The sequence below is a fragment of the Oncorhynchus mykiss genome, chromosome 9 (genome assembly GCF_057628025.1).
Source record: "Oncorhynchus mykiss isolate SJ-2025 chromosome 9, ASM5762802v1, whole genome shotgun sequence".
Taxonomy (NCBI): Eukaryota; Metazoa; Chordata; class Actinopteri; order Salmoniformes; family Salmonidae; genus Oncorhynchus; species Oncorhynchus mykiss.
In genome coordinates, this window is record NC_143030.1 from 75,387,425 (window position 1) to 75,459,513 (window position 72,089).

Genomic DNA, 72,089 nt, shown 5'->3' on the forward strand with positions numbered 1-72,089 from the left:
TATCAGGTTAGACTGCTCGTGGAGCCACTGTGAATATCAGGTTAGACTGCTCGTGGAGCCACTGTGAATATCAGGTTAGACTGCTCGTGGAGCCACTGTGAATATCAGGTTAGACTGCTCGTGGAGCCACTGTGAATATCAGGTTAGACTGCTCGTGGAGCCACTGTGAATATCAGGTTAGACTGCTCGTGGAGCCACTGTGAATATCAGGTTAGACTGCTCATGGAGCCACTGTGAATATCAGGTTAGACTTCTCGTGGAGCCACTGTGAATATCAGGTTAGACTGCTCGTGGAGCCACTGTGAATATCATGTTAGACTGCTCGTGGAGCCACTGTGAATATCAGGTTAGACTGCTCATGGTGCCACTGTGAATATCAGGTTAGACTGCTCGTGGAGCCACTGTGAATATCAGGTTAGACTGCTCGTGGAGCCACTGTGAATATCAGGTTAGACTGCTCGTGGAGCCACTGTGAATATCAGGTTAGACTGCTCGTGGAGCCACTGTGAATATCAGGTTAGACTGCTCGTGGAGCCACTGTGAATATCAGGTTAGACTGCTCGTGGAGCCACTGTGAATATCATTCGTGGAGCCACTGTGAATATCAGGTTAGACTGCTCGTGGAGCCACTGTGAATATCAGGTTAGACTGCTCGTGGAGCCACTGGGAATATCAGGTTAGACTGCTCGTGGAGCCACTGTGAATATCAGGTTAGACTGCTCGTGGAGCCACTGTGAATATCATGTTAGACTGCTCGTGGAGCCACTGTGAATATCATGTTAGACTGCTCGTGGAGCCACTGTGAATATCAGGTTAGACTGCTCGTGGAGCCACTGTGAATATCAGGTTAGACTGCTCGTGGAGCCACTCAGCTCCTTTTGGAAAAGACCCCCTTCGAAAAGGAGCTTCTAAACTCAAATCATATGCCATGCCGCAAATCTAATTTAGTGTTGTGGCATAAGCTTTCAAGTCATTCATGACACATCATGTGATCTGGCCAAACAGTAGACCTACACATGGAAGCAAATTCAATTGAAGCTAACTGCTAAATACCTCACAGGTTATTTTGATACATATCTGGATGCTTGTCATTGAACAGATAGATAGATAGATAACATTAATAGACAGACAGACACAGTCAGACAGATTGAGAGAGAGAGGAAGAAAGAGTGCAACAGACTATGTCCTAACAGACTGCAAGGAATCAATCTCCATTTCCTCAAAAGTTCAGACGTAATGAAACCGAGGATAAAAAGAAGATTGAATTTCATCCTAGTAAAACAGGTTTAAAAAAAAAAAAACTTTTATCTTCAATAAAGCAGTCACTGTTTTGAGGGGGGGGGGGACGCCAATCTCTATCTCTAGTCTGAGAGGAGATCTGTGTTATCTTCAAGCGAGCTTGACAATAAAAGAGAGCCGCACACTCTAGGAGCTCAGATGCAATAATTGAATAACCAACGTTTCGACAGCCAAGCTGTCTTCATCAGGGTAAGCGAGCACCAGTTCGAGACACCTACACTATTAGAAAAACAGGTGTTCAGTAGAACCATAGAGGGTTCTTCGGTTTGTTCCCATAGGGGAAGCCTTTTTGGTGTAGGGTTCTTCAAAGAATCCCCTGTATAAGTTTCTCCCTAGAACCATCTACGAACGGTTCCACCAGCCCACTAACCCTAAAATTAAATGATTTATGACATTACATACGCTGAGTACCAAGCATTAGGAATACTTCATATTGAGTAACGCACCCTGTTTTATGCACTCATTGTAGATCATAAGGCCTTTCTTTGAGGATCTAGTTATATCCTGGTTTACAGGGCACATCAGGCCTGCAAGTCACATTATGCTGGCTTGCAAAGTGATGTGTAATTCCGATTGGAACCGAGACAGAATTAGGATATCCAACAAGTGGAATTGTTAATCACGTGTAACCTGCATTAAGAATGGCTGCCAGGGTAGGGAAGATTGAATACTGAGACTACCTCAATCATCTAAACTGGAACAACCATCTCAGTAACAGGTGCAATAAATCATATTACTAACAGATTGAATATGTTCAGAAAAATGTATGTTATTTATCTTTGTGTAGCATAAAAAATATTAAAAAATCAATCAACCAATCAATGTCTTTGATGACTGTTGCTGGGTGTTCTCGGCCACCATCAGCACCGGCCTGTACCCTACCTTCCCTAAGCTCTCTCCTGGCCCCTTACACCAAGTCTGAATTTGTCCTGCTAGGTGATGTAAACTGGGACATGCTTAAACAACCTGACCAAGTCCTAAAGCAATGGGACTCCCTAAATCCTTCTCTTATTATTACCAATCCCACAAGGTATGACTCCAAACACCCAGCTACTCTCCTTGATGTTATCCTCACAAATAATCAAGATCAGTCTGGTGTTTTCTGTAATGACCTTAGTGATCACTGTTTTACAGCTTGTGTTCGTAATGGCTGCTCAGTGAAAAGACCTGTCCTGATTTGTTACAGTCATCCCTCCCTCTCTAACCTGGTTTGGGTTTATGTTACAGCCATCCCTCTAACCTGGTTTAGGTTTCTGTTACAGCCATCCCTCTAACCTGGTTTGGGTTTCTGTTACAGCCATCCCTCTAACCTGGTTTGGGTTTCTGTTACAGCCATCTAGCTAACCTGGTTTAGGTTTCTGTTACAGCCATCCCTCTAACCTGGTTTAGGTTTCTGTTACAGCCATCCCTCTAACCTGGTTTGGGTTTCTGTTACAGCCATCCCTCTAACCTGGTTTGGGTTTCTGTTACAGCCATCCCTCTAACCTGGTTTAGGTTTCTGTTACAGCCATCCCTCTAACCTGGTTTAGGTTTCTGAAACAGCCATCTATCTAACCTGGTTTGGGTTTCAATGACATTTGAGTCTATATTATATCTAAATCTTAAAATCACCTGAGCTGATAAGAGCTGAAGTAACTTAAGGCACAAATACACAACAGCCCGTTCCAACAGCCCGTTCCAACAGCCTATCCCAACAGCCTGTCCCAACAGCCCGTACCAACAGCCCGTTCCAACAGCCCGTCCCAACAGCCCATTCCAACAGCCCATTCCAACAGCCTGTCCCAACAGCCTGTCCCAACAGCCCGTACCAACAGCCCATTCCAACAGCCCGTTCCAACAGCCCGTTCCAACAGCCTCTTCCAACAGCCCGTTCCAACAGCCTCTTCCAACAGCCCGTTCCAACAGCCTCTTCCAACAGCCCGTTCCAACAGCCTCTTCCAACAGCCCGTTCCAACAGCCCGTTCCAACAGCCCGTTCCAACAGCCCGTTCCAACAGCCCGTTCCTACAGCCCCTTCCAACAGCCCCTTCCAACAGCCCATTCCAACAGCCTGTCCCAACAGCCTGCCCCAACAGCCCGTACCAACAGCCCATTCCAACAGCCCGTTCCAACAGCCCATTCCAACAGCCCATTCCAACAGCCCGTTCCAACAGCCCCTTCCAACAGCCCCTTCCAACAGCCCATTCCAACAGCCTGTCCCAACAGCCTGCCCCAACAGCCCGTACCAACAGCCCATTCCAACAGCCCGTTCCAACAGCCCATTCCAACAGCCCGTTCCAACAGCCTCTTCCAACAGCCCGTTCCAACAGCCTCTTCCAACAGCCCGTTCCAACAGCCTCTTCCAACAGCCCGTTCCAACAGCCTCTTCCAACAGCCCGTTCCAACAGCCCGTTCCAACAGCCCGTTCCAACAGCCCGTTCCAACAGCCCGTTCCAACAGCCTCTTCCAACAGCCCGTTCCAACAGCCTCTTCCAACAGCCCGTTCCAACAGCCTCTTCCAACAGCCCGTTCCAACAGCCTCTTCCAACAGCCCGTTCCAACAGCCCGTTCCAACAGCCCGTTCCAACAGCCCGTTCCAACAGCCCGTTCCAACAGCCCCTTCCAACAGCCCCTTCCAACAGCCCATTCCAACAGCCTCTTCCAACAGCCTCTTCCAACAGCCTCTTCCAACAGCCCGTTCCAACAGCCGTTCCAACAGCCGTTCCAACAGCCCGTTCCAACAGCCCATACCAACAGCCCGTTCCAACAGCCTGTTCCAACAGCCCGTTCCAACAGCCCGTTCCAACAGCCTCTTCCAACAGCCTCTTCCAACAGCCTCTTCCAACAGCCTCTTCCAACAGCCTCTTCCAACAGCCTCTTCCAACAGTCTCTTCCAACAGTCTCTTCCAACAGTCTCTTCCATCAGCACGTTCAAACACAACACAACTTCTCGACTCTGCTAACTACCTTTGCCTTATACCTACCTTTTTAACGTTGCTAGCTTCCGCGCCACATTCCTCAAACTAATCCAACCATGGAGACCATGGGTTCGCTGGTTTACAGTGAATACTGTTACTCATCTACCAGAAAGTCCTTCCTTCAGCTGCTCAGTACTGCGCCGTGTCAGTCAAGACAGACCGTTGTAATACTACTGCTTCCAGGTGTAGTGAACAATGTGTAGTGATGGTGGGGGGTTAGACTCAGGGGTTGGCTGGCTGGTGAGCTGAGATGTGTTCAGGCCCGGGCACGTTTGCTTGCACTCACACACACTTGCATGAGCACCCCGCACACACACACACACACGCGCGCGCACAATATTACCTGAGTCCAGGTGTCTGTGGCACATATGTCTGTGTGTGTGTGTGTGTGGGGGGGGGGGGGGGGGGGATACATCTCACCCCACCCACGAATGGGCTCTGCCAGGAGCATGACAAAACCTTCTATGGGAGAGGTCTTTCTCTCTCTCAATACACACACATTCTCATACTCTCGCTGAGATTACCTTTCTGTGCAACAGCACATCTGGCAAAATAACTGTTTTTTGCAGACATTAACGTTCCATGTTTGTGGCCTCCATTAATTTAACTGAAATATGAGGATGTGGAGTAGGAGCTAGTATACAAAAGCCAAGATGGATGCTATGTAACCAATGTGAACTGGCAAGCTAGTTAGCGGGGTGCGCGCTAATAGCGTTTCAATCGGTGACGTCACTCGCTCTGAGACCTTGAAGTAGTTGTTCCCCTTGCTCTGCAAGGGCCGTGGCTTTTGTGGAGCGAAGGGAAACGATGCTTCGTGGGTGGCTGTTGTCTATGTGTGCAGAGGGTCCCTGGTTCGAGGCGAGGAGAGGGACGGAAGCTTTACTGTTACACTACATGACGCTACATTGGCTGTCTCCTTGGCTCTCTCTGGCACAATCTATGTTGCTTACAACTCATCTGATACACGACAACAGGATACTTCCTTTTGTGGTCTGTGTTGTGTCTTGTTGTGACTATGTGGTTCCATTGAGAGACAGAGGTAAACTTAGAGAAGAGGTCTTACAGGTAAAACCGTGTGTGTGTGTGTGTGTGTGTGTGTGTGTATTCTCCAGTGAACACTCCAGGCTGATAGTGAACACTACAGGCTGATAGTGAACACTACAGGCTGATAGTGAACACTACAGGCTGATAGTGAACACTACAGGCTCATACTGAACACTACAGGCTGATAGTGAACACTACAGGCTCATACTGAACACTACAGGCAGATAGTGAACACTACAGGCTGATAGTGAACACTACAGGCTGATAGTGAACACTACAGGCTCATACTGAACACTACAGGCAGATAGTGAACACTACAGGCTCATACTGAACACTACAGGCAGTATTCTCCAGTGAACACTCCAGGCAGATAGTGAACACTCCAGGCAGATAGTGAACACTCCAGGCATATAGTGAACACTACAGGCTGATGGTGAACACTACAGGCTGATAGTGAACACTCCAGGCAGATAGTGAACACTCCAGGCAGATAGTGAACACTCCAGGCAGATAGTGAACACTCCAGGCAGATAGTGAACACTCCAGGCAGATAGTGAACACTCCAGGCTGATAGTGAACACTCCAGGCAGATAGTGAACACTACAGGCTGATAGTGAACACTACAGGCTGATAGTGAACACTACAGGCTGATAGTGAACACTCCAGGCTGATAGTGAACACTCCAGGCTGATAGTGAACACTACAGGCTGATAGTGAACACTACAGGCTCATACTGAACACTACAGGCAGATAGTGAACACTACAGGCTCATACTGAACACTACAGGCAGATAGTGAACACTACAGGCTCATACTGAACACTACAGGCAGATAGTGAACACTACAGGCAGATAGTGAACACTACAGGCTGATACTGAACACTACAGGCTGATACTGAACACTACAGGCAGATAGTGAACACTACAGGCTCATACTGAACACTACAGGCTCATACTGAACACTACAGGCTCATACTGAACACTACAGGCTCATACTGAACACTATAGGCTCATACTGAACACTACAGGCTGATACTGAACACTACAGGCTCATACTGAACACTACAGGCTCATACTGAACACTACAGGCTGATACTGAACACTACAGGCTCATACTGAACACTACAGGCAGATAGTGAACACTACAGGCAGATAGTGAACACTAGAGGCTGATACTGAACACTATAGGCTCATACTGAACACTACAGGCTGATAGTGAACACTACAGGCTCATACTGAACACTACAGGCTCATACTGAACACTACAGGCTCATACTGAACACTATAGGCTCATACTGAACACTACAGGCTCATACTGAACACTACAGGCTGATACTGAACACTACAGGCTCATACTGAACACTACAGGCAGATAGTGAACACTACAGGCAGATAGTGAACACTACAGGCTGATACTGAACACTATAGGCTCATACTGAACACTACAGGCTGATAGTGAACACTACAGGCTCATACTGAACACTACAGGCTCATACTGAACACTACAGGCTCATACTGAACACTATAGGCTCATACTGAACACTACAGGCTGATACTGAACACTACAGGCTCATACTGAACACTACAGGCCGATAGTGAACACTACAGGCTCATACTGAACACTACAGGCTCATACTGAACACTATAGGCTCATACTGAACACTACAGGCTGATACTGAACACTACAGGCTCATACTGAACACTACAGGCAGATAGTGAACACTACAGGCTCATACTGAACACTACAGGCAGATAGTGAACACTACAGGCAGATAGTGAACACTACAGGCTGATACTGAACACTATAGGCTCATACTGAACACTACAGGCTCATACTGAACACTACAGGCTGATACTGAACACTACAGGCTCATACTGAACACTACAGGCAGATAGTGAACACTACAGGCAGATAGTGAACACTACAGGCTGATACTGAACACTATAGGCTCATACTGAACACTACAGGCTGATAGTGAACACTACAGGCTCATACTGAACACTACAGGCTCATACTGAACACTACAGGCTCATACTGAACACTATAGGCTCATACTGAACACTACAGGCTGATACTGAACACTACAGGCTCATACTGAACACTACAGGCAGATAGTGAACACTACAGGCTCATACTGAACACTACAGGCTCATACTGAACACTATAGGCTCATACTGAACACTACAGGCTGATACTGAACACTACAGGCTCATACTGAACACTACAGGCAGATAGTGAACACTACAGGCTCATACTGAACACTACAGGCAGATAGTGAACACTACAGGCAGATAGTGAACACTACAGGCTGATACTGAACACTACAGGCTGATACTGAACACTACAGGCTGATACTGAACACTACAGGCTCGTACTGAACACTACAGGCTGATACAGAACACTACAGGCTGATACAGAGAGAAAATCCACATTATGAGTTTCTTCAGAGTCCAAGTTAAGACTCAGGCTCACATGGCCTATGTAGACACGGCTTTAGGCTTCTGCGTCTCCAAATTGTGTACATGATGTTTCGTTATCTGATATTATTGCTCGATATTTTTACACGTTAGCATTATTATTCACATCACTAAATTCAGAATGAACAACCGAAAGTTACAGTAACACAGGCCGCTAGATGTTCCTCCAGAGACAAGGAGTTGTTAGGTTGGCGTTATACATTATACCCGTAAATCAATCCAACTTTTTTGAATTGTGTTGTGACCGTGCCAAAAGCTTTTCTTTAAAAATGTTCCTAATGCCGAATTAACAAAGTTAAATTAAATCCAGAATCCTTAGTTGCTAAATACATTTTGGGATTTATAAATTAACGATGTACTCGTACACACCCAATAATATAACTTGTAAATGACTCATGAGCTTCGTTCAACTGTCGTCCCCCATCAGAACCCAAAATAGAAGCTTGTTTTAAATGTAAACAAACACTGTGTTGCCTCAAAACATGGTTAAGATTATACATATATATGATGGATGGTCAGTTCTTGCATCCATAGCTCTGTCTATGAATTTCAGAGTGTTTACATTTCTCCAGCCCCAAATAGGGGCGGGGATGTCTCTTTGTTATTGTTCCAATTAAGGATTCTAGCTTTAACTGTGACCAAAGAGGCATCGGCTGCCGACCGGTTGGGTAACACCCATTAGTTGGGAATCACTGTCTTTAAACTGAAAGGAACAAATCCTAAATTCCACTCAAGTAAAATGTTCACTTAAAGTCTCCCACTTACATCAATGCATGACTAAGTGAAAATTTGACTTAAGTGGAAGGTAGGATTCGCACCTTAATTATGACCAATTGCACAGAACCCAGCGTCTTCTCATCAGCCTCACGGCGTACATAGTAGTGCGCTAGTAGTGCGCTAGTAGTACCGCTTCAGTACAATGTTTCCTGGCACACAGAACACCCACCTGTGGAGATGACAGCGATGGAACGGGTGTTTCCTCACTAAATACACAGGTTTACTCTGATCTCTTGGTTTTCTAGCACATCCCCTTGTAGCCTGCGGCGTCGCCAGGCTAACTCTGACTACCGCTGTACAGCACAGAAGAGCAACACACGGGACTCAGTGCTACAAGTTGACACTAGTTACTGTATAAACAACATCAACAAACGAGGGTCTGTTCACAGGAGAAACCAGACCCCTGAACATTGATTGGAGTATTCCTGTTCAGTTGTACCCCGCACCTCTCTGCCGAGGTTTAAATAGTTGTTTTTCCTTCTCATCTCCCAGGTGTTGAGTGTTGAATTTCAGCGCCAGCCAGAAAATCCCCTCTAAAAACCTCAAAAGGGGTGAAAACCTACACCGCATTGAACAAAGGCAGCAACAACAAAAAAAACTACACAAGGAATTTCTAACCTGCTCTTCCAATCAAATAGGGCTGTTGTTAAAGGCTGTTACGGTTATGATACTGTACAGTCCCAATAGTTGACTTGCACTGGGCTTGTTTGGATGGTGCCTGGCTTTACAAACCACTACAGAGAGTCTAAGCACACAACACACACCTGAATACATACAGATTATCTCACCAATAAGAAGACAATCCCTGCTGGAGAGTAAAAGGCCCAGTACAGTCAAAAACATGTTTTCCTGTGTTTTATATATATATATTTCCACAATATGAGGTTTGGAACAATTCTCTGAAATTGTGAAAATGATGATAATGACCGTTTTATGTAAGAGTTGTTTCAAGAGACCGCCTGAAATTTCAGCCTGTTTAGGTGGGATGGAGTTTTGGCCTGTCTGGCGACATCCCCAGGCGGTATGAGTTAATAGACCAATAACAAAGAGCGTTTCAAAGCTCTCTGCTAAAAACAGATCGTTTTCAGGTGACATATCCCTCCCATTAGCCTCATCCAATTAGGCCCACCACTCAGACCACTCCCAGACAGTTCTAGCTAAATTATTGCTTGAGAAATTGCTCTTTGCTAAGAAGTTACAGTATTTTTGTTTATTTTTTGCCATTTTAATTTAAAACAAATCACAGTAGGGTACTTAATTGTTACCCAGAAAGGATTTAATATTGATTTTTTTATATATTTTTTAAAGGTTGCATTGGACACCTTTGGGGCCGGCAACAACATGTATTTCCCTGGTGATACTACAATAGCACATTACCTTACTGAGAGGAAAACAGGTCTGGCCTCCGATGTTGGTGTGCTTTAGTGTGTGACGTTCGGTGAAGTACCCCAATTGGACAGCTTCAAAAAGTCTTATCCCCACACACACACCTCCGTAAAACAAATACCACACACACACACACACCTCCGTAAAACAAATACCACACACACACACCTCCGTAAAACAAATACCACACACACACACCTCCGTAAAACAACTACCACACACACACACACTTCTGTAAAACAACTACCACACACACACACCTCCGTGAAACAACTACCACACACACACACACACCTCCGTAAAACAACTACCACACACACACCTCCGTAAAACAACTACCACACACACACACACCTCCGTAAAACAACTACCACACACACACACACACCTCCGTAAAACAACTACCACACACACACACACTTCTGTAAAACAACTACCACACACACACACCTCCGTGAAACAAACTACCACACACACACACCTCCGTAAAACAACTACCACACACACACACACCTCCGTAAAACAACTACCACACACACACACACACCTCAGTAAAACAACTACCACACACACACACACAAACTGTTAACTGGTGTGTCTGAGAAGGAACTTTCCTGCGGCCATGTTTCCAAGTCAGATTTTGTTTTCCTCTACATTTGGAGCAACAGACATGCAACGACGACCCTACCGTGCAGGGCGCCGTAGCTGGAAAGGTCATGCAAACTCTAAAAAGAATAGTATAATATCGAAATATCATACATTGTTAGAGGGAAATATAGTAATTACAGGCTAGAAATATATTTCTTACATATGAAGGTATAGCATTTTTGTTTGTTTATTATTGCTTAATATTCCGTTGGCATCATCAAAGGGACACCAAATGTCTTTAACGCGTGTAAATGTTATATTAATGTAAATGTTATATTAATGTAAATGTTATATTAATGTAAATGTTATAGTAATGTAAATGTTATATTAATGTAAATGTTATATTAATGTAAATGTTATAGTAATGTAAATGTTATATTCATGTAAATGTTATATTAATGTAAATGTTATATTCATGTAAATGTTATATTAATGTAAATGTTATATTAATGTAAATGTTATAGTAATGTAAATGTTATAGTAATGTAAATGTTATATTAATGTAAATGTTATATTAATGTAAATGTTGTAGTAATGTAAATGTTATAGTAATGTAAATGTTATATTAATGTAAATGTTATATTAATGTAAATGTTATATTATGTTGTAGCTTTCTGTGATTTTCATTCTATATAGAAATATGTTTTACAATTATGCCATTCGAGAAACTACTACTTGTTTTTTTTGTTCCTGTAGTTCACAGTACTTCTACTGTAATTATGAATGTTCCTACAGCCTTTTCCTAGCCTTAACCATGCTAACACCACACACACACACAGATACACACAGAGACACACGCAATGACACACACACACACACACACAGACACGAGATACAGACACACACAATGACACACACACAGACACACACACACACACACACACACACAGATACACACAGAGACACACAGAGACACACGCAATGACACACACACACACAGACACGATACACACAGACACACACACAGACACACACACACACAGAGAGACATAGACACACACACTCTGTGATGTAAATTCATTAAGCCTTCCTAAGGGGGCCAAGTTCTGTTGGAACTGCCTGAGGAGAGACTGTCTGTCTGGGCATGGGCATGTCACCTTATGACACTTCGAGAGTTGCTCCTGTAAAAGACATCACAACCAGCCTGGCTGATTCGGAAAGCCGTGTGTCTGTTTAACACTTGAAACAGAAGTAGGTCAGTAATGCAAGTCTGCCACAGCCGCTGAGAGAAAAAGACTACTCAACACCTAATAGAAGTGTGCCAGACATGCCACCAGAGGTCTTTTCACAGTCCCCAACTCCAGAACAAACTCAAGAAAGCGTACATTATTATATAGTGCCATTATTGCATGGAACTCTGTTCCATCTCATATGGCTCAAATAAACAGCAAACCTGGTTTTAAAAACACAGATAAAGCAACATCTCTTGGCACAATGCCTCCCCCCTATTGGACCTCGATAGTGTGTGTGTATGTATTGATATGTAGGCTATTTGACCCAGATAGTTTGTGTGTATGTATTGATATATATGCTACGTGTGCCTTTAACAAAAAGTTGATGTAGTTCTGTCCTTGAGTTGTTCTTATCTATTAATGTTCTGTATTATGTTTCATGTGGATCCCAGGAAGAGTAGCTGCTGTTTTTTACAACAGCTAAATTGGGGATCCTAATAAAATACCAAGTGTCTGTTAAGCAATTCATGACTGTATGTATCCTAAGCAGATGTCACCTGAGGTCATTAAGGAAACTATTGTAACAAAAAGCTGTTCTCTCTCTCCGGCAGGTGCTGCAGGCTCCAGCGCTTCCTTCCTTATTGTGTTGTTTGGGGTCTCCTGAGGATCCTGTGCTTTTGCAAATAAAGATCAATGACTCACGCAGCAGTCAACAAGCGATCCTCCAAGGGATCACTACAACTCTACTCACTGATATTCTACTATTCTATGTATTTACAAAGAGCTTAAGTTGGATTCAAGCTGGAATTCTGTGTGGTTTTGATGGGATTGGAGCCATGGGCTAAGAGGCCACACTGAAGTGGGACAGGTTTTAGACTAGTCCGTTATTTGGTTGCGTGTGGTAATGTTAGTGTTTAGTAGCCACGTCAAACTTCCAATGAATTAAGTGCAGTGAATGCCGAGCTGATAAAACCAACAGAGGAATTCTGACATGACTTACCTTCTGTAGGCTACTCAGGCACCTGAGAATCCCCCGGTGGAACTTCAGTGGTTTAGTCCCATCCTGTGCTCTCAACAAGCAGTGTGCTCTCCCTGCACCATCTAGTCTCCATCTGTAAGAAGTCACAAGTATCTCACAACTTTACAGGGGGAGGGGAGAATGCCAGCAGCTCCTCCTTAACTGTGAACACACAGTCCACTTCCTTGTCTGCAGCTGCCTGTAAGTAAACTTTTTCCCCCTACTCATTACTGTCCAAGTGTTGGTCTAGCTCTCCTTATTGAGAGAGGCTATCTGCCCACTGCCCCGCAGGACAGAGAAGGTGTTCGGCACCTAGCAAAACGCCCTTCAGCTTGGTTCAGGTAACAGAATTTAAAAAGGGACAAAGAAACTGGTTCTGCAATTTACAAACAGGCAGGAAGAATAAGCACTATCAATCCAGTTAGGAAAAATGCCCCAGCTGTGGAAGCTTAGGGAGGGACATTTCTGTCAACAAACAAAAAAAGGACAACTAAAGGATGTGTACAAATCATGAATGAATTCAATGGGGGAAAAAAGTCTAACGACGGTGACATTTTCAGATAGCATTAAATTAGCTTGGGATTTAAGATAATCAAATTTTGCGGTTCATATGTTTTGATACAATATAATACAAAATATTCAACATGCAGAAATAAAACAGCTCTATGCATTGTATATTCCACACCACAGCCCTACAGGGAAGCGTGGTGGCAGCAAATCATCCTCAACCCAATGAAATAAAGCATTACATATATTACAGACAATTTGAGTTGCAGACCCATCAATATAAATTCTACTAGATTTAGTGACCACACACCATACCAATATTGTTCTAAAATATATGATTACATTTCACAAGTTCACCTGCAGTATGAAAGTCCAGAAAGACTGGTAACTGTTACACCAGTGCAGAAACGAACATATATTAATGGTTACAACAATGTTTTGTGCAGTGCGCAAGGCTACGCTGATGCCGCAAGGCTACGCTGATGCCGCACGGCTACGCTGATGCCGCACGGCTACGCTGATGCCGCAAGGCTACGCTGATGCCGCACGGCTACGCTGATGCCGCAAGGCTACGCTGATGCCGCAAGGCTACGCTGAAGCATTACACAGGAAAGTAGACGCGAGAACTCCTACCACCGCACGGCGCTGTGGCCCCAGAAGTGTATTCTGCTGTCATTGTTTCATTCAAGTCAACTGTTTCCGTGTACTTAGCTACTAGCAAACAGAGCTGTCAAGGCAGGCAATATGAACATTTAAATAACTATGCCAAACTGTGACAAGTTTGGAAAAGTGTCTTAGTCAGACAGTTTGTGTAGACATGGATTGACGAGTTATTTTTCAAGGACCTGTCGTGCCAACTTCCCGAGCCCTTGCTACGCTACTCGGCGTCCAGCCATGCCTCTCGTCGGTGCAAACCAACCACAGTTGATTCGTTCAAGTCAGAAGGACGAATATTATCAACAGTGTCTCAGGAACAACGCGAATGAAGCTTTCCAGACTCTTGCAGGCAAGTAGGCGGTGTACACAGCTATAGCCTACATGACCATTTAGAGCATAGCTATGAATGCATTACCACATTTAATTCAATGTTAACATTCCTATCGGCAAAAGGCGCTAAAGTAGTTATCTTCTTTACCGGGGACGTTTGTTAAAGAGCCCAGACGCTCGGTCTGGAAAGTGCGGAAGTTTGCTGTACTTTTTTAGAAACCATAAGGGACGTGTATTTTCATATCAACGAGAAGAAAACAAATTCTACACCTTTTATAGAGTTCGGGTTAGTGCAGCCACACACCTTCTACGGAACTTTTAAAATATGAGTATTTCTTGCAGACGTGAAAGATATGTTTCGAAAACAGTTTCACAAACGATGAATATTGACGTTTCTAAACATTAAAACACAGCGTCGGGATTTGTAGTTACCACGGAGCCAAACGTGGGCGAATGTAACTGCTTAAAACCCGACATGCAGAGAAGGGTTTTCAAGAGCCATGAATGCATAAGCTAATATCCTGCTTTATAATAGCTATTATAATAGTTATTATTCTTACAGTAGCTAGCTAGCTGCTTTGTTCTTTACTCCTACAGGGTCCAAGAGATGGCTGCATTGGAGAAAAGAGATCCAACTCCTGTCAGACCTGGCATACTATGGTTTAACCACATTCTCAGGTAGGTAAACAAACTGCTGGAGCTCCATACTGTGTTCAAAACTGACAGGCAGGCGTTTGTCATCAAAGACAGACCAGGGGCATCCATTGTTAATGCCACCTAACCACACACCCTTGCTGTCCCTCCCCGTGTCATCCAGGGTACCAGACGTTGGGCGAGGAGTATGTCAGTATCATCCAAGTGGACCCCACTCTGCGCAGGGTACCGTCGCGTGTCAGACGAGGAGCCCTGGTGCTCCTCCACAGCCTGTTTCCATACCTGCTGGACAAGCTGCTGGTGTGCTTGCAGAATGAGCTGGAGGCGGGGGAGGAGGAGAGCCAGGGAGGGGGAATCCAGAGAGCAACAGTGGCCAGTCCTTGGAGCCCCGGAGCCTGGATGAGAGGCTGGGTCCGGAGGGCGTTGGGGCTGCTGACGGAGCCCCAGAGGAGGGCGTGTGTGCCGGCCGTGTTGGCCCTCCAGCAGGGACTCTCCATTCTCCACCGGGTGCATGTGGCCTTGTTTTACATCAGCGGGGCCTTCTACCACCTGGGGAAGAGGACGGCCGGAGTGAGCTATGTGGGTATTTGTGTGAGAACCTATTCAGTAGTGTACCGTAACAAACCTTTTTGCAATGGGAAAAAAAAACACACAAAAAACGTGTTTTTGGACAGGTTCAAATTATCACTCCCTTTTTCAGTCCATTTTCTTACTAGCTGAACTTTGTTTACTGTTGCAAAATGTCTTGTTACGGTGGGCCCTAATGGGCCCATGTCTCAGTGTTTTACGAGTGTATGCTTCTCACCATTCTTTATTTCCCTGGGTGGTTAGCTACGGGTACGTGGTGTGACGGGGGACGACGGGGACATCCGGAGCAGCTACAGGCTCCTGGGCGTGATCTCCCTGATGCAGCTGGCCCTCACGCTGGCCCTGCAACTCAACAACCTCCGTCAGAGACAGAGAGCCCGGCAGGAGTGGAGACAACACAGGAACCTGCCCTCCAGGTACAATGCAGTAGGACACTGTTTTAATAATATAATTAACACTGACTGCCTTTGTCACACTGAGAATCTGCTACCATATCTATCCCATATACCTTTCTATCCCATACACCAAATCTATCCCATATACCATATCTATACTATATACCATAACTATCCCATATACCTTTCTATCCCATACACCATATCTATACTATATACCATATCTATCCTATATACCATATCTATACCATATCTATCCCATATCTATACTATATACCATATCTATCCCATATCTATACCATATCTATCCCATACACCATATCTAACCCATACACCATATCTAACCCATACACCATATCTAACCCATATACCATATCTAACCCATATACCATATCTAACCCATATACCATATCTAACCCATATACCATATACATCCCATACACCATATCTATACTATATACCATATCTATCCTATATAACATATCTATCCCATATCTATACCATATCTATACTATATACCATATCTATCCCATATACCATATATATCCCATATACCATATCTAACCCATATACCATATCTATCCCATATACCATATCTAACCCATATACCATATCTATCCCATATCTATACCATATCTATACTATATACCATATCTATCCCATATACCATATATATCCCATATACCATATCTAACCCATATACCATATCTATCCCATATACCTTTCTATCCCATACACCATATCTATACTATATACCATATCTATCCCATATACCATATCTATACCATATACATCCCATATACCATATCTATAAAATATCTATCCCATATACCATATCTATACCATATCTATACCATATCTATCCCATATACCATATCTATCCCATATACCATATCTATACCATATCTATACCATATCTATCCCATATACCATATCTATCCCATATACCATATCTATACCATATCTATCCCATATACCATATCTATACCATATCTATACTATATACCATATCTATACCATATCTATACCATATCTATCCCATATACCATATCTATCCCATATACCATATCTATCCCATATACCATATCTATCCCATATACCATATCTAACCCATATACCATATCTATCCCATATACCTTTCTATCCCATATACCATATCTATCCCATATACCATATCTATCCCATATACCATATCTATCCCATATACCATATCTATCCCATATACCATATCTATCCCATATACCATATCTAACCCATATACCATATCTATCCCATATACCTTTCTATCCCATACACCATATCTATCCCATATACCTTTCTATCCCATACACCATATCTATACCATATACATCCCATATACCATATCTATCCCATATACCATATCTATCCCATATACCTTTCTATCCCATACACCATATCTATCCCATATACCTTTCTATCCCATACACCTTTCTATACCATATACATCCCATATACCATATCTATACCATATCTATACCATATCTATCCCATATACCATATCTATCCCATATACCATATCTATCCCATATACCATATCTATCCCATATACCATATCTATCCCATATACCTTGCTTGGTCCTGGGGGTTCCATCAAGCTTCTCATTGGGGTTGGGTGTTGGTGGGTCCCCTGGGAAGCACTGCCTTTGAACAATAGAAAAATGTGCATGAACTTGAAAGTACTTGACCCTCTGACCCATCTAAATGTATGAAGTAATCTGAAATTGTAAATAAAATGTGTAATAACTTGAAATATAATAACTTGAAATAACTTGAAATAATAACTTGAAATATAAAAACCGTGGAAAAATCTGACTAAATATGTAAAAAAAAAATGAATAGTATAAATAGTAGAAACACTATCGTGACAGGAAGTGTTTGAGGACATTCAAATTACATCAGATGGATACAATCTGATTGCGAAGCTGCTGTTCAAAATCTTCACCTCAAGTTGGACATTTTCTTGAGACGCACACATGCCCCCATGCATTCTTCTCAATGTGAATATTGAGGTAAGCATATGAATTTCACATGTATGTATAGTTTTAAAATGTACCCGTGTGTGTGTGTGTCTAGGTCCCAATCTGTAGACGAGACTGACTCTCCCCGTGCCTCTCGCTGTATCCTGTGTCTAGAGGAGAGGAGACACTCGACCTCCACCCCGTGTGGTCATCTGTTCTGCTGGGAGTGCATCACAGAGTGGTGCAACACCAAGGTGAGAGGATGACTACTGTTCTATGTCCTATTTAATTATGTGAATGAAACGCTACACTCTTTAAGGGGTACTATAACAGTGGCACAGTCCAGAAACGACCTCTAACCTGTAGGTCTGACAGGACTGGAGAGGTATAATGTTCCACCTAGCTGGCCTATCGGAGGGTCAGTGTTCCGCCTATCGGAGGGCCAGTGTTCCGCCTATCGGAGGGCCAGTGTTCCGCCTATCTGAGGGCCAGTGTTCCGCCTATCGGAGGGCCAGTGTTCCGCCTATCGGAGGGCCAGTGTTCCGCCTATCGGAGGGCCAGTGTTCCGCCTATCGGAGGGCCAGTGTTCCGCCTATCGGAGGGCCAGTGTTCCGCCTATCGGAGGGCCAGTGTTCCGCCTATCGGAGGGCCAGTGTTCCGCCTATCGGAGGGCCAGTGTTCCGCCTATCGGAGGGCCAGTGTTCCGCTTAGCCAGCCTATCGGTGAAAAGAAGCTAGATGCAGTGCATGACTATTTGTTCCTTCCTGTCCACAGACGGAGTGTCCTTTGTGTCGTGAGAAGTTCCAGCCTCCTCGACTAGTCTACCTGAGGAACTACTAGCCGAAGAGCCAGAACTTCTGACGTGGCTGTTCTTATTATGTGGCTCACTATTATGTTGCTCACTGAGTCACTATGTGGCTCACTACATGACTGGATCGCCACATTGGACTGTTGAATCGTTAAACACAACTGTTTACTCTTTATCAGAGTTTAGCTATCCCTTGTTGAGGTCCCATCTGAATAGCATCTCACTTAGAGAATGGCTCGAGATCTTATTTTGGGGCGTTAATTCAGATATTGCCCGTGTCAAGATATGTCCAGTATGAAAGAAAATGTGTGCATGAAGCATTTAATTGTTTTTGTAGAAGAAAACACCTTTCAGTATACAGAATATTATTGTAAAGATCTGTACAACACTGTCCTCAGCCCTTTCATTCTGTGTCAGGGCTACACACTGGGATAATTTGTAGGTAATGGCTATATATATTTTTTTATTTATTTGATAATGTACTGTTTCTACATTTTATGAGAATACGTAACGCAGTGCACTATATTGAACAATCATACATGTTTCAATGGTTTGCATATGAATCGTGTTGGATTGCATCAGTCTGTAACTGATCTAAATGTGTACATTTAAAACGATGACTAATCAACTATGCTAACAGTGGAATTATTTACAAGGCGACTAGTATATTGTGTACATTATGGCTGTTGTCATGGATCAGTAATGTATTAGCTCTGGCCTACAGAGGGGTATGCTACAAAGCAGGATCAATGAGTTAGCCGACCAAATTTTGATAAACAAACAAAAATATAGATTTTTTTTCTGGTTCATTTGGGGCGGCAGGGTAGCCTAGTGGTTAGAGCGTTGTTCAAACCCCCGAGCTGAAGGGGTACAAATGTCGTTCTGCCCCTGAACAGGCAGTTAACCCACTGTTCCTAGGCCGTCATTGTAAATAATAATTTGTTCTTAACTGACTTGCCTAGTTAAATAAAGATACAATAAAAAATAAACTTACACTGTAAACCCCAATGTACTGTCATTAAATCAAATTGTATTTTTCACATGATTTGTAGACTAACAGGGAAATGCTTACTTGTGGGTTTAATTACACACAATAACCCATAATGACAAAGTGAAAACAGGTTTTTATACATTTTTGCAGTTGTATTAAACCTTATTTCAGACCCTTTGCTATGAGACTCGAAATTGCGCTTGGGTGCATCCTGTTTCCATTGATGGTAAATTCTGTTGATTGGACAAAGTCAAACACCTGTTTATATAACGTCCCACAGTTGACAGTGCATGTCAGAGCAAAAACCAAGCCACGAGGTCGAAGGAATTGTCTGTAGAGCTCAGAGACAGGATTGTGTTGAGGTTACAGATCTGCAGCATTGAAGGTTCCCAAGAACACAGTGGCCTCCATCATTCTTAAATGAAAGAAGTTTGGAACCACCAAGACTCTTGCTAGAGCTGGCAGCCTGGCCAAACTGAGCAATCAGGGGAGAAGGGTATTTGTCAGGGAGGTGACCAAGAACCTGATGGTCAGTCTGACAGAGCTACAGAGTTCCTCTGTGGAGATGGGAGAACCTTCCAGAAGGACAACCATCTCTGCTGCACTCAACCAATCAGGCCTTTATGGTAGTGGCCAGATGGAAGCCACTCCTCAGTAAAAGCCACGACAGCCCACTTGGAGTTATCCAAAAGGCACATAAAAGGACTCTAAGACCATGAGAAACAAGATTCTCTGGTCTGATGAAACCAAGATTGAACTCTTTGGCCTGAATGCCAAGCATCACATCTAGAGGAAACCTGGCACCATCCTTACAGTGAAGCGTGGCGGCAGCGTCAAGCTGTGGGGATGTTTTTCAGCGGTAGGGACTGGGAGACAAGTCAGGATCGAGAGAGAGATCCTTGATGAAAACCTGCTCCAGAGTGCTCAGTACCTCAGTCTGGGGTGAAGGTTCACCTTCCAACAGGACAAGGACCCTAAGCACACAACCAAGACAACGCAAGAGTGGCTTCGGGACAAGTCTCCGAATGTCCTTGAGTGGCCCGGCCAGAGTCCGGACTTGAACCCGATCAAACATCTCTGGAGACCTGAAAATAGCAGTGCAGCAACCCTCCCCATCGAACCTGACAGAGCTTGAGAGGATCTGCAGAGAATAATGGGAGAAACTCCCCAAATACAGGTGTGCCAAGCTTGTAGCGTCATACCCAAGAAGACTTGAGGCTGTAATCGCTGCCAAAAGTGCTTCAACAAAGTAGTGTTAAGGGTCTGAATACTTATGTAATATTTCAGTGTTTTCTTTTTTTTATAAATTAGCAAAAATGTCTAAACCTGTTTTTGCTTTGTCATTATGGTTTGTGTGTCGATTAATGGGGGGGGGGGGCGATTTAATCAATTTTAGAACAAGGCTGTAATGCAACAAAATGTGGAAGATGTCAAGGGGTCTGAATACTTTCCGAATGCACTGTATGTGATTAGGTGGGGAGATGGTATTGTGATTGTATTAGACGGGGAGATGTTATTGTGATTGTGTGTGTGTGTGCCTCTTAATTGCCCCTGAGTAGTTCTGATTCAGGACATGGGACCAGCAGTCGAGGTCACACACACAGGCCAGCGATAATTCATCTAGCCATGCTAGCTTCAGCGATTGGAAATTAACAGCTTCTGTTGCTTCATCGTCTTCAGTGGATCCGTACTGTTAGTGCCAGAACAGTTTCAAACCAAGAAACTCAGTCTTCCTTGTCGAGTCTCTGGGTTTCAAACCTCTCTGACACTAGCATGAACTGGCTTGCACAGAAGTGGCACGAGTTATGGTGTTTTAGAGTGGAAAACACAGTGGACTCAGTGGAGGACATCCCAGTCACTTAGCAGTGAGGGGGTTCGATTGATCTCGGCCGGTTACCTGTGTAGGCATGTTTTGCACCAGCTAAGAGCTGATTGCATTCGATTTGAAACCAGGCTGCCTCCTGGGCTTGAGCCAGATGCCCCGCTCTGGCCAACGTTGAAGTCGCTCAAAACAAAGTGACTTAAGCAGATGGAATAATGAGTAAGATTGTTTTTTTTTCCCACATGCAAAACTGATTGCTTTGGAGTGTGACTGTTTGAGGTTGTGGACAGGTGTCTTTTATACTGATAACAAGTTCAAACAGGTGCCATTAATACAGGTAACGAGTAGAGGACAGAGGAGCCTCTTAAAGAAGAAGTTACAGGTCTGTGAGAGCCAGAAATCTTGCTTGTTTGTAGGTGACTAAATACTTATTTTCCACCATAATTTGCAAATAAATTCATTAAAAATCCAACAATGTGATTTTCTGGATTTTTCTTTTCATTTTGTCTGTCATAGTTGAAGTGTACCTATGATGAAAATTACAGGTCTCTCATCTTTTTAAGTGGGAGAACTTGCACAATTGGTGGCTGACTAAATACTTTTTTGCCCCACTGTATATTTTATGGAAAAGAGATGTTCAGAAACTGTTGAGTTTGAGAAGGGTGCTCCTCCCTCACGTCACGAGCCATAGCGGGCGAACCGTGGCTCAGGTTAATAGATTACCCTGTGTTGGCACTGCTACATCCTACCTGACGAGGACATCATACCCTATTAAGAGCATTCTCCTATTTCCATGTTTTAGTGTGTGTGTGTGTGTGTCAGAGGTGAGGGATAAGTCAGTGTTTAAGAAGAGGCATCTGGTGTGTTAGGACGACATGCAGATGGACTCCAATTACCTGGACAGAAAGGTGACATTAAGTTTTTCCCAACCCCTCACCCCCTACTCTCACCCTGGCCTAGCGCCTTTACTCTCAAACAGCTAACCACTAAGTTTCCAACATAACCTGACGCGTGTATGTGTGTGTTACACATGTGGAGGAGTTAAAGGCGGAGCCTCGTAACCTATGGCAGCACCCGGATCTCTGAGCCAAGATGGCCGACTTTCTGCAGTTGCTGTTACTACAAAAAGCGAGCGACGCCATCATGTTCACCCCCGCAAGGACTTCTCTCCCTTCGCCTCCCGCCAACCCATGGGGGGGGGGGGGCACCTCTCACAGGCATTTTAGTGAGGACAATACTATTCTGGTTAGCAGTCGTCACTAATAGGTACAGTGGATGTTTTTTTTTTATGTTTGCATGAGCTGTATTGAAACAAATTCCACTAAACTCTCGCTATGGCAATCACAAGAGTTCCAGTTATGTCAGCTGGGGTGAAAGACAATGTATTAGTTCATATTTCCAATGCTTAATATCTGTTATTTACTTCATCCTTTAGCGAGAATTCCAGTAACTGCTCCTTTGCTTTGGCTCTGACGTGATCAACCCATACATTTGTAAGAATAAAGTTCTGAATGAAATGATGCTCGGCTGACTCAACAAGTAATGCTATTGTTTGGATAACTTCGCTGCCCAGATTTCCTAGGAATGTGACAGCTTTTGAATGACACAATTACGTGTATTGATACTCCAGACCATCTTGCAGGGCAGACTGAGACAGCATTGACTTTCCATACCAACCTGTCTCTACAAGGTAGAGGAAACAGCTCAAACCATTGAGTGCAAATGAAAAGCAACATTTCATCTGTGTACATGTATCTACTGATGCACTTAAAGAGGCCGGCTCAGCTCAGTCAGAGGGGCCGGGCCAGCTCAGTCAGAGGGGCCGGCTCAGCTCAGTCAGAGGGGCCGGGCCAACTCAGTCAGAGGGGCCGGCTCAGCTCAGTCAGAGGGGCCGGGCCAGCTCAGTCAGAGGGGCCGGCTCAGCTCAGTCAGAGAGGCCGGCTCAGCTCAGTCAGAGGGGCCGGGCCGGCTCAGTCAGAGGGGCCGGCTCGGCTCAGTCAGAGGGGCCGGGCCGGCTCAGTCAGAGGGGCCGGCTCAGCTCAGTCAGAGGGGCCGGGCCGGCTCAGTCAGAGAGGCCGGCTCGGCTCAGTCAGAGGGGCCGGCTCGGCTCAGTCAGAGGGGCCGGCTCAGCTCAGTCAGAGGGGCCGGGCCGGCTCAGTCAGAGGGGCCGGCTCAGCTCAGTCAGAGGGGCCGGCTCGGCTCAGTCAGAGGGGCCGGCTCAGCTCAGTCAGAGGGGCCGGGCCGGCTCTGTATCAAGAGGAGTACATTTCCCAGAGTGCACCTGATGTTACCCAAGCTATGTCTGCATCAAGTCCTGGTTGTTCTGCTAAATAAAAGTGTCCTATCAGCTGTGTAGTGCTAGGTCAAAAAACAAAACGTGCCTGGACAGAGTTGGGAAAAACCCTGTGCTAAATGATAAAAATGTATGTTAAAGCTGGGCTAAAACAAAACTGTGTAACCTCTGGTCGTCCCCCAGGAACGGGGTTGAGAAACACAGTGTGTTGTATCAGCTACAACAGCATTGGAGTCTACAAGGTGTCGAAAGCGTTCCACGGAGATGCTGGCCCATGTTGACTCCAATGCGTCCCACAGTAATGTCAAGTCAGCTGGATGTCTTTTGATTGGTGGACCATTCTTGATTCACACGGGAACCTAGCATGTGTGCTAACCCCTTTTCTGTGTGGTTTCTCCAAACGGAAGCGTAAGCTGCGACAGCTCCTGGATCAGCATTTGGAGAGTGAGAAGGGGCAGCAAAGACAAGGCCTCTAGGCACCTGGGTCCAGTCCTCTGAGAACATCAGGGAAGCACAAGACTTACACCAGTGGACTTTCATGAGCAGGTCAGTGACAATTGGGGACATGTTCTATCTGCAATGTAACTGTTGTAGAGGTCGACCGATTGTGATTTTTCAACATCGATACCGATTATTGGAGGACCAAAAAAAAGCGGAGCCCGATTAAATCGGCCGATTTTTTAAAAACACATATATATATGTAATAATGACAATTACAACAATACTGAATGAACACTTATTTTAACTTAATATAATACATCAATAAAATCTATTTAGTCTCAAATAAATAATGAAACATGTTCAATTTGGTTTAAATAATGCAAAAACAAAGTGTTGAGGAAGAAAGTAAAATTGCAATATGTTCCATGTAAAATAGCTAACGTTTAGGTTCCTTGCTCAGAACATATGAAAGCTGGTGGTTCCTTTTAACATGAGTCTTCAATATTCCCAGGTAAGAAGTTTTAGGTTGTAGTTATTATAGGACTATTTCTCTCTATACCATTTGTATTTCATATACCTTTGACTATTGGATGTTCTAATAGGTACTTTAGTATTGCCAGCCTAATCTCGGAAGTTGATAGGCTTGAAGTCATAAACAGCGCAATGCTTGAAGCACAGCGAAGAGCTGCTGGCAAATGCAGGAAAGTGCTGTTTGAATGAATGCTTACGAGCCTGCTGCTGTCTACCACCACCACTCAGTCAGACTGCTCTATCAAATCATAGACTTAATTATAATATAATAACACACAGAAATATGAGCCTTAGGTCACTAATATGGTCAAATCTGGAAACTATCCTTTCTAAAACAAAACGTTTATTTTTTCAGTGAAATACAGAACCGTTCCGTATTTTATCTAACGGGTGGCATCCATAAGTCTAAATATTGCTGTTACATTGTAACAACCTTCAATGTAATGTTATAATTATGTACAATTCTGGCAAATTAATTACGGTCTTTGTTAGGAAGAAATGGTCTTCACACAGTTCTCAACGAGCCAGGCGGCCCAAACTGCTGCATATACCCTGACTGCTTGCACAGAACGCAAGAGAAGTGACACAATTTCCCTAGTTAAAAGAAATTCATGTTAGCAGGCAATATTAACTAAATATGCAGGTTTAAAAATATCTACATGTGTATTGATTCTAAGAAAGGCATTGATGTTTATGGTTAGGTACACATTGGTGCAATGACAGTGCTTTTTCCACAAATGCGCTTGTTAAATCACCCGTTTGGCGAAGTAGGCTGTGATTCAAATGATACATTAACAGGCACCGCATCGATTATATGAAAAGCAGGACAAGCTAGATAAACTAGTAATATCATCAACCATGTGTAGTTAACTAGTGATTATGTTAAGATTGATTGTTTATTTATAAGATAAGTTTAATGCTAGCTAGCACCTAACCGTGGCTCCTTGCTGCACTCGCATAACAGGTAGTCAGCCTGCCACGCATTCTCCTCGTGGAGTGCAATGTAATCGGCCATGATCGCTGTCCAAAAATGCAGATTACCGGTTGTTATGAAAACTTGAAACCGGCCCTTCCCGATTAATCAGTCGACCTCTAGACTGTTGACCTCACCCCAGGGCCTATCTACTTTTAACGGTTTAAGGTTTATGAAAGTCTAGATTTGAAGTGGGTTGGAAAAATGTTAGAAAATGTAGCAGCAATACTATTCAAATTCAATAATAAAAGTAAAATAAACATGCTTTAAGCAAGGTGCTATTGGTCAATATACCACGGCTAAGGAGCGTTCTTATGCCCTACGCGGAGTGCCGGGATACAGCCGTTAGCCGTGGCATATCAGCCATATAACACAAACCCCAGAGGTGCCTTAGTGCTTTTATAAACTGGTTACCGACGTAATCAGAACAGTAAAAAGTCATTTTTGGTCATACCCGTGGTATACGGTCTGATATACCACGGCTTTCAGCCAGTCAATCAGCATTCAGGGCGCGAACCACCCGGTTTATAATGACGTTTATTACAATCTTGTCTGCAAATGATAGGAATTACAATCCAAGATAACCGCTTATCAACGACAAACTATAGGAGGCACTTTGTCGTTTTTCTTCTCAACTGATCATAATGTAGACAGCAACTCATCAAGTTCTCTAGAACACAAAATGTTGAACATAAGGAATCAGGCGGTGGACTTATCAACGCAACGGTGTCTGAAATCAACGCAATGTAGGCTGTTCAAAAGTAGTGCGCTGTATAGGGAATTAGGGTACAATTTGGGACCCGTCGACAGTTTCCTTGTTGACCCTGCTTTAGAGTAGAATCTTGAACCTTATGAACCTTATGAACCTTATGAACCTTATGAACCTTATGAACCTTATGAACCTTATGAACCTTATGAACCTTATGAACCTTATGAACCTTATGAACCTTATGAACCTTATGAACCTTATGAACCTTATGAACCTTATGAACATGTGTCGAATCATAACTATTTTTCTTCAACGTGTAAAAAAAATAATATAGAAAATATAGGGGAGAAAAAGACAAATCCTCAATAACTAACAGTTAATTTAGCATCGGGTCAAAAGCCTCATCTACAACTCTCTAAAAGTTCAGAAAGAGCAGTCTATTGGTGGCACTTGTTCATTCAGGTTTGATTCATCAAGCTGGTCGCAAGCAGTTCCCTCATGCATCTCTTCAATGGTTCTTGGTGTCCCCCTCTCCCCCTTCTTGTGGCCTTCCTTTTGGTACCCCTGTCCTCCTCCTCCCACTGTTCATTCATGTTGGATCCATCATGCTCTTTAGTCACAATTCCCGTATACATCTCTCTCGTGGTCCCTGGTCTCATTCTCGGCCTGCCTTTTGGTCTGCCTGTAGTCTTGGAGTTGGAGACAAGTGTAACAGATGTGACATCAGATTCTAGTAGGGTGAGGCCGGGTGCTGCAGACTGTTCTAGTACCAATTAGTTTATATATATATATATATATGTTGAAGAGAGTGGGGCTCAAGTGGCATCCCTGTCTCACCCCCAGCCCTGTGGAAAGAAATGAGTGTTTCTTGCCAATTTTAACCGCACACTTGTTTGTGTACATGTATTTTATGTCGTATGTTTTTCTCCCAACACCACTTTCCATCAATTTGTATAGCAAACCTTCATGCTAAATTGAGTCCAACGCTTTTTTGAAATCAACAAAGACTTTCCCTTTGTTCTGTTTGTTTGTCAATTAGGGTGTGCAGAGTGAATACAACTTTTTTTTGGTTTGTATTTTGTGCTGTAGTTCAATGTAATTGGAGAATCCAGTGTGTTCTGGTAGTCATTAATAGTTGATTCTAAGACTTGTATTTGTTAATGTAAAAGTTTTTGCTGTTTGTTATTTTGTTATAGAGCCAAAAAGATTGGAGAAGTGGTTTGTACATACATCTCCGTTTTGGACAGGTGTCCTCGTTGTTGTGTGTTCCAATTTTCCCAGAGGTGGTTAGCTTCTATGGATTCCACAATTACATTGAGCTGATTGCTGACATGCTGTTCCGTCTTTTTCTGTATTGTTTAAGTGAATCACCATAGTGAAGGCGTATGCTCAGGTATTCTGGGTATACTGTGACATTACTGCTAGTACAAACTCGGACCCGAGTGCAGCGAAACGCAGAGGTAAGGGTAAATCCAGAATATTTACTTAAGGGCCTCATCGCAAGGGCACACGAGAACACTGAACAAGACCTGAGCAACTGGCCCAGCCCACAGAGGCACCTATAAATAGTCGTCCAGCAGGTGATCCCAATAAGCCCAATCAGGGTCACCTGGATACTATAAATTACCCATCGGTGCTCTCCAGTGGCAACCTCAGGTAGTACACTCATGGGAGAAAACCCTGACCTGTGACAGTCTATGTTTTTTGGTTGGATATGTTTTTGCATTCTTCATCAAACCATTTGTCATTGATTTTCTTAGGTTGTCTGCTTGACATTTTTAGATTTGATAGGGAAGCTGAGATGTTAAATGTACTGTTTCAGTTTTCTGCTGCCAAGTGTACACCTTCCCTATTACAGTGAAATGTTTTGTCCAGGAAGTTGTCTAAAAGGGATTGAATTTGTTGTTGCCTAATTGTTTTTCGGTTTATTTCCACACTACATTCCTTCCATCTATAGCATTTCTTAATATTATGCAGTTTCTTAGGCTTTAATGCCTCATGATTTGAGTATTGCTCTTTACAAGTAGACTGTGATTTTGCTGTGATCTGGTAGGTGTGTCAGTGGACTGACTGTGAACGCTTGGAGAGACTCTGGGTTGAGGTCAATGACTAAGTAACCTACAGTACCACTGTCAAGGGATGTGCTGTACCTCCCCCTCGACGCCTACCGTTGACTATGTACTATTTTTGTTGGTTGTTTTGTCATAGTTGTGTCTTGGGGGGTGTATGGGGGAGCGAATGCTGTCACCTCCAGGTAGATTGAATATGTCCGTAAACACACCATAGAAGACCGCTCCGAGTACCTCTCCTTCACCAGCGTTGTTTTGGGTTGGACTCTTTAATCATTTGAATTGCCCTTGGTGGCGCGAACAAAGGATCATTCTTGGCCCTCACCATTTCTACCATTGGGCACTCCTGCTGGTCGGTCTGCACACGGCCACCACCATGGGGTCTTCTGTCCAATCTGAAGGTAGAACAGAGTATACCATCAATAGATCATACTGTAACATGTTTTGTGACTTTACATGCATTGCGATATGTCATTTACAGTAAATGTAATGGTAAAACATACCTTTTGGGGGGAGGGGTGTTCTCATGATTGAATTGACAGTTGATATGTTCAGACTGGGGTGAACTAATCTGGAAGGCTCTGTTTACCACATGGTCAACGTCGATGGCCCACAGTTCCCTGCCGTCTCTGTTGCTGTCTATCCTGCTCCATGTTGAAAGAAATTGCAAGTGTTCACACACATCCTTTTATATGGTGACCAATTGTGGTTACAACTGAAATCAATTAACAATAAGGAGCAGTTACTATGTAGGGTTATACTTTACAAACATATTTTCTTTCTGTAGTTCTCCAAATCCATATATAGTAGACAAACCAGTTTAAAATCTCTAGGTTAACCAAATGGCTAAGTGTTTAACCATTGAGCGCATTTGGATTAAATGGTGGTCAATTGTAATTTAAACAAATGAGAAGAGAGTCATATGAAACGTATTGTGAAAAGGCAATTACTTAATATGAAAGGTAGATGAAACACTGATTAGGTTTGGTGAAAAAGTTACTGTGTGGTTTTGTGTGTTGTACTTATTAGTAAATTAGAAAATCTGCTTCAAGTTTGGAAAAAACAGCCTTTTGATGACCTGCTTTGAGTTTTGTACTAAGAGTTGTGAAAGTTTACCACATACTTGTGAAGATAGTACCTAAGCGATTATATAAATCTTTGGTCACAGCGCATCAGTCCTCACTGACCAGTTTGGCTTTTCACAACCAGACTCGAGCGAGCTGGACTGGACCAGAAGAGCGAGCTGGACTGGGCTTGAAACAGACAGGAGGTCCTGGAGCAGAGATGTATTCTACCTACATGTACATATTACCTCAATTACCTCGACTAACCTGTGGCCCCGTAGATTGACTCTGTACCGGTACCCCCTGTATATAGCCTCGCTACTGTTGTTTTATTGTTGCTCTTTAATTATTTATCATTTTAACTTCAGTTTATTTTAGTAAATACTTTCTTAACTTATTTTTCTTAACTGCATTGTTGGTTAAGGGCTTGTAAGTAAGCATTTCACTGTAAGGTCTGCTACACCTGTTGTTTCGGAGCATGTGACAAATAAAATGTGAATAGATTTATTTATTTTTTATTTTTTGAGACTGAACCAGACACTTAAACTCACCGCTGTCACCATGTACCACTGGAGAACGGCCACTAGAGGGCGCATAGCGCTCAAACACCTCAACAGAGGGACAATAATGGCAGGTGCAGCATCCCTTCCCATTACACACAGTTCCCCCTAGCCTGGACACAATCCTAAAGTTTTATTTGACCCCTTTAGCCCAAATAGGTCGCAGAAAAAACACTGAATTAGATGATTAATATCATTCTATAATTTATTATCAATGATTGTCATTCTATTTCTATGAAGGAAAAAATATATACTTAGCCACACCAAGCCTCTCAGAGGTAAATTAGTTCCAGTACTACCATACTCATCCAAATCTTTCAGTTCTACACAACTGCACACTGGATAGGCACGGTTTAGGGGTTACGTCTGGACACATTTAGCAGAAACTGAAAGAACATCAACACAGTGACATCTTCCTGGGTCGAAAGGAAAATGACCTAATGGGCCTCATTCCTCTGTGTCATACTTTCCCAACAGTCAGTAGCCAGTGTGTGTTTGTTTCAGTGGAGGGAGAGGACACACATCCAGAGCAGTCACTATGCTGTGTGTACAGAGATAGAGAGGAGAGGGGCACGGGAAGTACTGCTAGCCTGGGGGCAGTGGACCAAAGATAGCAACATGATTGGTATCATTCTCTAACACAATGAACACAATGACTGTTTAACATGATAGGTAATGTGTCATTCTCTAACACAATGAACTGAGGGACTGTTTAACATGATTGATATCATTCTCTAACACAAACAGAGGGACTGTTTAACATGATAGGTAATGTATTATCTTCTAACACAAACAGAGGGCCTGTTTAACATGATAGGTCATGTATTATCCTCTAACACAATGAACAGAGGAACTGTTTTTAGGAAAAAATAGTATGGACTTCTCCATTGGGGTGTCTATGGAAATTGTCTTTCTGGGCTTGGCGTCAGTTAAACTGTAGTATCACCAACTAATTTTCAGGGGAAGTTGCTAGCGGCAGGTCAATTTGTTGCTGGAAGTTGCGTGATGAGGTCATTACGTAATAACGTAAAGCTGCGTCGTTACGTAGATTTTTTTTATTTTTTTACCTTTATTTAACCAGGCAAGTCAGCTAAGAACTGCCTGTTCAGGGACAGACGACCTTGTCATCTCAGGGGTTTGAACTTGCAACTTTCCGGTTACTAATCCAACGCTCTAACCACTAGGCCACCCCTGCTGAATACTCAATAACGTTACTCAAATTGACTGGCCATCTTGACGAAAAATATGATTTGACATTTGTTAGTTTAGATTTGTTTGTTTATTATCACATATTTTTATTTGTAAAAGTAATTTAAACCCAACACATTTTATATGATCCAATATTTTTAATTTTTAAACACAACACATTGAATTTTTGAACAGTTACACATTATTGAACAATTAAATGTTTTACATTTTCTTTTTAACTAGTAAACGTACACATTCTGAACAATTACAGTTTTAAGCAGTGTATTGGTAGTTAGTTAACATGCTACCTAACTGATCAACAATTATCGGTACAAGCTAATAACAAGGTACTGTATATGCTATCTTATTGAACAAGCAACTTAACTCAAATAATGATGTGTGCGCTAGACATCCAGTTCTCTCCAGGTTGTGGTGCTGCTTGGCTGGATAGCTGTTTACTGGTTTCCTCCAGATATTGCCACTGTTCTCGCTCACGCTGCAGTGCACACTGCCACCATCAGCAGTGTGTCTCCGCCAGTTCCAGAAAGCCCACTCCTTGCATACGTACTGTAAATATGATGAATCATAGATTGGCAAGGAAATCCTCTTCATCTTCACTGTCCAACTGCATTGTCACGCAGCTGGAACCAGCAGTAGAGGATGGAGTGGCCTTAAAGTTGTACGCTGCTGTGGTGCCAAACTGCTGCAGAACTTCACCTGGTAGTTTATGCTGGTAACAGGTATCACCAGCCAGCTTCAGTCCATACTGCACCAGGAGTATGGAGTTGAGAGTGTGCAGTGACATTCTATTTCTTAACTTTGACTTGACCACACTCATTTGACTGAACAGCCGTTCAACCTCCACATTTCAGTGTGGCAAGGAGAGGGCAGCGAGTGCCGCTTTGCACAGTTCTTCAAATGGATTTGACCCGGAAGATTCCGTGTAGTTACTGACTTCACTCCAAAACTCGACTGTATTTTCAGTTAAACACCTAAACAGATGGATGTTTCTTGATCATTTGTTTTGGGGCTGGTATCCCAGTAGCTCAGCAACTTGAATCATTTCAGTGGTGCCTTTATTGTGCTTTAGCGTTTCCTTAACACTGAACAAGGCCATGTTTCACAAAGCTTCTAGGTTGTCTGGGAGCCTTGCTTGCAGCTCCTTGCTTAAAGCAACAACGTAGTTGATGTACCGTCTCTGAATGACCTTTTTGTCCTCTGGCTCAAGACTGAGTTGGTACACCGTGCTCTCTAAAAGGTACTGAAGGTATGGTGATGGACTGAGATGTCCATCAATGGCATCCTTCAGGACATACATTTTTTTGCCATAGGGTTGACTACTCTGCTGCAAATTGATGTTAAGAGGTGTACCAGATTGTCCAGAAGCTTGACAGGATCTGTTTGCTCCTCCCTCAAATGACTTCACTGCAACTTGTACGTGGACAGGATTGATTTCCAGAACGTCAGGTAGACATAGTTGGTCTTGTCCGTGTACATGGCGTGGAGCACATCCGCCATGTAGCAACGCTCACTGTCCCTGGTCAACTCAAAGTGGAGCTTCAGGTCTTCCCACTGGCTCAATATATGAGTTACCGCAGGCTCAATTGATAGCCAACGTGTGGCACACACTGGTAGTCTGCAGGGGTTTCTGGCCACAATTATTGGTGGCATACACTGCTTTGTACGCCTCGCGCCGTTTTGGGGAAATCGAAAACCAGTTGTAGGTTTCCCTGATACACTCCTAGGGATGGGTTCCCTGATTAAATACTCAACACTCCTAGGGATGGTTTCCCTGATTAAGTAAACAGACCCTGATTAAGTACTCAACACTCCTAGGGATGGTTTCTTTGGATGCTGCACTGACAACCAATTGTAAAGCCTGGCACACACAGCGGATGAGTACCAAATTGGGCAATGCACATTCTTCCTTTCAAATCTTGTGCACCCTGTTGTGCACCCCAGTCATCATGGACACATTATCAGTTCCAATACCCTGAAGATTTTCTTTTTTAAAGCTCTCAAGAAACTCAACTACCGCCTTTGCTATTGATCTGGCATCGCCCCTCTCCAATTCAACCAGCCCGAGAAATGTGGACACAATGTTTCTTTTTTTAGCACTGAAATACTGAATCACCACACCCAGGTATGTTGAGACACTGACATCAGTGGACTCATCCAAAAGGAGACTGAACTTCTCATCTCCCCACATCTGATGATACCCCTTGGAGAAAATAAGGAGCCAGTACTCGCCTAATCATTTCTGTGCACTTGGAAGTTTGTTGCTGTCACAGAATCTGAAAAGGCAGCTTTGCAAGCCATACCTAAATGGTCACATGCTAGCAGCGAACAATGCTCCGCAATGGCCATTGCCATAGTAGCTTCTGCGCTCTTGCAGTTATCCACTTTCTTAACCAACTGTGGTAATGTAGACTGTGTTGTGGGGTTGTACGGTTTTGATTTATTTATATGCAATGTTTTTTGATGTCATACATTTTTGCAAGCATATCTGATTTGCAGTATGCACAGTAGGCCCGACAATCATCCCCAATTATTGACTTCAACCACCCTTTAAATTCAGGTAGACTCCCACTCTTCTGTACTTCTGGCTGTACAATTTTGATTGAGACATGTCGATTTTTGTTTTAAGTTCTGTTCAAGATCAAACATTTGTGACCAACTATTTTAATTGGGTTTGTCTCGTCGAACGCATACTACTGCTGCTGCAGTCGGCCAACAATGATTTGAAATTTGCCGAAATTGCAGCAGGCCTTCTGCTGCCTGTGCACGAGCTGAGCGCCTGCTGCCAAGGTCACTCACAATGCACTTTTGCAGCCAGGCACGTGTGTTGTGACTGAGTGTGTGACAGAGAAAAATCGGTTTTGTGTCATTTAGAGGGAAAATTCGTGCATTTTAAGCGTTTGAGTCACTTTTCAAAAGTTGCTAAAAGTTCAAAATATATTTTTTTAAAGTAGCTAAATTTGTTGTTAGGTGCTGTTTGAGAAAAAATAAGTTGCCAAATCTAACAAACATAATTGCTAAATTGGCATCACTGATTCGCCAGTATCCTCAGGATGACGACCGGGACGAACGGATTTTGGTTCCTTTCACGTCACGAATGACACGTGTATTCAAGATGGCGGCCGCGGCGATGGTAAGTGGGAAGCAATACAATTTTGTTCTTCAAACATCTGTCAGATTTCACTGTCTACCTTCAACTACAAACATATTGTTGTGTTATTCTTCATATCCGAGTTTACTTTATCAAGTGAAGTAAAAAGTTATGATTTAACGGTATTTAAATGTGGTGTCTTTCTACATTGTTGGTTTGTCAATGGTGCAGAAGTGCTAGTAGTAGGCTAGTGTTGACGACGCTAACCAGCTAACTTGTCAAATGTGTTTTCAAGCGTAAATCCACAATACAATAATGTTCCTTAATTCTTACTGTATGTTGATCAGAAAGGAAATGTATTTCGGTTACCGTTACGGTTGACAGTTAACAGTAATACTTGACTTCGTAGCCCTTGGCTTTTGCGTAGCTGGGCTGTTATCTGTCTAGCCAACAACCTCCTACAGAAATGTAAGGTTAGCTAACTTGGCTAGTGAATTAGTTTTAATCATAATCTAACATTAGCTACGCATACGCTTTCTAAACGTTTGTAGCAACTGGGAATACAAAGCAGGTCGTTTTCATGTGGTTGTTGGCTAGTACGAGCACCAGAGCCAGTTTAGTTAGCTGACGTTACGTGGCGAATGCTGACGTTACGTGGCGAATGCTGCCTAGCTAATTAATCATTTGAAACGAGATTAATGCGATAACTTTGGCTACATAGGGTTGTTTGGTTTGTAATTGTTTTTATCAACGTGTATCTTTTCAGTGTTTAAACGTTTCACTGCTAACACATAATGTTCATGCTTATCCCCCACCCATCCCCAGAACCAATGCAGAATATTTACTGTCTGATTAGAGTCATGGATACGGTAGTATTTCAGGCACTCCAGACAGGAAAGGAAAATCCAGTTTGACTGGTGTGACATTTAGTAGAAAGCCTATGTTTGCCTGCTAAATCTTGAGCTCTCTCAATCTGAGTTAAAGGGATTTATATAGCCTGCACTTTCATTGCAATTCCCATCTGTAAATGTTTTTGTTGTCCAGTACTAGGTTTAACCTGGATCTGGGAACCCTGGTTAAGGTGACCTCCCACCCCAGCTTTAAAATGATGTATTGTTCTAATATTTGTCATGCAGTGTTATTGTAACACCCTTAAGCATACACTAAATAATCCACAAGATCATGTTGAGATATTAAGGTGTTTCTATACCATCAGTGGGCTGTGTAGGCCTGCGGTCTAGCCACTGTAACTGGTTAGATGCGCCATACTGTAGGTCCATGCCAAGTACACTCTCAAAGTTTTGTGTAAGTGATTGAGACATCTTGGATTGTGCTTGATACTGTGCACCAATAAACCTACTACATTTGAATCTGATTACCATCATCTCAGGGTGAAAAATGTGTCTCACCTTACATGGCCCAACGGCGTCTCCACTCTCCATTGATTGCTCAATTTCCATTGTGGGTATGTGGCAACTAGTCCGTTTGTGTGTTGCAGGCGACGTGGTTGGCCCTTCTGCTGTTGTCCTTGTTGCCTGGAGGAGTCCAGGCCTTTTACGTGCCTGGAGTTGCTCCTATGAACTTCCACCAGAACAGTGCTGTAGACATTAAGGTAAACTAAGCAGAAACGTGTCCTCCTCCTCCTAGCTTTTTTATGTCTAATCAGCATAATACTCTACTGTTTTTTTGTTTTTTTTTGGCTGTGTTTGTTTCTGCCTTGGCTTTTTATGGATTTACTAATTTGCCGTTGTTTGGTTTTCTAAGTATGATGATGTATGTTATCATAACCTCATTTTGATACAGAGACAAAAGCCTGTTTAGCTCAAATGCTTTCCAAGGTGGACTGAGGTGAAAACTAGGTATTAGTTGTGTAGCCTATTTGCATGCAGTTGGCAGGTCAGGCAGTCAGTCACTCAAATGAATGTGCATATTGATTTCCCCCCCCCCACCACCACCACCAGGCCGTGAAGCTGACCAGCTCCCGGACTCAGCTACCCTATGAATACTACTCCCTGCCCTTCTGTCAGCCTGATAAAGTGGTCTACAAAGCAGAGAACCTGGGTAAGTAAGCATCTCTCTCTGCTCTCCTCTCGTGCAGATGTGTTGTTCCAAGCGTCTTGTGTCGCTGTTTGGGAGGTTTACTCTTTGCTTTACTCTTTGCTTGTTTATTTGCTGATGATTAGTATGTGATTTATTATCATCTGTTGCACCTCAAGGCCCTCACCAAGGAGTACTATTGACGTGCTATTCTGTGTGTGTGCAGGGGAGGTGTTACGCGGGGACCGCATTGTCAACACCCTGTACTCGGTACTCATGACCCAGGACAGGAAGTGTGAGGTGGTTTGTGCCAAGCTGAAACTCAACGTGCAGCAGAGTAAGCTGGTGGCTGAGCGAATTCAGGAGGAGTACTATGTTCACCTGTGAGTTCCCTTGCCTCATTACTCTTTCTCACCTTTTTTAAGAAACAGTCAGCATGCCTGTGAATCATCTACCATTGGATCAATACAATTAGGCAGCACATTCATCAGGTAACTGTGTAAAATGCTGCTGCATGGTCCATGTTAATCCTGTCTATAAACTCCCACAGCATTGCAGACAACCTCCCAGTGGCTACGCGGCTGGAGTTCAACCCCAACATAGAGGCAGGGGCTGAGGACAAGGAGGTGGTGAAGGATGTTCAGTTTGAACACGGCTACAGGTTGGGCTTCACTGACAACAACAAGGTACTGAACCTCTTTACAAGGGCATAACTAAAGGGTGGCGAGAGAGCATGGACACATCTGAATGAGATTAGGGGAGTGGAACGCTGAATCCTTCTATTTGACCCCCTACACTTTTCAGATGTGAAACAGCAGGGTTTTTTCTAGATATACCATTTGTTTTTATAGAACAGATCTTGTTGGGCAGGGGATCTTAAACATTTTTAAGCTTGATGCCCAAATGACAACTTGACCGTCCTACTTTGGGTCCCAAGTCAAACCATAGTTTAAGAAACCCTGCTTTAGGGTGTTTTGTGTTCTGTTCTCTCTGGTACCTGTCCTGTCTCTACTATAGTTCTACCTGTCCTACAGTATGTTGTGTCTCTACTATAGTTCTACCTGTCCTACAGTATGTTGTCTCTACTATAGTTCTACCTGTCCTACAGTATGGTGTCTCTACTATAGTTCTACCTGTCCTACAGTATGTTGTGTCTCTACTATAGTTCTACCTGTCCTACAGTATGGTGTGTCTCTACTATAGTTCTACCTGTCCTACAGTATGTTGTGTCTTTACTATAGTCCTACAGTATGGTGTCTCTACTATAGTCCTACAGTATGGTGTGTCTCTACTATAGTCCTACAGTATGGTGTGTCTCTACTATAGTCCTACAGTATGTTGTGTCTCTACTATAGTTCTACCTGTCCTACAGTATGTTGTGTCTCTACTATAGTCCTACAGTATGGTGTCTCTACTATAGTTCTACCTGTCCTACAGTATGTTGTGTCTCTACTATAGTTCTACCTGTCCTACAGTATGTTGTGTCTCTACTATAGTTCTACCTGTCCTACAGTATGGTGTGTCTCTACTATAGTTCTACCTGTCCTACAGTATGGTGTCTCTACTATAGTCATACCTGTCCTACAGTATGTTGTCTCTCTACTATAGTTCTACCTGTCCTACAGTATGTTGTGTCTCTACTATAGTCCTACCTGTCCTACAGTATGGTGTCTCTACTATAGTTCTACCTGTCCTACAGTATGTTGTCTCTACTATAGTTCTACCTGTCCTACAGTATGTTGTGTCTCTACTATAGTTCTACCTGTCCTACAGTATGTTGTGTCTCTACTATAGTTCTACCTGTCCTACAGTATGGTGTCTCTACTATAGTTCTACCTGTCCTACAGTATGTTGTCTCTACTATAGTTCTACCTGTCCTACAGTATGGTGTCTCTACTATAGTTCTACCTGTCCTACAGTATGTTGTGTCTCTACTATAGTCCTACCTGTCCTACAGTATGTTGTGTCTCTACTATAGTTCTACCTGTCCTACAGTATGGTGTCTCTACTATAGTCCTACAGTATGTTGTGTCTCTACTATAGTTCTACCTGTCCTACAGTATGGTGTCTACTATAGTTCTACCTGTCCTACAGTATGGTGCCTCTACTATAGTTCTACCTGTCCTACAGTATGGTGTCTCTACTATAGTCCTACCTGTCCTACAGTATGTTGTGTCTCTACTATAGTCCTACCTGTCCTACAGTATGTGTCTCTACTATAGTTCTACCTGTCCTACTGTATGGTGTCTCTACTATAGTTCTACCTGTCCTACAGTATGGTGTCTCTACTATAGTTCTACCTGTCCTACAGTGTATTGTGTCTCTACTATAGTTCTACCTGTCCTACAGTATGTTGTGTCTCTACTATAGTTCTACCTGTCCTACAGTTTGGTGTCTCTACTATAGTCCTACCTGTCCTACAGTATGTTGTGTCTCTACTATAGTTCTACCTGTCCTACAGTATGTTGTCTCTACTATAGTCCTACCTGTTCTACAGTATGTGTCTCTACTATAGTTCTACCTGTCCTACAGTATGTTGTGTCTCTACTATAGTTCTACCTGTCCTACAGTGTATTGTGTATCTACTATAGTTCTACCTGTCCTACAGTATGTTGTGTATCTACTATAGTTCTACCTGTCCTACAGTGTATTGTGTATCTACTATAGTTCTACCTACACAACCACATGTCCTACAGTATATTGTCTCTACTATAGTTCTACCTGTCCTACACTGTTGTAGTTCTACCTGTCCTACAGTATGTTGTGTTTCTGCTATAGTTCTACCTCCACAACCACCTGTCCTTCATCATCTACTACCACAAGGAGAAGCTGGAGGAGGGGGAAGAGCACAACTACAGAGTTGTTCGTTTTGAGGTGGTTCCCCAGAGTGTCAAGGTGGAGGGTAAGTTACACTGTCCTTCCTGAAGTATGAATGGGTTATTTGAGCCCAATAAACACAGTGTATTCAAGCATAAAAAAAATACAGGAGTGGAGGTCGGCTCATAATATGGTCTGGAACGGCGCGAATGGCTTCAAACACATGGAAACCATGTTGATACCGTTCCACCTATTCTGCTCCAGTTATTACCACGTACCCTTCCTCCCCAATTAAGGTGCCACCAACCTCCTGTGAAATACAGTGTGTTTCTATCCTTCCCCTTCTCTGTTAATTCTCTGTACGGATCCCTCTGCAGACCTAAAGGTGGCTGATAAGGGGTCGTGTACCCTGCCCGAGGCCACTAACTCAGCTCCTCAGGAGATTGACCCCTCCAAGGACAATGAGGTTCTCTTCACCTACTCTGTCCGCTGGGAGGTAAGAGGCACGGCCCCTTCTCTTTATGTTCTATCTTTAGGTTTTTAGCAACGGCAAAGATTTTAGATTTTCCTCTGTAAAACGGTGAAACGTTGTGATGCACTTCAAATAGAATGTCACTTGACTTAGCTGGCTACGTTGTTGTTAATGGACCTCTTCACTGAGGAATGTGGTTATTTGTTTTTGTTAAATATATTTGTCTTTGTTCGCTAGACTCCTTGATTGTGTAATTGGTTGTCTTGTAATGCAAGATTCTCTAGATAAAGAGCCCTTGGGTCTCATTAAGGACTCCCCTTCCTAAAGAAATAGAAACGGAGCCCGTTTGTCTGCCCTGTAGGAGAGCCAGGTGAAGTGGGCATCTCGCTGGGACACCTACCTGACCATGAGTGACGTGCAGATCCACTGGTTCTCCATCGTCAACTCAGTGGTGGTGGTCTTCTTCCTCTCTGGGATCCTCAGTATGATCATCATCAGGACCCTGAGGAAGGACATCGCCAACTACAACAGAGAGGATGACATAGTAAGAGACCCCACTCACTCTGCTAAATATGACATGGCTTTGGCTTCTGATGTCACTTTGTGTCTGTAGCTGCAGAGAGAGAGAGACTCAGTTAAATAAGTGTGAGACTGCGGAGATTTCAAAACGCGACGTGTTGTGTTCACCCTCTCAAGAAAAGTATTTGCTTCTTCACGTTGTGTGAATGAATGTGGGTAGTGTCTGTAAAATACCCATGTCTGTCTTCGTTAGGAGGACACCATGGAGGAGTCGGGCTGGAAGAATGTCCATGGCGACGTGTTCAGACCTCCACAGTATCCCATGATCCTCAGCTCTCTGCTGGGCTCGGGCATACAGCTCTTCTGCATGATCCTCATCGTTATCTGTAAGTGGGCTGTAAAACGGGACCCCTAAAACCTCTTCAATAGTACTCTATCTACCAACTGGCATTTCCATCAAGGACATGTAATGTATGTATATATGGGTCATCCATCACAACTGGAGATGAAAGCTTGGTCATGTTTGTCTCTGTGACATGGGGCTGAAGCTGCTGTGTTATCTGTCCTGTAGTCGTGGCCATGTTGGGGATGCTGTCGCCTTCCAGTAGAGGGGCCCTGATGACCACTTCCTGCTTCCTGTTTATGTTCATGGGGTAAGACACGAGAGTTGCCCTCCTTATTTCTCTCGCCCAATCCCACTTGTGGACATTTTGATAAGTAGAAGCAGTATGGGGGGGGAAACTTCCAACTAGCTTGTTAGAGGGTGTGGTGGAGCGAGCGATTTTATATGTTGCTTACACCTATCAAATCCTCTCAGATATCCACACAGAAATCAAGTCAAATTTTATTGGTCACATACACATGGTTAGCAGATGTTAATGCGAGTGTAGCGAAATGCTTGTGCTTCTAGTTCCGACAATGCAGTAATAACCAACAAGTAATCTAGCTAACAATTCCAAAACTACTACTTTATAGACACAAGTGTAAGGGGGATTAAGATTATGTACATAAAGATATATGAATGAGTGATGGTACAGAGCGGCATAGGCAAGATACAGTAGATGGTATTGAGTGCAGTATATACATATGAGATGAGTATGTAAACAAAGTGGCTAGTGATACATGTATTACATAAAGATACAGTAGATGGTATTGAGTGCAGTATATACATATGAGATGAGTATGAGTGTAGCATAGAGCTTAGGGGTCCATTTGGGACTGGGGCCTCTGGCTGTGGTCTGTCTGCTGTCTATACGCTGTGGGATAGCCATCCGTACGACTGTTCTCTCTTCCTAGTGTGTTCGGTGGATACTTTGCCGGCAGACTCTACCGCACGCTGAAAGGCCATCGGTGGAAGAAGGGAGCGTTCTGTGTGAGTACTACCAATGGATGCTATCAATGGCTAATGCTCTATGTTTAAGGAAACTTAGTGTCCCTGTTGCCTACTGTTCACGTGGGACTGTTTCTCCTCCGCTCTGCCTGCAGACGGCCACTCTGTACCCAGCCGTGGTCTTCTGCATCTGCTTCGTTCTCAACTGTTTCATCTGGGGAGAGCACTCGTCTGGAGCAGTGAGCTAGCTAGTCTCCTCCATTACAGGCCCACTGTATATCATCAACACATTCACTATATACAGGCCCACTGTATATCAACACATTCACTATATACAGGCCCACTGTTTAACAGCAACACATTCACTATATACAGGCCCACTGTTTAACAGCAACACATTCACTATATACAGGCCCACTGTTTAACAGCAACACATTCACTATATATAGGCCCACTGTATATCAACACATTCACTATATACAGGCCCACTGTTTAACAGCAACACATTCACTATATACAGGCCCACTGTATATCAACAACACATTCACTATATATAGGCCCACTGTATATCAACACATTCACTATATACAGGCCCACTGTATATCAACACATTCATTATATATAGGCCCACTGTTTAACAGCAACACATTCACTATATATAGGCCCACTGTATATCAACACATTCACTATATACAGGCCCACTGTATATCAACACATTCACTATATATAGGCCCACTGTATATCAACACATTCACTATATACAGGCCCACTGTATATCAACACATTCACTATATATAGGCCCACTGTATATCAACACATTCACTATATATAGGCCCACTGTATATCAACACATTCACTATATATAGGCCCACTGTATATCAACACATTCACTATATATAGGCCCACTGTATATCAACACATTCACTATATATAGGCCCACTGTATATCAACACATTCACTATATACAGGCCCACTGTTTAACAGCAACACATTCACTATATACAGGCCCACTGTATATCAACACATTCACTATATATAGGCCCACTGTATATCAACACATTCACTATATACAGGCCCACTGTATATCAACACATTCACTATATATAGGCCCACTGTATATCAACACATTCACTATATATAGGCCCACTGTATATCAACACATTCACTATATACAGGCCCACTGTTTAACAGCAACACATTCACTATATACAGGCCCACTGTATATCAACACATTCACTATATATAGGCCCACTGTATATCAACACATTCACTATATACAGGCCCACTGTTTAACAGCAACACATTCACTATATACAGGCCCACTGTTTAACAGCAACACATTCACTATATACAGGCCCACTGTATATCAACAACACATTCACTATATATAGGCCCACTGTTTAACAGCAACACATTCACTATATATAGGCCCACTGTTTAACAGCAACACATTCACTATATATAGGCCCACTGTATATCAACACATTCACTATATACAGGCCCACTGTTTAACAGCAACACATTCACTATATATAGGCCCACTGTATATCAACACATTCACTATATACAGGCCCACTGTATATCAACACATTCACTATATACAGGCCCACTGTATATCAACACATTCACTATATATAGGCCCACTGTATATCAACACATTCACTATATACAGGCCCACTGTATATCAACACATTCACTATATATAGGCCCACTGTTTAACAGCAACACATTCACTATATATAGGCCCACTGTATATCAACACATTCACTATATACAGGCCCACTGTTTAACAGCAACACATTCACTATATACAGGCCCACTGTTTAACAGCAACACATTCACTATATATAGGCCCACTGTTTAACAGCAACACATTCACTATATATAGGCCCACTGTTTAACAGCAACACATTCACTATATATAGGCCCACTGTATATCAACACATTCACTATATACAGGCCCACTGTATATCAACACATTCACTATATACAGGCCCACTGTTTAACAGCAACACATTCACTATATATAGGCCCACTGTATATCAACACATTCACTATATACAGGCCCACTGTATATCAACACATTCACTATATACAGGCCCACTGTTTAACAGCAACACATTCACTATATATAGGCCCACTGTATATCAACACATTCACTATATACAGGCCCACTGTATATCAACACATTCACTATATACAGGCCCACTGTATATCAACACATTCACTATATATAGGCCCACTGTATATCAACACATTCACTATATACAGGCCCACTGTATATCAACACATTCACTATATATAGGCCCACTGTATATCAACACATTCACTATATATAGGCCCACTGTATATCAACACATTCACTATATACAGGCCCACTGTATATCAACACATTCACTATATACAGGCCCACTGTATATCAACACATTCACTATATACAGGCCCACTGTTTAACAGCAACACATTCACTATATATAGGCCCACTGTATATCAACACATTCACTATATACAGGCCCACTGTATATCAACACATTCACTATATATAGGCCCACTGTATATCAACACATTCACTATATACAGGCCCACTGTATATCAACAACACATTCACTATATATAGGCCCACTGTTTAACAGCAACACATTCACTATATATAGGCCCACTGTATATCAACACATTCACTATATATAGGCCCACTGTATATCAACACATTCACTATATACAGGCCCACTGTTTAACAGCAACACATTCACTATATACAGGCCCACTGTTTAACAGCAACACATTCACTATATACAGGCCCACTGTATATCAACACATTCACTATATATAGGCCCACTGTATATCAACACATTCACTATATACAGGCCCACTGTTTAACAGCAACACATTCACTATATATAGGCCCACTGTATATCAACACATTCACTATATACAGGCCCACTGTATATCAACACATTCACTATATACAGGCCCACTGTATATCAACAACACATTCACTATATATAGGCCCACTGTATATCAACACATTCACTATATATAGGCCCACTGTATATCAATACATTCACTATATATAGGCCCACTGTATATCAACACATTCACTATATACAGGCCCACTGTATATCAACACATTCACTATATACAGGCCCACTGTATATCAACACATTCACTATATACAGGCCCACTGTTTAACAGCAACACATTCACTATATATAGGCCCACTGTTTAACAGCAACACATTCACTATATACAGGCCCACTGTATATCAACAACACATTCACTATATACAGGCCCACTGTTTAACAGCAACACATTCACTATATATAGGCCCACTGTATATCAACAACACATTCACTATATACAGGCCCACTGTTTAACAGCAACACATTCACTATATACAGGCCCACTGTATATCAACACATTCACTATATATAGGCCCACTGTATATCAATACATTCACTATATATAGGCCCACTGTATATCAACACATTCACTATATACAGGCCCACTGTATATCAACACATTCACTATATACAGGCCCACTGTATATCAACACATTCACTATATACAGGCCCACTGTTTAACAGCAACACATTCACTATATATAGGCCCACTGTTTAACAGCAACACATTCACTATATACAGGCCCACTGTATATCAACAACACATTCACTATATACAGGCCCACTGTTTAACAGCAACACATTCACTATATATAGGCCCACTGTATATCAACAACACATTCACTATATACAGGCCCACTGTTTAACAGCAACACATTCACTATATACAGGCCCACTGTATATCAACACATTCACTATATACAGGCCCACTGTATATCAACACATTCACTATATATAGGCCCACTGTATATCAACAACACATTCACTATATACAGGCCCACTGTTTAACAGCAACACATTCACTATATACAGGCCCACTGTATATCAACACATTCACTATATACAGGCCCACTGTATATCAACAACACATTCACTATATACAGGCCCACTGTATATCAACAACACATTCACTATATATAGGCCCACTGTTTAACAGCAACACATTCACTATATATAGGCCCACTGTTTCAACACATTCACTATATACAGGCCCACTGTATATCAACACATTCACTTACTGTCATATCTAGGACAGGTGTTGGTGTCTACCTCACAGCATAGTAAGGACTATCTCTTAGTTGAAATAGGACTGTGATGTCTTGTGTTGACATCAATCACACCATCTCCCCCCTCCCTCCTCAGGTCCCCTTCACCACCATGCTGGCTCTACTCTGCATGTGGTTCGGTATCTCCATGCCGCTGGTCTACTTTGGCTACTACTTTGGCTTCCGGAAGCAGCCGTACGATAACCCCGTCCGCACCAATCAGATCCCTCGCCAGGTGCCTGAGCAGCGCTGGTACATGAACAAGTTTGTGGGGTGAGTGTCCTTGTCAAGCCTGCCTACTGCTATGTTCTAGAGCAGTGGTTCCAGAACTTTTTATAGTCCTGAACTCCAAACATTCAACCTCCAGCTGCGTACCCCCTCTAGCCCCAGGGTCAGCTGTACCCCCTCTAGCCCCAGGGTCAGCTGTACCCCCTCTAGCCCCAGGGTCAGCTGTACCCCCTCTAGCCCCAGGGTCAGCTGTACCCCCTCTAGCCCCAGGGTCAGCTGTACCCCCTCTAGCCCCAGGGTCAGCTGTTCCCCCTCTAGCACCAGGGTCAGTGCACTCTCAAATGTTGTTTTTTGCCATCATTGTAAGCCTGGCCACACACACACTATACGATACATTTATTAAATGTGAGCGAACCAAGTAATTGGGCGTCACTCTAAAGCGGGAAGGTGGAATAAACGAGTCAGGAGTAGGTTTTCTTGATTGAACACAGTTCTCTATTGAGGGCATTGGGTCAACACAAACACTCCAACATAATCAATGAAAATCTTCCAAGGAAAAACATACATCTTATTCTCCAGATGAAACAGGAACACAATACGATTATCTTTAAACTACAACAAAAGTCACGAGATTGTCACCGTCTTAGTGGTTCTTCATGGATAGCTCCTCTGTCTCGGTGGCCATCTTCCAGAGATAGTTTTTTCCCCCTCTCTGCTGGTTCCATTCTCTCTCTTATAGGGGAAGGAGAGTATGTCATTAGTACCGTCAGCTGTGCTTAATTGCCTCTGGTTACCTTGTCTCCCATGCCTTGTTGGGCTACTATCCATGAGCCCAGCCTGCCTTCTGGTGGTCCTTCCACATACCTTCCCCCCCAGGACCGAACCGGAGGGTCGGGCGCCAGACGCACCGTCTTGGTCGCGTCGGGACAGCGCGTCTGCATTCCCGTTCCTCGATCCGGCCCTGTGGATGACATGGAAAGAGAACGGTTGTAAAGACAAAAACCATCTGGCTATTCTGTTGTTATTGTTTCTCTTACCAGCCATCCACGTGAGGGGCGCATGGTCAGTAACTAATGCAAACCTCCGACCCAGCAGGTAGTACCGGAGGTAATCGAGGGCCCACTTGATGGCTAAGGCCTCTTTCTCTACGGTCGCATACCTCTGTTCCCGATCGCTGAGCTTCCTACTAATGAAGAGAATCGGCTTCTCTTCTTCACCTTTACCCTGAGCTAGTACGGCCCCGAGCCCTGTATCCGAGGCATCGACCTGCACAATGAACTCTTGTGAGAAGTCCGGAGCCTGTAGAACGGGATCAGAACACAGGCCATCTTTTAGCAATTGAAAGGCCTCTTCCGTCTCGTCTTTCCACTCTACCTGGTTTGGCAGGTTTTTCCTGATGAGGTTTGTGAGGGGGTTGGCAATGGTTGCGTATCCCGGGATAAAACAGCGATAATATCCTGTTATCCCTAAGAAGGCCCGAACGTCTCGCTTGGTCCGGGGTCGAGGCCAGTCACGAATGGCCCTTGTCTTCTCTGCCTGTGGGCGTATTTTCCCATTCCCCACGGTGTACCCCAGGTATTCCGCTTCGGACAGGCCCAGGCAGCATTTATTTGGATTGGCTGTCAACCCTGTGGCTTCCAAACTCACAAGCACCGCCCGTAATCGCAGGAGGTGACTATCCCAGTCCTCACTGTGGATGACCACATCGTCTATGTACGCCGCTGCATACTCTTGATGGGGCCGTAGAATGGCATCCATGAGGCGTTGGAAAGTTGCAGCGGCACCGTGCAGTCCGAAGGGCATCCTCACATACTGGAAAAGCCCCTCTGGGGTGGCGAAGGCAGTCTTTGGGCGATCCTCAGGAGCCACCGGCACTTGCCAATATCCCTTCGTCAAATCCAGGGTAGTGATGAACTTGGCCTTTCCTAAGCGCTCCAAGAGTTCATCCACGCGGGGCATGGGATACGCATCGAATGTAGAGATGGCATTCACGCCCCTAAAGTCGTTGCAGAGTCTCATACTACCATCGGATTTGGGGACCAGGACTATGGGACTGGACCACTCACTCGTCGAGGGCTCGATCACGCCCATCCTCAACATTTCCCTCACCTCTTTCTTAGCGATGACTCGGCGAGCCTCAGGAATCCTGTAAGGGCGGATATGCACCTTCTTGCCGGGTTCAGTGTGGATATGGTGGAACAGGACATCTGTTTGTCCTGGGAATGGAGAGAATATTCGACCGAAGTTCATAATCAGCTTGTCTAGCTGTCTTGACTGCTCCGGTAGGAGAGTTTGGCCACGGCGCACCTGTGGTAGAGCCTCCTCTTTTCCTTTGCCCTCCAGGGCCATCAAAGCCACCTCCTCCTCTCGTCCATGGTACGTCTTCAGCAGGTTTATGTGGTAGAGTTGGACCTTCTTCCTCCTGTCAGGTTGCTTTATGAGGTAATTGACCGGTGAGACCCTTTTCATTACCTCGTAGGGCCCCCTCCACTGCGCCAGCAAGCGATGTTCGGCCGTGGGCACAAGCACCATCACTTTCTCTCCCACGGTGAACTCACGGGGGGTCGCGGACTTATCATAGGCCCGGCCTTGGGTACTTTGGGCCTTCTCCATATGCTCCTTGACTATGGGCCACACTGCGGACAGGCGGTGTCTCATCAGGGTAACGTGCTCTATTGTGGATCGAAAGGGGCATGGTTGGGTCTCCCAGGTCTCCTTGGCTAAGTCGAGGATTCCTCGACAGGGTCTGCCATAGAGCAATTCAAACGGAGAGAATCCAGTGGATGCCTGGGGTACTTCTCGCAGGGCAAACATTAAGTGTGGGAGAAGCATGTCCCAGTTTTTCCCGTCTCGGGACACCACTCTTAACATGTTTTTAATCGTTTTGTTCAAGCGTTCACACAACCCGTCTGTTTGAGGGTGGAATATGCTTGTACGTATCTGTTGAACCTGATATAACCGACAAGTCCATCAACCGGGACATGAACGGGGTTCCTTGATCGGTTAAGATAGTCTTGGGGAGGCCCACACGAGAGAACATCAGGAATAACTCCTTGGCAATTCCCTTTGACGACATGTTACGCAGGGGTATGGCCTCCGGGAACTTGGTAGCGTAATCTATAACCACTAGGATGTACTCGTGTCCTCTGGCGGATTTTGGGAGGGGTCCTACGAGGTCCATAGCTATGCGTTCAAAGGGAGTCTCTATGATGGGGAGAGGAATCAAAGGGTTACGTAGGTGTGGCCGTGGGGCTGTACGTTGACATTGATCACACGTCCTACAATACCTGGCCACATCCCGGGTGACCCGGGGCCAATAGAATCTCTGCATGATTCTGTCAATAGTCTTGTCTCGTGCCAGGTGTCCTCCTAGGACGTGGGAATGGGCTAACTGTAGAACTGTATCCCTGTATGGCCTAGGCACCATTAGTAATTCCTGGTTTTCCCCCCTTCGTCGTACGACCCAGTATAAGAGACCCCGCCTGATTGCATAGTAAGGAAGAGGGGGCTCACCTGATCCGTCGACGTTCCTCCCGTCGATCACCTTCACCTTCCTCATGGCCTCCCTTAGGTCTGAGTCTCTATGCTGCGAGGTGCCGAACTGTCCCTTTAATTCCTGGGGCAGGTCGACCTCGGTAGAGGGATGTGGAGGATGTTCCACATCCCCATCAGGGGTGACCGAGGAGAATCCCTTCCAGGTTCCCTCCTCGGATGGAGCTTCAAATATATCCCTTAGCGCCTGGTTGCTCCTTTCTTCCTGCGTTGTGTATAACCCTTCACATGTGTCTTCATCGGTGGTTTCCTGGAATATCTGTTGTAAACGTTGGGTCGCTATTTCTTCCTCTGCTGCAGAGGACGAGGACGCGGCTACGTCTCCTTGGAGGACTACTACCTCGGGCTTGGATTTTCTCTTCTTTCCTGTCCCTCTTCTTCCCGTACATAACGTCATCTGCCGAAGCTCCTTATATAGGGGACAGTCTCTCCCGATCAATAATGGCACCTTCAGCTGGGGCACTTTCCCTGCCCTGACTGTACACCTTCCTTTTGGAGTGAGAATAGGCAGATTCACAGTGGGGTAATAGTGGGTGTCTCCATGGATACAAGATACGGCTACTTTGTCTGGTAGCAGTGCTGCGGAGGTCACCATCCGCTCCTCTACTAACGTAACCATACTTCCCGAGTCGAGAATAGCTACCACATCTTGTCCTTCGACTCGCACCGGAATCTCTGAGGCTGGGGCTATCTCTGTTAACCAACAGTGTTGATCCTGTCCCCTCAAAACGGGATGTGTGGGGATAGGCAGTGATGACTCCGTGACCATGGGCTCATCCTTGCTAGGACATTGTGGGGCATAATGGTTGGGAGACTGACATTTATGACACCGACCCTGCTGTGTGGTGGCTGACTTCTCCCACCTCCGGGGGGGGTTTGGACGTTTCGGCGGCGGGCGCGCCGGGGTGAGTCGTGGTACGGGATTGGAAGACTCCTTTCGTTCCTCCTTGTCACTTTTTAACAACTCCCCTGTAGACCGATATGTTTCTACCGCCTGGGCTATGTCGTCGGCTGACAACGGGTTGGCTTGCCCCACAACCCTTTTTAAGTCACTGGGTAATTCTCTCAATATCTTGTCCACTACGAGAGTCTCTATCACATGTCCTACTCCCTTTCCAGGTTCTAGCCACTGTTTCGTCAGTCGTATTAATGCGAAGATCTGGGCCCGGACGGGTTGATCAGCTGTATAGGTCCATTGATGGAATTTTACAGCCCTATCTCTGGCAGTCAGTTGGTACCGGGACAGGATCTCAGTTTAGTCGCCCATAGTCCGCAGCTTCGCGGGAATCCAGGTCAAAATAGGCTTCCTGAGCCACCCCGGTCAAAAGAGGGGCTAATGCGCTCGCCCATTCTGTGGGCGGCCACTCTTCCAAGGTGGCCGTCCTTTCGAAGGTCATGAGAAAGGCCTCAATATCATCCTCCTTGGAGAGACGAGGTAAGATGGCGTGGGCAGCCGCTCTTGGCTTAACTCTAGGTTCTTCTCGTCGGCTCAGCTGTTGTTGCAGGAGTTCTATGGTTGTCTGCTGTGCCGTGATCAATTGTTGTAGTAGGGCGTTATCCATCGTTCTTGAATGGTTCCTCCGGGTCTACTGGAAGAATCTTGATTTACTCACTTATCCTTGTGTCACTCGTCCACCTAATGCCCGCATCCTCCACCAATGTGAGCGAACCAAGTAATTGGGCGTCACTCTAAAGCGGGAAGGTGGAATAAACGAGTCAGGAGTAGGGTTTCTTGATTGAACACAGTTCTCTATTGAGGGCATTGGGTCAACACAAACACTCCAACATAATCAATGAAAATCTTCCAAGGATTTCCAAATCTTCTTCTCCAGATGAAACAAGAACATAATAGGATTATCTTTAAACTACAACAAAAGTCACGAGATTGTCACCGTCTTAGTGGTTCTTCATGGATAGCTCCTCTGTCTCGGTGGCCATCTTCCAGAGAGTTTTTTCCCCCTCTCTGCTGGTTCCATTCTCTCTCTTATAGGGGAAGGAGAGTATGTCATTAGTACCGTCAGCTGTGCTTAATTGCCTCTGGTTACCTTGTCTCCCATGCCTTGTTGGGCTACTATCCATGAGCCCAGCCTGCCCTCTGGTGGTCCTTCCACATAAACATAAGAATGAGTGTGAGTTTTTGTCACAACCTGGCTCGTGGGAAGTGACAAAGAGCTCTTATAGGAAGGACCAGGGCACAAATAATAATAATTAATAATTTTGCTCTTTATTTAACCATCTTACATATAAGACCTTTTGTTCATCAAAAATTGTGAATAACTCACCACAGGTTAATGAGGAGGGTGTGCTTCAAAGGGATGCACATAACTGCAATATTGAGTTGTATTGGAGAGTCTGTCTTAAATCATTTTCCACACAGTCTGTGCCTGTATTTAGTTTTCATGCTAGTGAGGGCCGAGAATCCACTCCCACATAGGTACGTGGTTGCAATCCGTGCCTTAACAGCGCGATTTGCCAAGGCAGGATACTGAGCGCAGCCCAATCCAGAAATCTGGCAGTGACTTCTGATTAAATAACACGAGGCTCTCTTGTTCAGATATCGGTAAGTGGATCTGTGTGAACGTGCCTAAGGCATGCTGCAAGAAGGTATGAGGACTGTAGATGTAGCCAGGGCAATAAATTGCAATGTCTGTACTGTGAGATGCCTAGACAGCGCTACAGGGAGACAGGACGGACAGCTGATTGTCCTTGCAGTGGACGTGTAACAACACCTGCACAGGATTGGTACATCTGAACATTACACCTGCGGGACAGATACAGGATGGCAACAACAACTGCCCGAGTTACACCAGGAACACACAGTCCCTCCAATCAGTGCTCAGACTGTCCGCAATAGGCTGAGAGGCTGGACTGAGGGCTTGTAGGCTTGTTGTAAGGCATGTCCTCTGAGTGTTACACCGAGGCCTGTACTCTGGAGCGGGATCGATTTGGAGGTGGAGGGTAGTTTGGGGCGGTGTGTCACATCATCATCGGACTGAGCTTGTTGTCATTGCAAGCAATCGCAACGCTGTGCGTTACAGGGAAGACATCTTCCTCCCTCATGTGGTACCCTTCCTGCAGGCTCATCCTCATCCTGGTGGCCACATCAGATACGGACTTTTGATTTTGACTCGACCCCGCCCCCCCCCCCCCCGCCCCTTTGTTCGTGGACACATTATTCCATATCTGTTAGTCACATGTCTGTGGAACTTGTTCAGTTTGTCTCAGTTGTTAAATCTTATGTTGATAAAAATAAGTTTGCTGAAAATAAACACAGTCGACAATGAGGACGTTTCTTTTTTTTGCTGAGTTTAGTTGCGGAGAATCCCTGTAATCCTAGATTCAGATCATTCAGGAGAGGAAAAAACATCACCCAGATTAGATGTGATGATGGTCAGTAAAGAACTTTAAGCTCGTTTCTCAATTTAAAAAATTGAACGTCAATACTTTCCCCCTTGATAACCAGGTCACTTCTGTATGTTGTAAAAGTGTTACATGGTTGCTGCCCGTATCATTGCTTAGTGCAGAAAATACACGAGAGTTCAGGGGCCTTGCTTTAACAAAGTTGACCAAAAATGTCTTTCAAGCTGTCAGGCATTCCCTTGGCAGCAAGAGCCTCTTAGTGGATGCTGCAGTGTACCCAAGTGGCGTCGGGAGCAACTGCTGGCACGTGCGTTACCACTCCACTATGTCTCCCTGTCATGACTTTTGCACCATCAGTACAGATACCAACACATCTTGACCACCAAAGTCCATTTATCACAAAGCTGTTCAGTACTTTAAAAACATCCTTTCCTGTTGTCCTGGTTTCCAGTGGTTTGTAGAAGAGGATGTCTTCCTTAATTGACCCCCCATAAACGTAACGGACATATACTAGGAGCTGTGCCAGGCCCACCACGTCTGTTGATTCATCCAGCTGTAACGCATAGAGTTCACTGGCTTGTATGTGAAGCAGTAATTGTTTCAAAACATGTCCTGCCATGTCACTGAAGCGTTGTGAAACAGGGTTGTTTGATGAAGGCATTGTCTGTATAGTTTTTTGGGGCCTTTTCCCCCAGCATTGTCCCAGCCATATCCACGGCAGCAGGAAGAATTAAGTCCTCCTCAATAGTATGAGACTTGCCTGTCCTAGCCACTCCTTCACAATAGTATGGTGCTTGCCTGTCCTAGCCACTCCTTCACAATAGTATGGTGCTTGCCTGTCCTAGCCACTCCTTCACAATAGTATGGTGCTTGCCTGTCCTAGCCACTCGGTAGCTCACCATATAAGACGCTTCTAGCCCCTTCTTATTAACGGTATGTCTGTGACAGTGAAGGTTTCCTGTGAGAGAGAGAGAAGGTTAATGTGATTGGATGTTAATTATTTGATTAGGCTACCTGTATTTAACATTATTGTTATTTCGCTGAACACTAGATGGTTTCATTTTATTTTTGGCAGTGAAACGAGGTTACTCAGGCGAGGGGGGAAAAAAACTCACCCAAATGCATAGCCCCGTTGGAAAATATAAATGGACTGTTTGAAAATGTGGTGAAAAATATTTGTATTTTAATGTGAATCACATTTTTATTTGGCATACCCCAGTTTGGGAATACCTGCTGGGGAACAAAACCTTTCCTCATATCCAGTCACACAACTTGTCATTAAATCACTGTTAATCCTAATGCAGTGTCATAACATTTTCTATTTTTTTTAAAGCATCCTGATGGCTGGGATTCTACCGTTTGGTGCCATGTTCATTGAGCTCTTCTTCATCTTCAGTGTGAGTAGAAGTCCTTTCCTCTAGCCTGTTCTATTCTAGCCTGTTGTTCTATTCTAGCCTGTTGTTCTATTCTAGCCTGTTGTTCTATTCTAGCCTGTTGTTCTATTCTAGCCTGTTGTTCTATTCTAGCCTGTTGTTCTATTCTAGCCTGTTGTTCTATTCTAGCCTGTTGTTCTATTCTAGCCTGTTGTTCTATTCTAGCCTGTTCTATTCTAGCCTGTTCTATTCTAGCCTGTTGTTCTATTCTAGCCTGTTGTTCTATTCTAGCCTGTTGTTCTATTCTAGCCTGTTGTTCTATTCTAGCCTGTTGAAATAGGAGTGTAGAGGGGAACCGGAGGAACTGTCGTAGGTGAAGTCCATCAAATGGATCTTGTTTATTACAAGTTACAACAGGGAGACACCACTAGGGGATGGGTACAGTTAATCGGATATCCCAACGGACTTTAGTATTAACACCTGTGAGGATTCATTTTGTTCCGATTTTTAAAAAAATAAAAAAATGTAGGCTTATTTTAACAATGGAAAAAGCTTTTGTATAAATGTTGAATGGTCCATGTTACATTGTTACACGCGAGGATATACCATGACATTCTAAATCATTTAATACAACAACAAACTTAAGAAAACCGTTGTTATGTACGGCACATTGAGCTACCTCAGATGTCACATGGCCTTGACACATTACCCACTATCTGCTGTGGTGGCATTTTGCTTCTCTGATTGGTCAAGAGAGTAGAGAAAAAAAAAAAATATTATTTCAACTTTTTGGGCATTTCGACTAGCGGATATTATTGGAAAAGCCACAACTGTTCTGTAAACACCAAACCAAAAGCAGTGACAGCCAGCTGCTACAGATTCTGTTGTATTACTGGTCTCTGTTTTGAGACCACATATTGTCTCGTGTTTTTTCTCGGTGTCGGATGCTTTGCGTCGTGGCTAAGAACAACCCTTAGCTGTGGTATATTGGCCATATACCACACCTCCTCGTGCCTTATTGCTTAATCGAAACCTGGGCTTCCTACTTTCCTGTCCTTTCATTGAAAAATATCCTCAACTTTGTTGCACTCGTCAGAACTTCCTTAATTCTCTGGTAGGGAAGAAGTTGTGCACTCACTATTAGTAAGGACACCAGGGGAAGTTGTAACATTTAGAATTTTGGTCTATTTTAGACCTGTTTTGGGTTAGTGATCATTTGTACAGTTGTTTCTCTATTTGTCCTCAGCAGGGATTTTTATTCTTCACCCTTCTGAATGTCTAAAACAGCCCAGTATTGGTCGCAGAAATTACATTTTAAAAAATCTGTTCGGAGTCTAAGCCCATGTCTCTGCCGTGCGTGTTCGGAGTCTTAGCCCGTGTCTCTGCCGTGCGCGTTCGGAGTCTAAGCCCGTGTCTCTGCCGTGCGTGTTCGGAGTCTAAGCCCGTGTCTCTGCCGTGCGTGTTCGGAGTCTAAGCCCGTGTCTCTGCCGTGCGTGTTCGGAGTCTAAGCCCGTGTCTCTGCCGTGCGTGTTCGGAGTCTAAGCCCGTGTCTCTGCCGTGCGTGTTCGGAGTCTAAGCCCGTGTCTCTGCCGTGCGTGTTCGGAGTCTAAGCCCGTGTCTCTGCCGTGCGTGTTCGGAGTCTAAGCCCGTGTCTCTGCCGTGCGTGTTCGGAGTCTAAGCCCGTGTCTCTGCCGTGCGTGTTCGGAGTCTAAGCCCGTGTCTCTGCCGTGCGCGTTCGGAGTCTAAGCCCGTGTCTCTGCCGTGCGCGTTCGGAGTCTAAGCCCGTGTCTCTGCCGTGCGCGTTCGGAGTCTAAGCCCGTGTCTCTGCCGTGCGTGTTCGGAGTCTAAGCCCGTGTCTCTGCCGTGCGTGTTCGGAGTCTAAGCCCGTGTCTCTGCCGTGCGTGTTCGGAGTCTAAGCCCGTGTCTCTGCCGTGCGTGGCACTGGTCTAATAGGTGTTGTCTGACTGTAAATCGTCCCTCTGCAGGCCATCTGGGAGAACCAGTTCTACTACCTGTTTGGTTTCCTCTTCCTGGTGTTCATCATCCTGGTGGTGTCCTGCTCCCAGATTAGTATCGTCATGGTCTACTTCCAGCTCTGTGCAGAGGTGAGGCGGTGCCCTGCTGTGTGTGTGTATGTATGGGGCATTGCATAGTGAAAGCATTGAGTGTGAACAGAAGTTCAGAGATATTCAGTTCTCAACCACAGTAGAACTTGATAGAGACGGGAGGTATGATTGGTGAGTTGTGACGTCACATACATGCCCAACTGTGTAGTCTGTCTCCTGCAGGACTACCGGTGGTGGTGGAGGACCTTCCTGGTATCAGGGGGCTCAGCCTTCTACGTCCTTGTTTATTCTGTTTTCTACTTTGTCAACAAGGTAACTATCGAAGAGGTTTTGAGATGAACTTTTGAATTGAGGTTGTTTAAGCAGGCTTAGATTGTCTAACAACAAGTTGACGTTGTGTTTCTCTCTTCCAGCTGGACATCGTGGAGTTTATTCCTTCGCTGTTGTACTTTGGCTACACGGCTCTCATGGTCCTGTCCTTCTGGCTCCTTACAGGGACCATCGGTTTTTACGCAGCGTACATGTTCATACGGAAGATCTACGCTGCCGTCAAAATCGACTGAGTTTGTTTCCGCTGTTTGTTTTTTTGTCACATTATTTTTCATTTTTTACATTTTTATTCTTTATGTCCAGCAATCACTGGCTTGTGTGTGTGTGGACACATGGACGTGTGAGGTGGTGTTTGTGGAACAGAGACCCCCCCCCCCCCTCCAATAGGCATGGAGAGACGACAGTAAGATGGCGCGCAGCCTGCAAACTCAACGATCTTCCTCCCTGTTATTGGATGTCCAGAGACACAGAGATTTCCTATTGGACAGTCAATGTTTTCTACTGTGTTTCACCTTGTACACACAACATGGGCCAAAGCATGTCAGATGAAACGGTCTCTGTAAAACGTACAGTCTGCTTTTGGAGCAAGCCTGGGTTCCACAGGACGACTCCAGTGCATTTGGTTCAGAATTGACCTTTATTGTTTTAAAAATCAGTAAGATATTTTAGTCGTAACTTCTTTCACACACACTCTCTCTCTCTCTCTGTAAAGTTAGTTTATTTATCTTTATTCCAGATACGTTTATGATCAGAGGTCATTGAGAGGTCACTCGTGTAACGTGGCTAATGAGTATTATTTTTGTCTGAAAATATGCTGGGAAATGGACATCTAACGTTGGAACAGGCATGGATATTAAAATATTCTGTTTTTTGTTTTTTTACTTCAATGTGACCATTTTCTAAAATCTAAAATCATTCTAAATTTGACTCCCTGAAAACGATTGTCTCTCACATTAAGGTAACAAGATTGTCTAAAATGTATCTTTTTAAAGCGACCGGATTTCGATGTGGAGAAGCATACATTTCATTTTCTCTTTTAAATACTACTTGCAGGGAAGCCACTTTGGCTTAAGACTGTTGAAATATGAAATGTTATGGAACGAAAGTACATTTTGATTGAAAAGTAGTATTCCTTCAAATCACCTATATAATTTCTGGTCTTTAACCTAAAAGGGTTGGACACATTGCGTTACTAGGTGATGTGAGCAGCTCCATGGGCCCACTGAACTATGCATTTTTCTGTAAGTAGGACTGTTCTTTGGTTTCATAAAGGTCATGTTACATGCTTTGAGTTGTCAGTGAGACACTGCTATTCTAACTATCGATGTCGGTTGTCCCTGAGCATCAATGTCTTCTCGGATTACCTTAAACATGATTCTGTCATTGAGCGTCTAAGTGGAGTACAGTTATTCCCCATAAACCACGAGCCAAGTCGCTGCCGTGTAAGATTGACAATGTGGTTTAGATTGTCGGTAGGTTCGAGAAGGTACTACATGTCAACCTATTGTATTAATGGGCAGATCCTTCACTGGGTTTTACTCTCTATTACCCGGCTAGAATTCCCCACCAGTGGTTCTCGTCGTCTTGTAGATGGAGTTCCTCTTGATTGTGGAGTCTGAAATGCAGAAGATCCTGTAAACTAGTAACACTGGACCTACACAACTGAATGAAAGTGGGGTGAATGAGATTCAGAATATTCCAGACCTTTTCGATCATGGGTATATGTTTACTACCAGTTACTTTATTCTATGGGCCAGTTCCTCAGACCCAGATTAAGCCCGGTCCTGGATTAAATTTAGGTCCAGGAATAGGTTTAATTTAGGACCAGGAATAGGTTTAATTTAGGACCAGGAATAGGTTTAATTTAGGTCCAGGAATAGGTTTAATTTAGGTCGAGGAAACTGGGTCTTTTATGTTTGAGAGCTGAGCTTTCAGGAATGCAACCTTTTAGGTCAACGTTATTATCCTGCTAGTTTTTCCTTGATGAAGAGCATCGCAACCAACCATAGGACAGTCTGGTGGAGGTCTTGCCCAGCAGATGGTGTTGGGATAGAGCTGCACTGGAAGAGAGAGGGATCGAACAGGTGCAGAGGGGGAATTACTCCATTCACCATGTAGTGTATCACTGAATGAATCATACTTCTACACTCTCACAAAGTCTCTCGCATTCTCTGCCCTCTCACACATTCACCTCCACAGTCAGTATTGCATTGGTCTTTTTCTTCCCTCTGTAAAGCCTTGTTCACACTGCAGGCCTTAATGCTCAAATCATTATTTTTTTTTTCAACAACAACTTGCAGTTAAGTTGTCCTAACAGCAAGTTACAAATGACCAAATTAGATGTGTGTTCAGACAGCAGTCATTTGCTGACACGGCTACGCTAGTTGTCATAGTAACGACAGGGGTCTTTGGTGTCGTCTGATTGGTGGTGGTGCTCCTGCTTCCCATCACTCAGAAGTTATGTAACAACCTAAGGTGATGACAACAATGTGTCGTCATGGAAGTTTCCCAGTTGCTTTGAATGTTGAAAATCATAGTGTATAAACACTTTTAAAGCCTCAAAGGACAAAGATGATGCAACTTTCAAAACAAATCCTTTTTGGTTATCCATAGCAGTTAACTAGCTAGTTAGGTAGCTGTTTAGCTTTTTAGAACATTCACTAATTTGTTTTGTAAACAACCTAGTTAGTTACCACATGTTCTTGTCAAACTGTCAACAGAGTAGCTAGCAAGCATCAAGATATGCCAAATGACAGTCTTAAAAAACAATTGAGGGCACATGAAAAAGCCATGGCTGGGAAGATGGCTTGAATTATCAGATTCCATGTACTTTTTGGCCGTTTAGACTGCAGGAAAAAGAACAGATTTGAATTGAATATGCAAATAAATTGTATTTGAGTCACTTCAAACTGCCAGTGTGAACCAGGCTTTAGTGTCAAAAGTGTTCCTGAGCTGCCAGCTCTCACTGCTCTCTGATTCAGAGACGGACAGACTTCCTCACCTGGGCCCAACAAACAGATTTCTGGAGAGATTTCCTGCAGATGTACATTTGACTGACAGGAGCCGTTGTATGTATGTATGTATGTATGTATGCGTGTGAATGAGTGTTGACTGTGTGAATACAACACGTTGTATTGCTGAGGTTTGCTGTAGTGGGGACTCTTGACTACATAAATATCATGTCGTTGTTTTAGCCAAAAGCATGACTTTTAAGAACCTGTTTCTTGTCCCCTTTTCTTTACAGAATGCCCAGTGATATAATTTATGAAACTAATAAACTGATGTGATGTTGGAATTTGAATGCGTCTCTTTAAAGTAGACTTATTAATTGATGACAGAAATGTTTGATCGGCAGGGATTGTGTGTAATTTTCATATAGAAAAGCCAAAGTAATGCTTTCTGAAGTTCCGTCGTCCTGTTCGCCCTGTCCATTTAAAAAAAAAATATATATATATATATATATATATATATATATATAATGAATAAAACGCAACAATTTTGACTGATTTACAGTTCATATAAGGAAATCAGTCTTTTTAATTACATTCATTAGGCACTAATCTATTGACTTCACATGAATGGGAATATACAGTGCCTTGCGAAAGTATCCGGCCCCCTTGAACTTTGCGACCTTTTGCCACATTTCAGGCTTCAAACATAAAGATATAAAACTGTATTTTTTTTGTGAAGAATCAACAACAAGTGGGACACAATCATGAAGTGGAACAACATTTATTGGATATTTCAAACTTTTTTAACAAATCAAAAACTGAAAAATTGGGTGTGCAAAATTATTCAGCCCCTTTACTTTCAGTGCAGCAAACTCTCTCCAGAAGTTCAGTGAGGATCTCTGAATGATCCAATGTTGACCTAAATGCCTAATGATGATAAATACAATCCACCTGTGTGTAATCAAGTCTCCGTATAAATGCACCTGCACTGTGATAGTCTCAGAGGTCCGTTAAAAGCGCAGAGCGCATCATGAAGAACAAGAAACACACCAGGCAGGTCCGAGATACTGTTGTGAAGAAGTTTAAAGCTGGATTTGGATACAAAAAGATTTCCCAAGCTTTAAACATCCCAAGGAGCACTGTGCAAGCGATAATATTGAAATGGAAGGAGTATCAGACCACTGCAAATCTACCAAGATCTGGCCGTCCCTCTAAACTTTCAGCTCATACAAGGAGAAGACTGATCAGAGATGCAGCCAAGAGGCCCATGATCACTCTGGATGAACTGCAGAGATCTACAGTTGAGGTGGGAGACTCTGTCTATAGGACAACAATCAGTCGTATATTGCACAAATCTGGCCTTTATGGAAGAGTGGCAAGAAGAAAGCCATTTCTTAAAGATATCCATAAAAAGTGTTGTTTAAAGTTTGCCACAAGCCACCTGGGAGACACACCAAACATGTGGAAGAAGGTGCTCTGGTCAGATGAAACCAAAATTGAACTTTTTGGCAACAATGCAAAACGTTATGTTTGGCGTAAAAGCAACACAGCTGAACACACCATCCCCACTGTCAAACATGGTGGTGGCAGCATCATGGTTTGGGCCTGCTTTACTTCAGCAGGGACAGGGAAGATGGTTAAAATTGATGGGAAGATGGATGGAGCCAAATACAGGACCATTCTGGAAGAAAACCTGATGGAGTCTGCAAAAGACCTGAGACTGGGACGGAGATTTGTCTTCCAACAAGACAATGATCCAAAACATCAAGCAAAATCTACAATGGAATGGTTCAAAAATAAACATATCCAGGTGTTAGAATGGCCAAGTCAAAGTCCAGACCTGAATCCAATCGAGAATCTGTGGAAAGAACTGAAAACTGCTGTTCACAAATGCTCTCCATCCAACCTCACTGAGCTCGAGCTGTTTTGCAAGGAGGAATGGGAAAAAATTTCAGTCTCTCGATGTGCAAAACTGATAGACATACCCCAAGCGACTTACAGCTGTAATCGCAGCAAAAGGTGGCGCTACAAAGTATTAACTTAAGGGGGCTGAATAATTTTGCACGCCCAATTTTTCAGTTTTTGATTTGTTAAAAAAGTTTGAAATATCCAATAAATGTCGTTCCACTTCATGATTGTGTCCCACTTGTTGTTGATTCTTCACAAAAAAATACAGTTTTATATCTTTATGTTTGAAGCCTGAAATGTGGCAAAAGGTCGCAAAGTTCAAGGGGGCCGAATACTTTCGCAAGGCACTGTAGATATGCTTCTGTTGGTGACAGATACGTAAAACAAAACAAAGAGGTAGGGGGGGGGCGTGGATCAGAAAACCAGTCAGTATCTGGTGTGACCATTTGCCTCATGCAGCACGAGTGACATGTCCCCTCGCATAGAGTTGATCAGGCTGTTAATTGTGGCCTGTGGAATGTTGCCCCACTCTTCTTCCAATGGCCTGTGGAATGTTGCCCCACTCTTCTTCCAATGGCCTGTGGAATGTTGCCCCACTCTTCTTCCAATGGCCTGTGGAATGTTGCCCCACTCTTCTTCCAATGGCCGTGGGAAGTTGCTGGATATTGGCTGGAACTGGAACAACCTCAACTATACAAAGGAGTTGATTGTTGACTTCAGGAAGTAGAGGAGGGTACATGCCCCGATCCACGGGACGGCAGTAGAGAGAGTCAGCAGTTTTTATGTTCCTCACCGTCCAATTCACAAAGGACTTATAACACCACCACTCTTGTCAAGAGGGCGCAACAGCGTTTCTACTTCCTAAAGGCGACTGAAGAAATTCAGTCCTCAAATACTACCACTGCCCCATCTCCAGTGTCCTGACCAGTTGCATCACGGCCGGCTACAGAAATTGCTACATCCACGACCGCAAGGCCCTCCAGCAGGTGTTGAAGACGACCCAGTAGCATCACTGGGGCCGTGCTCCAACCCATCCAGGACATCTACTGGAAACGGTGCCTGCGGAAGGCACGCAGCATCATCAAGGCCCCTACACACCTCAGCCACGAGCTGTTCGTCTTATCGTCGGGTAGATGCTATCGGAGCATGAGGTCTGATACCAACAGGCTCAGAGACAGTTTCTAACTACAAGCCATCAGACTGCTTAACACTTGAACTGACCACCTGCACTGACTCTCTCTCTCTCTCTCTCTCTCTCTCTCTCTCTCTCTCTCTCTCTCTCTCTCTCTCTCTCTCTCTGTGTCTCTCTCTCTCTCTGTCTCTCTGTCTCTCTCTCTCTCTGTCTCTCTCTCTCTCTCTCTCTCTCTCTGTCTCTCTCTCTCTCACACACACTCTGCTACCAGACTCTTATTATGATTGCTAAATACTGCACCATTTAAACATTTTCCCTCCAATTCCCCCCTTACCCAAAACTTGTGTAAATATTAGACTATAAATTGTACCTTCCTGTATTATAATTAAGCTAAAACGTTTATTCTATTCTACTGAGACATTTACATTTTGTTCATATTCTTATCTTTAATCATTTATAATTATTGTTGTTGCAAGGGAGCATTTTATTAGACGGTGTATCCCAAACGACTAATTAAACCTGAGGGGTAGGGATCAGATTACACATGGTCCTCTTCTGTATGTTGTGGGTCTTGAGGGGTAGGGATCAGATTACACATGGTCCTCTTCTGTATGTTGTGGGTCTTGAGGGGTAGGGATCAGATTACACATGGTCCTCTTCTGTATGTTGTGGGTCTTGAGGGGTACGGATCAGATTACACATTGTCCTCTTCTGTATGTTGTGGGTCTTGACGGGTAGGGATCAGATTACACATTGTCCTCTTCTGTATGTTGTGGGTCTTGACGGGTAGGGATCAGATTACACATTGTCCTCTTCTGTATGTTGTGGGTCTTGACGGGTAGGGATCAGATTACACATTGTCCTCTTCTGTATGTTGTGGGTCTTGACGGGTAGGGATCAGATTACACATTGTCCTCTTCTGTATGTTGTGGGTCTTGACGGGTAGGGATCAGATTACACATTGTCCTCTTCTGTATGTTGTGGGTCTTGACGGGTAGGGATCAGATTACACATGGTCCTCTTCTGTATGTTGTGGGTCTTGAGGGGTACGGATCAGATTACACATTGTCCTCTTCTGTATGTTGTGGGTCTTGACGGGTAGGGATCAGATTACACATTGTCCTCTTCTGTATGTTGTGGGTCTTGAGGGGTACGGATCAGATTACACATTGTCCTCTTCTGTATGTTGTGGGTCTTGACAGGTAGGGATCAGATTACACATTGTGGGATCACAGTATGCTACCCTCCTATACATTTTAATAACCTTGTGGCTGCCCAGCAAAAAAATCTTAAAAAGCATATTTGATTTTCTATTTTTTGTGTGTATAGCGCAGTCTGAAACCTGGAAGTGTATTTGTGAGTGTTGCTGTCTGTGTAGCTATCTATAGGTTAGCTACATCATCCTGTATGACATCATACTGTAATTACGGTTGTCCAATGGCCTTAGCAACAAGTCCCTTAGCAATGCCCAGTGTGTCAAATCATCTGTGTAGAGCAATGTGGTGTCGGGCTCTCTAGGAATGTTCAGTGTCTTTTTCAACATGAGTCTGTTGAGTCCAGTTCCAATGTTCTGTGTTCTAACCATCCTCCTTTCAAAAGACAAAAAGGAGTAAAACTTACAACCAAAGTATGAAACCGTGGGTTTGTATTTTAATAACATAACACATGACAGTTCAAAGATACAATGTACTGTACAATCAGTAAATAGGTTTGTTGTTATGTCATCTCTTTGGATCAACCAATATACAACATCTGTCACTTTGCAGCAACTGATTGCATGTGAGATATGAAAAAAAAAAAAAAAAAGCTGTTTTTCTCTGAAGAATATTTTTTATACAATTCTCCCTGTAGTTGATCAACTCCATGCTATATAAAATAGTGTAAGGATGACCCTTTCCCCCCCAGAGGTGGCTGTAAAAAGTACTAAACATAAAGGAGATGTCACTAAACATCATACACAAAGAGCTTGGAGGACATACATTAAGCTAAAAAAAAAAATGTAAAACTACATGTGACTCTTGTCTTCACCAGACAGTACCCAGTTTCTCACTACAACAACAACAACAACAACAACAACAAAAGAAAGCATTAATGAAATCCAAAAACAGGTTCTGACTTAAAAATGGAAAGCATTTTTTTATTTATTAAAGAATTCCCTTAAATTGTGTGTTCTGCACCTACTAGTACAGAGGAAAGGTGAAGACAAATGCATCTCTAGTAGGCGCAGTCGAGGTAATGAACCAACAACAAGGCGCTGTAGCGAAAACATCCGCTCGGCACTCAGTCAAAGTTTAAGGTGAGATATTACTTCCACAACGTTTCCAGTAACGATGCTAATGAACTATTTGATGGTTTGAATCATGGTGTAACACCACCGTCAGAGGTAGGCCTTCTCAGGAGTATCTCAGCAGAGGTTTAGCGGAGTTTGTCTCTCCAAAACAGGTGGGATGGATAAAATGATTATGTCATCCCGATGAGACTGAAGAACTGCTGAAATACTCCTGAAAAGGCCACTTACCAAGGCTAGCTGTGCAAAACGTAGCATTTACAGCTGCCTCCAAAAGTACTTTAGTTTTAGTTTTCTTTTGCCAATGAATTATTAGTGTGGGGTGAGGACTACTGTAAACTGTCATGTGTGGGGTGAGGACTACTGTAAACTGTCATGTGTGGGGTGAGGTCTACTGTAAACTGTCATGTGTGGGGTGAGGTCTACTGTAAACTGTCATGTGTGGGGTGAGGTCTACTGTAAATTGTCATGTGTGGGGTGAGGACTACTGTAAATTGTCATGTGTGGTGTGAGGTCTACTGTAAACTGTCATGTGTGGGGTGAGGTCTACTGTAAACTATCATATGTGGGGTGAGGTCTACTGTAAACTGTCATGTGTGGGGTGAGGTCTACTGTAAATTGTCATGTGTGGGGTGAGGTCTACTGTAAATTGTCATGTGTGGGGTGAGGTCTACTGTAAACTGTCATGTGTGGGGTGAGGTCTACTGTAAATTGTCATGTGTGGGGTGAGGTCTACTGTAAACTGTCATGTGTGGGGTGAGGTCTACTGTAAACTGGGACAGATGGAGACCTGCCTTCTCTGTAGCAAGCCCTGTCTTGGCACAGCCTGGCAGCAGTACCAGCCTTTTCCTGTCTAGAGACAACATGTATTTTGTAACTACTAGGCAGCAGTACCAGCCTTTTCCTGTCTAGAGACAACATGTATTCTGTAGTTACTAGGCAGCAGTAAAGTCATTTTCCGTAATTAGTTTGTATTATTTCACCTTTATTTATCATGCGTCAGACAGTTGTTATGGTTGCAAAATAAAAGTGCTTTAAAAACTGTGTTCCCCAGATAATGTGCTGTTAAATGGAACTATGTGGGGGAAAAACAGGACCTAGTCTTTTTGACCTTGAAGAAGAGGTCAATCTGGTAGTTTCTCTATTCCAGATCGTGGATGTGACGTCCTAGGGACAATGATATGTCATGCTCACCATGCTCTCTGAAAGGCAATTAGATTACACATCTGTTACAAATACTTGGTTGTAGAATATTTTGTTGTTGTTGTTGTGTTAATTATATACAATTTCAATAGAGAAGGCAACGCTGGTTACCCAACGGGCCTGAGAGGGGAGTGGGGGGGGGGGGGGGGGGGGGGGGGGGGCACATGAAAGAAGGTATTAGTGAAAAGTCTATTAAAAAAATACTGTTTCTTTTTGGAGGAGAAAAATAGACAAATATTGATCAAATCTACACATCAAACGAATGGCACATACATACACAGGATCAAATACAAAATTATAAACATAGGAACATATAAGCTGAAATTTTAAAAGAAAAATTACTTTTTTTTTTTTAAAGATTGAAAGTGCTAGAATTCAGATTAGCTCACGGAAACCCAGGGAGGACAAACTCCATGCCAATTGACGTTTCTTTTTTTAATCAATAAATGCTCAATAAATGAATAAAAAGATAAATGCTAAATTTGAGTGCTACAATCTTGTCTGGAATTGGATATAGCCATGGTCTGTCAAAATGTAAACTTGACGTACACAACAAAAATATGTTTTAAGCATAGCTTTTAAACAATTATATAAATATTTATATTCAATTACCACTATAAGAAAGAGGCAAATTCTTTCAAAGATGCGAACCACATTTCTTCACGATTAATCATTAAATGTTCCTACTTTAGATCATTTCTCAGCCCATTGGAAGTGTCAACATGAACTTTGGGGATTCATACCTGAACGTATTACTTCACAAGTACTGGTTGGTAGTGGCGCTATGTCACAACCAAAACAAATGTTTATTTTAAGTTGTATTTATTTTCACATATTTGTCAACTACTTTTATAGGTCAGTCTAATTAGCTGACTGAAGAGGCAAATAGTAGGCTGTGGTCGGTTGGTCAATTTGAATAACAATTCTACCATTATTAAAATGAAATAATCAAATATTTATTTTAATGAGCAATTGTGCAAGATTTTGTTTCCTCTCCCCAGGTTTTGGGAAGAAAAAAAAATCTAAAATAAAATGAGGTGATGTGTTGTGTTGTTTCAAGGTCCTGTTTTAACAAACAGATAATAACATATCATATAACAACAACAAACAAAAAACGACTAAGAAATATCCTCGTCAGTCGTCCCACGCTTTGAATGTCAAAGAGCAGGCTGGTGACTTGTTTGTTCTGGATATTGTATTGTATTTCTTTAAGACCCTTTCCTCCTGAAACCAGGAAGCAGCTGAGTGAGGAGGAGTACAGACAGGAAAGGAAACAGTTCAAATCTGTACCACTGTGCATGTTTACATCTTGCAATGTTGAAATGTTCTTTGTTCCCAGCAACTGTAGCTAAAAGCAGCAATTAGTTTATTTTATTTTTATGTTATATAGTTGTAGTTTTTCTTTTCTTTATACTTGGCGTCTACTTGACACTACATGTTTACTAATAGTTGCGTATGGACTGGGCTGAGTACTCAAACAGACAAAGTCAAAGAGAGTTGAGAAAGTTGCAATCCAAGAGGATAATATATTATAATACTGTTATTATCAGTCCTTGTACTCTCAAGATACACTTTGACTTTCTTTTGACTGATGGACTTTATATACCCCACGTGCTGGGTGTTCCAAAGCCTATCTCTCGATCTGTCAATCATGACGTCTGTAGGAAAGTGAAACACATCATTCATTTGTTGACCGAAGACAGGACATTATTGATATTTTCCATCATACAAATATCACTTAGGTGATACAGAGCACGTATTATAGTTTTACAACTTTGGGCGCAAGTTTTCAACAGGCTAGTGTATATGAAAAAGGCATCTTAAAGCCAGACCTTTTAATCAGGTTGTGTTTCAAACTGAGAACGTCAGTCATTCTTTTTTTTAAAAGTCGTACGAGACGATCAAAGACGTCTACTGGATTATTGTGCCACTAACAGCCTACTATAACTACACATTTGTCAAAGTCAACAATCCAAGGGTTTTTGTTTTAGTAGTACATGAACAGATAAACGATACATCCAGAGGAGAAAAGCTACAAGGGCAAAGCTAAATACTCCATCCACTTTTTTTATCAATAAAATGTCAGATACAGACACATGGAAACCTGCCACATAAAAAAAAACACTTTGTTTTAATACGCCTAAATACACCTTACTGACATAAAAGCAATTCTAATGTTCATTTTTGACGAGATATTTAATACACTGCAAATAACATTATTTTACGCGCTTTTCCTCAACTGTCGTCGTTGTTATTTTTTGTCTTCTATTCACATATGTCAGGGTTATTATTACCATGTATCTAACACACTGGATATATATTTGTTTTCATAAAAATACAAATCATTCATATATGAAAGGTGGGAAAAGGATGTGACATATTGACTTGTTAAAAACCAATGCTGGAAGAAGGACAGTCGAAGGAATGAAAAATCCTCATGAGTCAAATAATGACCTGTTTTCAAGAGCAGCTTTTATAGGAGGGGTATATCCTCCACATGGGGTCATCCTCACTGGCCTGGCCCTGGTTGAGCAGGTCACGGTGGTTAGCCAAAGACATTGCTAAAGGTACAGACACTTCTGCTAAAAACAAAGTGCTGCTCTTGAGGAACAACACAAAACATGCATGACGTGGCATGTTTTCTACAGACTCAGCTATTTTCACATCTGCTTTTCATTAAATATGTGGTCGCTGTGTTTGGTTATCAACGTTAAAATCAACTCTCTGTTTTCACTTTTCTTTTACTTTCTGCACAACTGATGAGTCTGAACAGTAATCCGTTATTCCAGTTTTTCTTTTTAAGAGCACTTTTTCAAGACAGATATTTTTTTTGTGTGGTTGTAGACTATATTAGAGGAGGGTAATGTCAGTATCACTTTAGTTCTTCACTAATCTTCCCCCCCCCCTGACGATGATGATGACAGACAGGGTGTGTTTCTGGGTAGGTGGTTCAGACTTTTACACTCACGGGAGAGACAACCCAGCATGTTCAGTCACATTTTAAAAAAGCAAGAAAATTATATTTCACCCACTTCAAAACTATACTTCTGGGTCACTAGGCTTCTGGGTAACAATATATATATATATATATATTTTTTTTACAATTTTCTCTAAAATGAAGATTTCTTTCTTAATATTCTGACTTTGTAAAGTACCAGGCCTTCAGGCCTGCAGATGCTGCCTCCTGACTACAGAGTAGAGGGAGGGAAGTGATGAGGGGGGAATAGGCTAGTGGTAGAGGTTAAAGAACTCCTTCACGGAAACTCACAGTATTATACAGAGCCGTGGTACAACTCACAGTATTATACAGAGCCGTGGTACAACTCACAGTATTATACAGAGCCGTGATACAACTCACAGTATTATACAGAGCCGTGGTACAACTCACAGTATTATACAGAGCCGTGATACAACTCACAGTATTATACAGAGCCGTGGTACAACTCACAGTATTATACAGAGCCGTGGTACAACTCACAGTATTATACAGAGCCAGCCGTGGTACAACTCACAGTATTATACAGAGCCGTGGTACAACTCACAGTATTATACAGAGCCGTGATACAACTCACAGTATTATACAGAGCCGTGGTACAACTCACAGTATTATACAGAGCCGTGGTACAACTCACAGTATTATACAGAGCCGTGGTACAACTCACAGTATTATACAGAGCCGTGGTACAACTCACAGTATTATACAGAGCCGTGGTACAACTCACAGTATTATACAGAGCCGTGGTACAACTCACAGTATTATACAGAGCCGTGGTACAACTCACAGTATTATACAGAGCCGTGGTACAACTCACAGTATTATACAGAGCCGTGGTACAACTCACAGTATTATACAGAGCCGTGGTACAACTCACAGTATTATACAGAGCCGTGATACAACTCACAGTATTATACAGAGCCGTGGTACAACTCACAGTATTATACAGAGCCGTGGTACAACTCACAGTATTATACAGAGCCGTGGTACAACTCACAGTATTATACAGAGCCGTGGTACAACTCACAGTATTATACAGAGCCGTGATACAACTCACAGTATTATACAGAGCCGTGGTACAACTCACAGTATTATACAGAGCCGTGGTACAACTCACAGTATTATACAGAGCCGTGGTACAACTCACAGTATTATACAGAGCCGTGGTACAACTCACAGTATTATACAGAGCCGTGGTACAACTCACAGTATTATACAGAGCCGTGGTACAACTCACAGTATTATACAGAGCCGTGATACAACTCACAGTATTATACAGGGCCGTGGTACAACTCACAGTATTATACAGAGCCGTGGTCCCATGGAACTCCCTTCCATTTACAGTTACTCAGCAAACAGAAAAATGACCTTAAAAAAATAGATGAAACAACATCTCATGGAACAGAGGGGACTGTGAGGTGACACACACACACACACACAGATAGACACACACACACACACACACACACACACAGATAGACACACACACACACACACACACACACATTAACACACTAACACACTAACACACAAACATAGACACACTAACACAGACACACTAACACAGACACACTAACACACAGACACACTCTAATACAGACACATTAACACACAGACACACTAACACACAGACACACTCTAATACAGACACACTAATACAGTCACACTAACACGCAGACACACTCTAATACAGACACACTAACACACAGACACACTAACAGACACACTAACACACAGACACACTAACAGACACACTGACACACAGACACACTAGCACACAGACACACAGACACACTAGCACACAGACACACTGACACACAGACACACTAGCACACAGACACACAGACACACAGACTAACACAGACACACTAAGAGACACACACTCTAACACACACACACATCTTTTAGATGTATTGTTTGTACATCACTGTATTTTAACTCGTGTGACTGTCCTTGTGTATCAGTGTTTTGTTACTTGTCGTGTTTTTGTGGACCCCAGGAAGAGTAGCTGCTGAAAGCTAAATGGGGATCCAACTAAACAAACAACAACAAAGCAAGAGGGATTCAATCATCACAGCTAAAGAAAGGCCAAACAAAAGCTCCTTAGTTTGAAAGTTTCTCGTCTTTTCCTTTTTGTTTCAACAAAGGGGTTTAGTTTCCTCTGGAGCTCAATCAAAAGCTTTAGTGCACTTCAATTAAGGCTTCTAAGTGTTCAAGTGTTTTTATGTCCACCCTTGCAGCCCAGGAGGCCCCTGGCCCCCTGGGTGTGAGGCAGTGAGCTGAGGATGATGGCGTGGGGGCCCCTCATTGGAAGGCCTGGTGAAAGCGAGGCAGGGTGGTCGTGCTGAGGCTGGAGCTAAACACTGGCGGGAGAGGGTGCAGGGGCCCTAGACCCAGGCCCCTGCTGGAGCCATGCTGCTCCTGAGGTTGAGGTTGCAAAGAGGTAAGGGGTGCGGCTGTGGCAGCGGCGTGGGGCTCAGAGCCACGCAAGGATGACGAAGAGGAGGAAGAGGAGGAGGCAGCAGATGAGGTGTACCCCATGACTAGTCCTGCTGTGCTGATGGGGGCATTGTAGGGGGGCAGGTTGAGGGGCAGGAAGCCCAGCAGGTGAGAGAAGTCCATGTTAGCAGTGCACAGAGACTCAGCGATGACAGCAGGGCTCTTAGACAGGAGGGGGTCACCACACAGCTCGTCTGTCAGGCCTGAGGGGAGCTCTAGTCCCTCCTTGGGGGGCGAGGCAGCAGCATGATGATGATCGCCTGAGTGGTGGCCCGGCAGCCCACTCTGCAGATCCATGAGAAAGCTCTCCATCTCCACTTTGAGGGGCTTGTCCAGCAGGTATGAGGTAGATCCCAGCTGGTATTTGGGCGGCGGCTGGGCGTGCTGTTGCTGCTGGTGCTGTTGGGGCTGCTGCAGGTGG

The 72,089-nt window shown here is 43.5% G+C and overlaps 3 protein-coding genes across 4 annotated transcripts in view; 2 read left to right on the forward strand and 1 right to left on the reverse strand.

The window, feature by feature from the left end:
- Positions 1 to 13,938: 13,938 nt before the first annotated feature.
- Positions 13,939 to 19,696, forward strand: LOC110532792 (peroxisome biogenesis factor 10). Its single transcript, XM_021616937.3, has 6 exons — positions 13,939 to 14,289; positions 14,868 to 14,948; positions 15,088 to 15,503; positions 15,756 to 15,928; positions 18,002 to 18,140; positions 18,661 to 19,696. Exons 1-6 carry the CDS (start codon positions 14,178 to 14,180, stop codon positions 18,724 to 18,726), a joined length of 987 nt encoding a protein of 328 aa, XP_021472612.3. The 5' UTR covers positions 13,939 to 14,177; the 3' UTR covers positions 18,727 to 19,696.
- Positions 19,697 to 34,386: 14,690 nt separating this feature from the next.
- On the forward strand, positions 34,387 to 59,988 carry LOC110531266 (transmembrane 9 superfamily member 4). The gene is made up of 17 exons (XM_036988876.2): positions 34,387 to 34,486; positions 35,943 to 36,056; positions 36,406 to 36,505; positions 36,708 to 36,864; positions 37,032 to 37,167; positions 39,260 to 39,383; positions 39,676 to 39,794; positions 40,132 to 40,314; positions 40,543 to 40,675; positions 40,861 to 40,942; positions 41,586 to 41,661; positions 41,775 to 41,858; positions 45,882 to 46,057; positions 54,258 to 54,321; positions 56,283 to 56,402; positions 56,586 to 56,675; positions 56,777 to 59,988. Exons 1-17 carry the CDS (start codon positions 34,451 to 34,453, stop codon positions 56,924 to 56,926), a joined length of 1,944 nt encoding a protein of 647 aa, XP_036844771.1. The 5' UTR covers positions 34,387 to 34,450; the 3' UTR covers positions 56,927 to 59,988.
- Positions 59,989 to 68,628: 8,640 nt separating this feature from the next.
- LOC110531265 (pleiomorphic adenoma gene-like 2) overlaps positions 68,629 to 72,089 on the reverse strand; it is a 53,442-nt gene continuing 49,981 nt past the window's right edge. For both annotated transcript variants that reach the window (XM_036988888.2, XM_036988889.2), the window contains exon 3: positions 68,629 to 72,089. This exon is cut by the window's right edge and continues 825 nt beyond it. In XM_036988888.2, coding sequence (XP_036844783.2) covers positions 71,474 to 72,089 — 616 coding nt within the window. In that variant the 3' untranslated portion in view covers positions 68,629 to 71,473.

Coding starts and splice junctions, on each gene's coding strand:
- LOC110531266 (XM_036988876.2), top strand. CDS start 34,451: ATGACACGTGTATTCAAGATGGCGGCCGCGGCGATG. Junction 41,859..45,881: donor GAGAGCACTCGTCTGGAGCA/GTGAGCTAGCTA, acceptor CTCCCTCCTCAG/GTCCCCTTCACCACCATGCT. Junction 56,403..56,585: donor ACTTCCAGCTCTGTGCAGAG/GTGAGGCGGTGC, acceptor TGTCTCCTGCAG/GACTACCGGTGGTGGTGGAG.
- LOC110532792 (XM_021616937.3), top strand. CDS start 14,178: ATGCCTCTCGTCGGTGCAAACCAACCACAGTTGATTCGTTCAAGTCAG. Junction 14,949..15,087: donor TGGTTTAACCACATTCTCAG/GTAGGTAAACAA, acceptor CGTGTCATCCAG/GGTACCAGACGTTGGGCGAG. Junction 18,141..18,660: donor CAGAGTGGTGCAACACCAAG/GTGAGAGGATGA, acceptor TCCTGTCCACAG/ACGGAGTGTCCTTTGTGTCG.